The sequence below is a fragment of the Gavia stellata genome, chromosome 10, assembly GCF_030936135.1.
Source record: "Gavia stellata isolate bGavSte3 chromosome 10, bGavSte3.hap2, whole genome shotgun sequence".
NCBI classification, from domain to species: Eukaryota; Metazoa; Chordata; class Aves; order Gaviiformes; family Gaviidae; genus Gavia; species Gavia stellata.
Genome location: NC_082603.1, coordinates 16,693,556 through 16,754,137, shown reverse-complemented (window position 1 = coordinate 16,754,137; position 60,582 = coordinate 16,693,556). Strand labels below are relative to the sequence as shown.

The 60,582-nt window shown below is 39.9% G+C and overlaps 2 protein-coding genes across 3 annotated transcripts in view; both read right to left on the bottom strand.

The window, feature by feature from the left end:
* Positions 1 to 1,680: 1,680 nt before the first annotated feature.
* CNN3 (calponin 3) lies at positions 1,681 to 27,722 on the bottom strand. Of its 2 annotated transcripts, XM_059821714.1 has the most exons (7): positions 27,600 to 27,722; positions 6,969 to 7,090; positions 6,454 to 6,520; positions 4,865 to 5,002; positions 4,232 to 4,348; positions 3,359 to 3,505; positions 1,681 to 2,789 (listed from the first exon to the last, which is right to left on the bottom strand). In XM_059821714.1, exons 1-7 carry the CDS (start codon positions 27,654 to 27,656, stop codon positions 2,442 to 2,444), a joined length of 996 nt encoding a protein of 331 aa, XP_059677697.1. In that variant the 5' UTR covers positions 27,657 to 27,722; the 3' UTR covers positions 1,681 to 2,441. The 2 variants fall into 2 exon arrangements, with proteins under 2 accessions (XP_059677697.1, XP_059677698.1); XM_059821715.1 differs by lacking the exon at positions 4,865 to 5,002.
* Positions 27,723 to 42,737: 15,015 nt separating this feature from the next.
* The window catches only part of ALG14 (ALG14 UDP-N-acetylglucosaminyltransferase subunit), a 21,476-nt gene continuing 3,631 nt past the window's right edge, over positions 42,738 to 60,582 (bottom strand). Inside the window, exons 3-4 of the mRNA XM_059822173.1 lie at positions 56,785 to 56,907; positions 42,738 to 43,092 (exon numbers count right to left, since the gene is read on the bottom strand). Of these exons, the coding sequence (XP_059678156.1) occupies positions 42,862 to 43,092; positions 56,785 to 56,907 (354 nt within the window). The 3' untranslated portion in view covers positions 42,738 to 42,861. The remainder of the gene's footprint in view (positions 43,093 to 56,784; positions 56,908 to 60,582) is intronic.

Sequence of the window (60,582 nt, the reverse complement as noted above, 5' to 3'; positions counted from 1 at the left end):
CTGAGTTAGAGGGATAAAGCACCCCTACGAAAGCTGATGCTACTTAGCACTTGTTTCTCATTGCTGTCTTCCCCTGTAGGAGATTGTAGTCAGGCAACTATAAAGCAGGCTGGAAGGAGGTGGTGGGGTTGGATGTAGGCACAGCACGTGTGAATATGTAGTACCAGTTCAGGTACTGATGCTTGTCCAAGATGCTTTTGGTATTTCAACGTCTGGCCTGCAAAGCAGCCCAATAGGGTGTGGACTCTTCTTTCCTCCGGCTATGGAAGACTGGATTCAGAGGAATGAAAGGTACTTTTACAACTATATTCCTTAAAAATAGGAGATGGGGAACTACTGCTGTCAGTATACCAGAAAATGGCTAAGTATTACTGCTTATTGTTTTAAGCAAGGCAGTTTGCATTTGGTCTTGCTTGGTGTCTACTTCAAACTCTCACTAATTCAGTTACGATGCCACTGGATAGCTCTGTGGATGAAAAAAAAAAACAAACAGGCATGCTGAGAACAGTTTGTGTGTTGTTTTGTTTCCTCTGTTCAAGTATGTATGTAATAAATGTGCACAAGCAGTTTAGAGCAGGAGGGCATGGTTCAGGCTTTCAAAAAGAGGCCCTGCTTTCACCCAAACTATGAAAGCAGCAAAGCTTTTGTTGTTGATCATAGCACTGTTTTTCAGCATTCAATATAATAGTTCTAAATTGTTAAATGCTATTATTTTGAAGGGGGGAAATAGTATAGCTCAGGAAGAGCAGGTCTTTAGAGACATCTTGGTAATTCTCTTGCCTCAGAAGCAGGGCTTGGACCAGTGACCTCCAGAGGTCTTTTCAAATTTAAATTTCGTGAAATAAATAAGCTTAAGACTTATTCAACAAATAGGTCAGTTGAAAGTCACTCACCACATCACACCCAAAGATAATGGAGCAAAGCACAATCTCTAGTCTTGAGGGAAGAATCCTTCACAAGTCCAGAACTTGCAAGTATAAAACATTTTATATGTTAATCTAAGTAAGCTTAATCTGCAGTAAATACTTTTAAAATACCTGTAGTTTTTTTTACAGAAGTTAGTATCAGCAACAGTGTCCCCCATTTATCACATGCTCTTTTTTCTCCTGTTAAAAACAGCCCAGGTAAATGAGGACAGCCTGTCTGCACTCCATGGTGAGGACGAAAGCATTTTCCATTTAGGAATAAGGCTCTGCTATCGGTAACTAAAGAACTTGGATTGCAGACCAGCAGGCAGAAAGACTGGGTTATCTCTTTGCATACTCTAAAGCAAGGGTGTTTTGAGTTCTGAGAATGATGGTATTAAAGCTATAGGCTGAAGCAGAGGCAGCGTTAAATATGCGCAGTTCCTTGTTTGCCTTGAGAAAAGGGCAGGGATTTAGTGAACAGCTAAGGATCTCTGCTCATAACCTCACAAGTCATGTAGAGGGGAAGTGAACTCTGCTGTAAAGGAGCTACATTCCTTTCCTGTTAAGTCACTGTCACTCACTCCCAGGAGACTTTTTACAAGGCTGTTAGATTAAATCCCATGGAAAAGAAAGAACCCGAACCACAAGAGACAGCAGTTCTATGTTACCTTTAACACAGGCAAAGGTGATGCTGATTTGGGAATTATTTTTGTGGCATCTAATATTTAAGAATAGTAGCATGACAAACGAGACAGGATCTTCTATGTACCTTTAAGAAAAAATATTTATTTATAAAAATACACTGGGATCAGTTTGAGAAGTGTGGCAATAAATACAGTTCAAGGAAAAAGAAGCATTTCTACATGGATATATTATGGCACAATAAAAGGTAAATGCACCATCAATCATGGGACTTCTGTTGGCTCAAGACTTTGTACAAGCTCCCTTTTTAGTAAGACAGCTATTTCTAGGAGTTTGGTCAGTGTTGATAATGGAATGAATACACAATCACAAATGCACACTTATGTCTAATGCAGGACTTACCATTAGCAAACAATACCTTAGAAACATTGTAATGATATTTAAATCACTAATGTGATGTCTTAGATTTAATTGGCAAAGACCACATTTAACTTTAAGCATGAAATTCTTTTATCTCATCTGGAAAACAGAAAAGCTGTAAATATGTAAAATGAAGGCTTAATGTGGTATGTAAATACCTACTTAAGTAGAGACTGTGAAAATGCATAGCTCCTTATTAGACGACCTGGCTGTACAAGAGCACTCCCCCCTTCACAGTATTCCTTTTACTTCATACGCAGTTATTGTTTATGCTGTAGACTACAACTGTTACAGCACTAAAGGCAACTAGACAGGGAAAGGGCAGAGAAAGGAAAAAGGAATGTATGTAAGGCAATATTTCTTTAGGTACATTAAGCATAGTGTGTAGGAAAGACAGGTAACAATTCCACAAGGCTAGTTTCGTTCTTACTGAATAAAATAATGGACTAATACTGAACTTTTGATGCAAAGCTAATAATCAATGCCCTGGTCACTGTACTGACCATGGTAATCTCTTTGATAGTCATCTTGGTACTCTCCGTGATAGTCATCTGGGTATTCTGCCTGATAATCGCTATCGCTGATTTCTGACCCATTAGTTCCTGTTCCTTGGCTGCCATTATGAATGACAGGTTCTGTTGGTGCAGCACAGTACTTGGGGTCATACACTTGTCGTCCAAGCCCATACACACTCATTCCCTTCTGTGAAGCTACTTTGTTGGTACCCATTTGTAATGAAATAGTTGAGTTATCCACAGGTTGTAATATGTGCTTCTGATCATAGATGTCTCTCCTGGTACCTGGTGCCAGCATACCAGCCTAATAAAACAGGATTGTAGAGATTCAGTAAGAAGGTCAAGAGCTGTGATGACTAGATTTATAATTACAACTAGTACAACCTTACTGGAAGTGCTAGAAATTAAGAATTAAAGTATAACAAAACATAGCACAGCAGCGTGTCTTCACTAGTAGGTAAGTCACAGAAGAAAGTCCTTGCAGAAATGTCCAGTTTATTTCCCTCTTTGGAGAGAACAGATTAAGTGTTTGGACTGAGGTAGCGCCCAGGAAGCAATTTCTTTTTTGCCTCTGTCTAGTTAGTACTTGAAATGAAGTTACTGTTTTCTTCTGGTGTAACACAGCCAGCCATAAATTCTAGAAGCATGAGGTTATTTTTACATCTTAAGATATTCAGCACAGAACACACTGGATAGTGATAAGAAATTCAAGTTCTTCAATTACTGCATAAAAGCACAGCTGAACTGTATCCTCTCACTGCTGCCAGTTAGACTCTGCTGCTGCACGCAACTCACAGACTCTCATATCCCACCGAGCTCTCCCAGGCTGAGACTTGTATCTGCTCTACAAGTGTCACATGCAGTCCTGCTTACCTGACTGGCTCCTTTGTTAGTGCCCATCTGTAGGCTAATTGTCGTCTGGTCAAATGGCTTATCAGTTTGCATTTTTGGATCATAGAGGTGTCTTCTAGTTCCATAAGCAGTCATGCCTGCCTGACTGGCACACTTGTTGGTGCCCATCTTTATTGGGGGAAGGAAGAGGTGGACATAAAAAGAAATGATTTTTATTTGTACAGCAAGCACAGTCTAAGGAAACAAATATGGCTGGTAACGATGATAGCTGATGGAAAAAGTAATTACAGTGCATGCTTTCCTCATGTAGCTTGACCACTACCTGTAATAAATTGGCCCTTCTCTGTGCTGAGCTTCAAAAGGAAAAATAAAGGCAACTGTCATCCTGTGCAATTAGAATAGATGTACGCATGAAAACGTAATAATTAACTTTTACCCTGGACAGTAATGATTCAATTACACTGCCACAACTTCTCTACCACAGGAATTTTGAGATTTTATGCCAGTTATTTTGGTTTTTATGACTACTAAGGAAAGTGGAGAGGGAAAAAAAGCTTCTACCATATAAGGAGCTTTAGCTATCCAAAGATTCCTACTTTAAAACCACTTTAGGGGACAGAGATGATACTGCTAATGTTAGCTGTTCCTTTCCTCCTTATCACTCTTATTGCAGATTTCAAACAAACAGAAAAACCTTCCAGGCAGTCACTTGAGCTTATAAAGCCAATCAACTGCTTTCAAGAATTAAAACCTCATACCTCCTACCATGATAAGAGATAAGAATATTTTGCAATTCTGCAGCTGTTTTTGCTTAAACGATGTATCAGTTAATCAAAAGAAGAAAGTTGTTCTCAAATGTAACAGATTAACTGCAAACTTGAATTTCCTACTCACCTGCAGGCCAATTACACTTTGACCAGCTTTTAGTTTTCCTGCATCAAAACTTCGTGCTTGTTTCTCTGCATATTTGACACCAATATCAATTGTAGTATGAAAACCTTTGGTTTTTGCCTATTTAGGGAGAGGGAAAATAGAGCATTCAGTGTTTAAAGTATATTTTCTGCTACTGGAACACTGGCTTTATGGCCCTGACCCTGGGCTCTGAAGTGATGCTACAAGCAGTTTTATCTCTTACAAGAAACTGTCTGCCAGGGGTGAAAGAAGGTAACAGTTCCCCATGCCATTTGCAGGTGGACTCCAAAGCTACCCAAGTATCTTGTCAGAAGGATATTCTGCAGGGATTAGTGCTCTCCTGTGCTCCCTGGTTCTGTGTGTGCACACATATTCGTAGCTCCAGAGCAAGGCCATCTGCAGTCAGGAATCCTAACTCTGCACTCCAAGCCTACCCTGCAGGCATGAGGTAGGATACAGCCCTCTGAAGTGCAACCTCTACAGTATCTCAGACTCACAGTAGTATCTATTCCCTCCTGACAGGCTGTATGCTGTTTTCCATATTTACGTGGGCGGTAAGGGTACATCTGAACTGGCATGTGGATTTGTGCCAATTCCAGGGGTACAAATACTTACCAGACCTGCTAGCGCCACTAGAGTAGTCTGTACTTGAGTCATATTTCCATTTTCAAAAAGATCATTTGCTTCAAAAATATCATGTGGCTTCATGCCGTAGACTTGGATGGCTTTGATAAAATTCCCAATGTTCTCCAGCTAAACAGAAACAAAAAAGCCAGTTTTCTACTCAGTGTTTCAATTCAGAAACTAAGTAATTTTAAAGCTTTCTGGTGTTGGTTGGTTGGTTTCTTTATTTTATACCAAGTTCTTTGTCTTGTTCAAACTGGACAAAACGATTGGTGTAGTTAAGAGTGACTGGTAGGAAGCCTGAGATTATTTATCATTAGTTTTAATATTGACTTCAGAAATCAATCTACGGGTCTATCTAGCCTGGCATCTCTCCATCAGTGAGTATCATATACTTTGTCAGAGTGGGCTTTGATGACAGAACTGCCTCAACTGTGTCCCTTTCAAGAGAAATCCTAATCTAAAACCTGCTTCAAATTGGAAAATTTGACATTGTGTCCATGCTAATTCAGCAATGGATAATTTTGAGTAAAATAAAAACTTAACTATGTGGATAGTAAGAATATTTAACTTGGTTTTTTGAGTAAAATAAAAACATAGCCATGTGCATAGTAAGAACACTTAACTTGGTTTGAAGGTATTATCTTGCTCACCTCCTGGGACAAATTCAACTAAGCTTTTGGGGTTTATTAGCCCTTTTATCATTGTGCGCTGTAGAAACTGGAAAGCAAGATGGAGTACAAGGAGTAAGGACTGAATCACATCTTTCCTTCTGAAGTCTTAAGAGCTATTAAAACTTTTTAAAAACAATAAAAATCCTCCACCAGATTTAGAAGTGCTCAATGCCAATAAAAACAAGAGGCTGACATAGCAGCATTAAGCTAGACCCAGCAACAGTAAAGATAATCAACTCTAACCAGCAACCCTTCCGATGCTTGCTCTAAATGCATGTTGTCTTTGATAGTCCCTTATGGGGGGGAAGTCCTAGATAGATAGAGCACTCTTAAAGAAAGAAATCTGGATATACTGAAATATACTACATACTGTAGTTTGCACCATACTGTTTTCTGAGTTCTGTTACACAACCGTTTCTTCTGAGACTGTTCAGGTCTTTTCCCTACCCATCCTCTCCAGCCTCTTTCTCAGGAGGACACTTCATACAGTGACCTTGAATGTCCAGGTACAGGCAAGCTGTTGACCTTGTAGCACTCTCTGGATGGAAAATTCCAGTTGTGATTTAATAAAAAAAGTTAACAGCTTTTTTTAACTTGGAAAAAGACCTTGCTATATGGCTCTGTGTTCTTCTTCCATCCGAAATGTCACCTAACAGCTAAAGCACTACTATCATATATGTATACTCAACTGCCACTTATGAGCCATCTCAGCTATAGCTGCTTTCTGTTAAATGCTGTTCATGTATGCTGTATCCTCAACTGTTGTGTACGTATCACATAGAAAACTTGGTGCTATTAAGATTGAAGGTGTACCATATTCACAGCAGATTTGTTAATACAAAACAAAAGAACTGTTTGGGGGTTGGAGGGGTTAGAGGTGTAGTTTTGGGGGATTTTTTGTTTTACCTGGTGCCAATTTAGTTTTGATTGATTAATTTTCTTCACTGATCCTGGCTGCAGCTTATTTATAAGCCTGGGGAGGTGAAAAAAAGGGAAATGCTTAAACAATAAATCTCATCCTTATACCATCTGTGCAGGCATTATATAATATTTTTACTCATGCTTGATTAGTTGCATTAGTTTCATCAAAATGGTTAATTTTTTGGTTTATGCAGAGTGCCTAGCTCAGATCTCAGGTCTAACAAGTCTAACAGACCATAAGAATTTGTGTGCCATTTGATTATTATAGAAAAGAGCTTCACCATTAAATTTAGAAATACTTAGCAATCTTTGCTGAAATATAAAGGAGATGTAAGTTTTCATTCTTTTCCACAATTTCAAAGAAGCTCTCTCCCACCCTACTGTCAGCTATCTTTGACTATTATAGTTGATGTGTTTGAAGGAGAGTCTTCAGAAAGTCCCTCCTTAGTTCCTCAGAAGTGGAAAGCTGCTAAAAGTAAGGTTACTTAATAAATGCTTACTCGCATAAGATTATGCCATCTTTTAATCCCAGTTGAAAGTTTGCACCAATGCTCAGCCCTGTAACCTCTTCTATCCAGTTACGCAGATCTTCTTCTATCTGGGGGTCATATTTCAGGGCAATCTGTAACACAAGCAGTTATAAAGTTACTTCACCAGAGGAAACTGCAACTCTTCCTCCCCCCCCCCCCCCCCCCCCATCCATTTCAAAGAGTATGCTATAGCATTTATCCCGTAATTTTATTGCTGGCTTTTAAACTGTATTTTAAGTATCAGAGTACAGGTGTAAGTCTTTTATCCCTTTTACTGTAATGTTTATGGCTTTACTAAATGCTTATTTGCAAATAGCGCTCTGAAGCACTTAACAGTTCTTCCTACTGTAAGAATTGCTGGAGCTTGTGAACAGTCTTTTGACAGATGCAGAGGAATGATGACTTTTGTGAAAAAATATTCTACCCAAGTTGTACTTTAGCAGGAAGTACAAAAGTGAAATAGTGTGTTTTGAACACAAGAATTCTGAATTGCCGTGCCATCAGTACTACTGCTCAGATGTAGATTTCTACATGGGAACTTTTATATAACAGATTTGAAGTTATTCAGCCAAAGATTATGGTGGGTTTGCTTTTTTAGCTAGGTTATGATTAATGGAGATGACCTAGTAAGTTTTCCCCTTGTTGCTACAACATTAAGAGTTATCTTGCTGGAGATTCTGGGGGTTGTGTGTGTGTCTCTTTCAAACTTAAGCTTTGGTATGCCTGCTATTTCTCTTTTCTTTGGCCTTGCTGGGAAGACTCCGATGGAATAAACTGTGATCTCATGTCTTAATTGCAAAGTTAGCGCACTGTTACTTTCAAGAGAAAAAAACCTGCAATGGTCTTTGAAGTTAAAGGCATCAAACAGAGGCCCAGAGTTGTTATTAGCAAGGTGACTTAAAACTCCTTTTCCAGATGTTGAGACTTCACCACTCAGTGTGTCAGTTTATGTTTCTGTCAGTAGAAGTCAATCCATGTGAAAGGAACCAGTAAACTTCAACAGCACTGGCAGCTAACAGGGCCCGCACTCCACTCTCTGCCCTTCATTCCCCCCTCCTGAAGAGGCTGAAAAGCAGCTCAAACTTGCGTCAGCCTAAACCTGTTACTTTTGCAATACTTTTCAATATTGGTGAGTTGGAGAAAAGGGCTTCTGTCATTGAAAGCATTGCTACTTTTTCTGTAAACAAAACAAGTTATCTGAGCACAAGATTTTATGGCGTATATAAACTCCACTAGTGTGGAAGTTGGCAATGCTTTTCTATCTTCATTAGAAGTTGTCCCGCATGGGTCAGTGAGCAAGACGGGGAATGAGGGAGCTACCCTGAGAGAGCAGACAGGCAAGCACAGAGTGTACTTGCAGTATTTCTAACTCATGGAAAATCAGCTCAGCTACTACCAGTTACTTACAAATTCCTAACAAGAAACTCATGTAAAGCTATTCACATTCAGATCAAAATGTAAATTTCAGACTTTTTACATATAGTCTTAGACTTCAGACCAGAAAGGCCAGATATTAGCAGCTATTTATACTGCATGAGATTATAATTCCAACCTATCTGAATTACTTGGATAGAGGCAATTGCTACATCTTGGCTAGCATTAGTAATCCCCAACTCCAAACTGACCAAACTAAAAATTACAGTATTCTGTTCTCTGTGTTTCTTCTAAGGGGAATGGAAAATTCCTGTATCTCTGGCTTTACTTCAAACGCTTGTCTGAGTAATACTTATTTTCCTTAGACTATTTGTAATCGTGGTGCTATGGTGCCTTAGTTACAGATCGGGATAATGGACTAACCCATTCCCTTATTCAGATCTTGATTAAGGTATAAAATTTTGTGCAATATTCTGCACAAGATGACAAGTTCTTCAGTGCTTAGATGAATGCTGGTCTAAAATAATCAAGATACCCCTTTTTTTCATTGAAGAAAAAAGGAAGACAGCTCAGGTATTACTGCCTAGTGTGAGGAAAATGTCATGACCTTTTTTTTTAATCACACCTTTTGGATATTAGATAGCTAAGATGAGAACCAGACTAGAAAAGCTACCTGTAGTTCACAGCTCCATAGAAGAATCTGCTGCGAAGCAGCACAACCACATTATTTGTTTATAGTGACGGCAGTAACAGTACAAGGTGGGTAGCCCCTTTCCTGGGGGCTACCAGAAAGGCAGAAAGGTTAGTGTCTTGAAAATGGTGTATGATGAAGCTGGTTATCATCTTTCTCCTTCCACACCTGGTGACTAGCTTATAAGCTACTTTTAATGGCTATTTTTATTTCCTATGGAAACAAGGCTTATGTGATCACAGCGTTAAATTTGTCTCCCCCAGAATATTTGGCAGAACTCAAAAAGCTTGCTCAAACTTACAGAAGAGCAGCAGTCTTGGACATGATCGTGCCAGTTATTTTGCATGAAAATAAGTATTTGTGCAAAGGAGAAATATCCCAAAACAGCCCCAGAAGAACGAAACATAGCATCATACTCTTATTACACATTACAGAACCTACAGAGACCTTACAAAAGTGGTCTCACCCACAAAATCTTACGTGATGTGTACAGACAAGACATACAGTAGATAATATATTTCTGTACACCAGTTCAAAACAAAAAACAGGATTTGTACAAAGGCCAGAACTTGGTACGTTCTGATATTCCACTTAGAAGACAGCAGACAATTTGGGTTGGTCATTTGTATATTGACAGTTCATGCTACATTAAAATCACTGCTCTAACATGCATGTGGGTACAGAGCGGGGTTTAAGCTAATCACTTCCACAATTCTTTAGTTAGTTAGAAATGAAGCAAACATTATGCTTTCTGAAAATTCAGGCAGTTTCTGTTTCAGTGTAGCTTAAAGAAAATGCTAAGTCATAATTTAGCCATTCTGCAGTTGGAATTGTCTGGAATACAACTGGAATTGTCTGGAATACAACTATTTTTTCTACAACTTCATTTATTTTTAAGTACTGGTAATCACTTTTTTTTTTTTTTTAAAGAGGAAATTAAGTCCATGATCGTACCATCAAGAGACACATTTTAAAGATCAGACTCTATCTCCTCCCTCCCCATATTAAAAAAAAATAAAAAATTAAGTATGGAAGCCAGTAAGAGTGAGGACCCTAAAGACTTCTGCAAGTGTGTCTGTATTAATCTTTCTTGGCAAGCATATAAAAGAAAAAAAGGCAAAAATTTTCTTCATTGAATACCAAATGCATTCCATATTTGAGATTACAACTGAGCTGAATATTAAATTGCTACCCCAATTGCTTGGGGAACTTAGAAGTAATCGGATGGAATTTTATCACTTCTCCTGAAAAATATTTACTTTCTGTTGAAGTACTTTCACATGTGTTCAAATCTTGAGTTCTTCAAGAGGTTTTAAAGTGTCTTGGGGTATAACTACAGTGCTTATCTAGAGAGAGTAAATAAAAAAATGCTTATACACGTGAGGAAACTTGTCTTATTGCCACTAAAAGCATTACTATTAAATATGCTGATTTTCTGAATTGTCTTCGCTACTGTACAGTTTTACTTAAATATGGTAAAGGTTTTGGTATTTGAAATGGTGGGAAACTAGGTTACAAAAAGTAAGGTGTGGTGATAGTTTCTTTGAAAAATATACTCAATCTATCTGAAAAGCTAAAGACATGGAAACTTAAGAATCTGGTTTTAAACATGTGACAAGAAGGGATTAAAAAGGGAGAGTGACTTGTCGGGTACTACTAGAAGTGAGGCATTATGCTTAGCTCTTTTACTCCTGATGGCACAAACAGAAGTTATGTAACACAAAGTTAGTGAATACTTCATATTTTCCCTATGTCTATCAGAGTTGTTCCAGTTTTCCTTTGATTGCTATCTACACAGAAAATTTGGAAGCTTTGACACAAAATTTAAAAAAATTTATGGCTTTTTCCATCACTACTAATCAACTTGCCAACATTTGGTCCTTTTTTAAGTGCTGAATTTTCATGGAAGATACTTAAGTCTTATAAGTCCACAGCAAAAGAAAACATCATCTACTAAAGATGAAAGCAGTAGTTAAGCAGCTTCGTTCAAGGTATTGATTATCAGTGCTATGAAAAAAGCTATGGTTTCAGAACACTGTAGAAAAAAAGATTCAATTGTAGTAATGGATATAAATATTTCATAAAAGTTTAAAACCAGATACCAGGAAGCCAACTGTTAATTTCTTTGTTCTGACAAATCTTGAAAGAGATATAAAGTTGTAAATGCTACTCTCTTCGTTGATGCTTCAGAGATAAGGATTTAATAGTTAGAAATATCTTTGAAAGGAAACTAAAGTTTATGCAAGTAGACAGAATTATAGGTGATCTAAAGTTGTGTGAGGAAAAGAGTAGGTGTTATTTGCCTATTACAAGCTCTTGACTGCTAGTAAAGTTTGTAACATGAAGGAGTTGTCTTTGTATTCAGTATAGAAAAAGCTACACAAAATTTGATGATTAACTGAAAGGCAGTATTTTGAATAATTATAAGTAGAAATTTAAGTGGAAATGCAATAGTTCTACTATAAGTAGTCTTCAGAAGACTGACAGTACATATCACTTTGCTACTGTAAGTCACAACTAAGAAGAGGCTGCAGAAAAACTAAGTTTGTGCATTACTGTCCTTTTAGACTGGCTTCAAATTTGATAAAAAAATAATTCACGTACTAATTTTCAACTACAGCTGTATAAAATACCAACTTTAGTTAGTAACAACTCTGCAAAATACTCCATTTGTACCTGAATGTGTAAGGGAGGAGGCAGAAATCTGGAAAACTTCTCTATGCTAGAAGAAAACATTTTGAGCTTGATACTCTTTAATACCAGTTAAGATCACATTAAATTTGGCTTTTTCCTGAGCTTCACACACATTCAAGCAATTTTAACATATTACTAAAGGACATAAATTTAAGTTTGTCAGGAACTAAAATGTCTCAGAAGCTTATGCTGCTAAACAGTGTCTGTCCTGCATAGCCAGGATAAAAGACTGCCTCATTAATGATGCAGAAGAAGGAGGAGTTAGTTATACTAATACCAGTATTTCAGCTAAAAATATCTTTTTTCAGTATAGTAATCTTCTATTACAGATAAGTTAAAGTAAAGACTTCTCTGTTACCTAAACCTGATGCAATTCAATTGTAGGGCTGGAGTTCTGTTGTCTTTGAGTGGAAGAACAGAGGGGAGGGGGTAGAACTTGGGGCACCAAGAAGTCAGTTCTTCCTCTTACTAGGGTATTCCTGTTTCAAATGCCAAGTTTCATCTTGGAATGTCAGATGCAGATAATAACTAGCAGGTGATGTGATAGACACACACTTATGCCAATATATGCCTAAGGCTCGAATCCTTGGGTTAAACTTGATTCCTCTGGCAACCTTCACATCCGATTCTCGCATCTTGTTCTGTTTGGGTCCTCTTACAGTGTAAAAACCCTCCCTCCATCTGTAGTACGAGAACAGCAATCATCACTGTTTTTATCAAGTGTATGGATTCCTGGAAACAAATGAAGTTATGCTGGCCAGCTTCAAGGGACACAAATCATTAAAGTTACTCAATGTGCCTGTAGCATGCTAAGTTTGAGTGATGATGTTAACCAGTATTTCACACCATAAATGATATCATATGGACTTTCAGTTGTCCTTTTATACTAATCTTTTCCAAATTACACAGTACACACTGTACACTAAGGGCTACGTATATGCCAAATCTCCAGTTTAAGAGTTCAGCTGTCTATATTGCTGCTACTCTGGAAAAATACTGTAACAGTATCTCAAGAAAGAGTTTAAGCACACTGCATAGCTTCTTACAAGTCATTGGGACTAACAAACAGAAAACTTAGTAAGTTAAAAAGCAGGTATAAAAGAGAAAACTTTCAAAGTTACCCATCACCTCACAACAGCTCGCACTTCTTAATTCTGATGAAACTTTTGACTAAAGCTTCAGGCTTTATGCCCCACAGCAGGGGTCAAATGTTTGACATGCAGCATGCTAAATTTAAAGTACTAGTAAGCGTTTGAAGAAACTGCTCTCTGGTCAAAAGTTTTAACAATAAAAGCATGTGCTTCTCAAAGTGAGTTAACAACTCTATCACAGGAACTGTGCTTGTCAGCAAAAACTAAGATTTACATACATGTAAAAATGCAGGAAACCAGGTTGTATGTCGCTGTTTTCCAGGGTAAATAAAGTACAGGGCCACATACAGAAAGAGAAATAGCCAGGACTGTACTCCAAGATAGTATATGAAGAGGCTACACACATACTTTTTCACCAAAATGAACAGAAAAATAAATAAAGCCCTAAGTTTTAGATGTTAATATTCTTCATAGGGAGAAATTTGGTGTGGCCCATGTCCTTGCTTAAAGTGACACAAAATTACCAATTTTTCAGTCAAAAAAAGACTGAGAAAGCTTATTGCATTTCTAACAAGTATGGGAGCATATTCGTCTTGTACTGAATTTAATCCAGGTCTAGCCAGGGGTTTTAATAGTAATTTTACTTTTACAAATTTAGGTCATAAACTACTGAAAACAAATAACAATAACTAAAGGAAACTCCAGCTTTTAAGACTTAAAGATACAGTTTAAATTTTAAGCAGGAATTTGTTCCTATATCAACTTTTCATTTTCTATTAATTTGAATGGAGTGAAACTGAATTTTTATGGTTTCAGTGGTGCCTACAAACATCCTTTGCATCGAAATAAGTACTACCCTCAGGAGTGATTTGTCTTGCAGAGGCCAAATATACCAATGCTGATACTTCTTTATTGTTCGCTTGGCACTAGTTTGTGATGAGATCTTTCTCCTCCCCTTTTTAAGGCTTTATGATGGTATGGGGAAAGATGAAAGCATAATTATCTCCTGGTATCAAGGCAGAAGCTCTCGGAAGCCCTTACTCCTCACAAGTGGGAGTGAGGCAGACTACATGGCCAGTCCCAAATTATTCTCCAGAATTCCAGCTACTGGCACCTGAGCTGCCCCATTCTGTTCACCACCTGCTGTTACAGAACACAGTTCCGAATCTCACATCTAAAATTTACACAGCACAACATCTGGGCCAAAAAAGTGTTAAGAGCTTACTGGTTATGCAAATGACCAAGAAAAAGGCACAGAATAGTAAGTGTTCTTCTCAAAAGCAGGAAGAATGGTTTTCTAGATTTTTTTTTTAAATTATAGACCCGAGTTAAAACTTTCTGGTTAAAATTCTATGGTGTCAATAGATTGCTGTACATACCTAATCTTTAGCTTCAGAGGTGAGAGACAGTGACAAAGACATAATCAGTATTTTTTTGCAGAACAGTTCTAGTTGTCTGCCAAATGTGGTTATTTAGTCACAGAATAAATAAATAGCATACCCTTTAAGTTGAGACAGAGAACCTAAAACAGTGGGAAAATAGAAGGTTTTGATTTTTACTGGAAGTGGGTGAGAAAAGGGAGTGACAGGGTACTAAGGTGTCGTGCTTTATCCCCATCCCAGCCAAAACCAGGACACAGTTATTGTCAAGTGGAGCTTTTTGCCAATGACCTTTCACCATAAGGACAAATTAAAATTCCCTGTTAATTTCATGTATGTTGACCAGGATTGCATGCAAAAGCAAATGTCAGAGGAGGCATATCTGTGCATGAGAAACCCAAAGGTAAAAGGAACGTAAAAATCCAGATGAAAACCAAAGGGGAAAGTACTTAAAAAACCTGAAAGACACCATTAAGTATGCCCTGGTATTTGAACATTTATTTCTTCTGTCATTATGGACTGTTGTACAGAAAAGCAGAGAACACACTGTTAATGCTAACGTTGAAAGATCTCACTATATCCCACTATGCTACTTAGCACAAAAATTTTACAGCTGTATCCATTTTGCTTAATATTCAGCAGTATTTTTTTTGACCTGTGTAGCATAATTGATAACTTGCCAACATCTCACTGTTTTCTCTGTAAATCAAAATTTAGGCTACAGTCTTTAAAGGAGGGATGGGTGAGCATTAATCCAAAATTCCTGGCACTTTTCCCATAGGCACCAGTTTAAACTCTGTGAAGTAAGAACAAGCCGTGCCTCAAAGTTTCCAAGTCATCTTACAAGTAAGATACCTGTAGTCATGCATGGCGTTTGTTGCCAGATCAGCAGGCTGGAAGAATTAAGTGTTCTACTCACTGGGTGTCCAGTATGATTTTGTGACAACTTGCAAACTATTCAAGAAACAAATGCTACCATCTCCTCCCTCAAGAGCGCACCAACAACTCAAATGTACGCCTGCCCTTGGACTGAATACTGGTTCCCTCTCATTCTCTGCAGCTGTGCTACTGCAAAATTCTCACTCATTCAAATCTGTTCTCACAGTTTTTCTCACATTTCTTGTTCTTATCATTTCTTGTCATAGTCACAGTTTTCTGGCTTATAACTCCAATTCTCCTTAGTCATCAGCTTCCACTATCAACTGTAGCACCTTTTGGTCCTGCCACCATACATTATACTTCTTGATATCAAGTCGCTTTGCACTGTATCTTTAGTCTGTATATTGCTGAACAGTTTAAATTTCTTCACAGAACATGGTTTCCGTAATATTCACGACGTATTCTTTGAAATCATTGCTGTTTTCATTTTAAAAAGCACTGGAATACAAAGTTTCTTCTCAGCTAAGACAGTGTTGATCCAACCCAGATCACAAATGCCTGTTACTCCCCGGGAAGAACAGATTCTCCTTGCTTTGAAACCTGCCCCCAGTATGACTGGCTTGAGTTCTGGAACGACACAGCAAATCTGGGCAGGCTCCGACATCACTAGCAGTGACATCTTCTGAAACAACGTGCTGAGCACTGCACTGAAAATATTGGTAACCTGCTGTACTGACAGACTTCAGCAATACCTAGTTGCTCTTGTTTTCTGGGGAAAAAAATAATCTAACAGAATAATCTGCTGCATAAACAGCAAAAAATCTGAAAACAACCTAGTTTTCCTAGTCGTAACCCAGGAAGGGTCTCCTGAGACAACTTCTACTGTAACTCTAGTGGAATGGTAGTTCTCAAAGGCTAGACTAAGCCTGCAAACAGAAACAGTAACATCAGTGATCATTCTGAGAGCACTTTTCTAATCTCTTGCTACTACAGCAATCTAGGAAACTACATGTTCTTTCAAGTTTACTTATTTTTCTCCCCCAATTGAACAGCTTTTAAAATGTCGCATTACAAGCAAACTGTATTGTGACTCTGTAGCCCTTCCCCAAGGCCCAACTGTGTTGACAAGTCTTCCAACTTCACCTTCCAAATAGGACCACAAAATCTGATTATTATAGTCGGAGTCTCTCTCCATACCTTTTTTCTTCTCTTCCATCCCCCTTCACTTACCAACAACAGAGGAACTGTGTTTTACAGGAGCAAGCAGCTCATTAGTAACTCAAACATACCTCTCAAAAAAGTTAGCTAAAGAAAACCAGTCTGTTGATGCAAGCTTTGCTAAATGTTACTCAAAATGCACATTCCCGCTGCCTTTCCAGCGAAGGCACGGTCCATGCTGCATTTTCTCAGTACATTTTTCAAAGGTAAACCTCAAGACTCTGCTGCTTTCACACCTCTTTTGCCCCCACCCAATAAGCTCAGACACTTGACTGCTCACTGCCACTTGTGATCCAAGGCATAGGCTCGACTGAAAAATGAACCAGATGACATGGCAGGTCCCAACGTAAAGGGCATTTCACAGTTAATAGTGCTCAGTGTTTCCCACCGACTGCTCTGATCGTATTTGGTTGCCTGTCAGCCTGCTCTGACTTAATTCCATGAACTCACATTAGCTAACAGGCTAACTGAAGTGCCCAGGATAAATATTCATAAGGAAAACACAGATTTCTCTCATTCTTACCACCACTTCATCCTTGTACAAAATGATTCAATCTGTGGTTTTTGTAATTTAGGTGAAAGACGTTGATTTCTTGAGAAGTTCCTTAGCTTCTACTAGATAGCAAAGTCTGCTTAGATTTATCTTTCATACAGGTAGTAGATCAAAATTTCTGAATTCACACATAGCACATTTTTGTGTTTGAAGTGATTTTCTGCATATCCAGTTTTTTTTAGCGGAAGCACAAGAAAAGCAGATTTCACACCCTAAACTTTAGAACATCTTGCCTATCGGCTGCTTCATACTATTGTTTTGCTTTACCACCACCAAAAAATTTGGAAGAATGAATTCAGCACAAAGAATGAAACATAATAATCTGCTTCTGCTGCTCCCTGCCCTCCACCCCCTCTTCCTGGGTATGTCTCTGACCAGTTAAAGTTCAGTAGGTGATACACAACGTTGATTATATTCCAGGAAACATCCAAAAATATTTTGGGTATGGCCACCCACGCAAGTTGTGCTTTAGCCACATAAAGAGTTAAGAAGAATATGATCTACAATTAATGTGATATTAAAAAGAAAAGAGTGATGACCATAAATGCATTAGAAAATGTTTACTTAACTTTGTAATAATATCCATCTTTAAAGGCCTACCATTGAAATTTAGAAGATTACTGAAGAAAGTCCAAGAAAGGCAAGACGGAGTATTTGAAATTTACATAGATCCTATAGGCAGTTCTATATACATCATAAAATCCGTATAGCAGACAGCTGGACAGATATTTTTACAAAAGTTTATGATTAGATGAACTTTTAGCTCAACTTTTTATTTAATGAAAACGTAGGTTAAGTTATGTAAAAATCAAGCCATAAGCCTGCTATACTGAAGTTTCTAACAAGTACAAAAGAAAGCACTACTGTTGAAGTAGGAAAGACAGTCAAACTCTTGAGTAACAGGTTCTGGTTAAACACCCTGTAGTAACTTCTAAACCAGCACTTTTCAACAATTAAGCATGAGCAGAAAGAACAGTTAGCATTGCTACGGGTGGGTAGGGGATGCACGCATACACTACATCCAAAACTCTGGATACCGCAAGATACCCTGTGGTCTCATTAAGCTGCACACCTGAATTCACTGTAGGTTTGAAATACACAAGCAGCAGTATGTGTGGGTTACATTACGTGTGGGTTACAATTACGTGCAAGAGAGGTCTCAATCCTAAATTGTTTAAGGTTCCATTATTCTTCTGTAGAACTAAATGCTCAAATGCCCTGACTGAACTCTAACTTTGTTAGTTATGTTTTGTTTCAATTCTTTTGCATGCATTCAAAGACCAGTTCTTTATCTCTGATGTTTAATCTCACAGCTATTTTGTTAATTTTTATTAAAACCTGCTAGATTCTTTCAAATAGAAGTACCTTTCTATATCACAAACATTTTATACCATCATTTATTAATGATAAATAATGCTATCAAAACAAACCATAGTAAAAAGGCAATAGTTTTTATTTTCTTAGAAAGTTACTTGTACTTCTTACTTTTATTGGGGCATGATTAATACAATGATGTCAGCAAGGTAAGGGGACAGCATCTTGCAAAAAGCCAAGAACATTTAGTCTTAGAACACTAGATATGTCTGAACTACATACGCTTCATTGACTTAACACTGTATTGACTTTCAGATACAATATAAAACGTAACTTCAAATTAATCCCACACAGTGTTATAAAGATAACCAAAGCAGTGGCAGCTCAGGCTGGTCAGGCGGTGGGAATCTCAACAGGAGCTGCAGTACAGGTCCTGTTCAGCACATCCTTCTGCTTGGTGTGTACTGGCCTGAGCTCCAGCTTGTGCTCTGTCCATGCTCAACACAGAAGGGAAATGTTCTGGTGGGGCCCATGTTAGCAGTGAGGTAAGAGCTGGCTTTCACCATGAACATTTGAATATAACCAAATCCCTTCCCAAATGCATGTGTGTGTTATGCCTTATCTTTTGCTGGGAAGACTTCTAGCATTTAGTCAATCGATTAGGGACAACAGAAAAATACTTTTCAATTAAATTACTCTTGCTCAAGCAAAACCAGGAACACTAAGATAATGCTCTCTGTCTATAAATATGAGGCTGTAGCAGTAGAAATATCAACAGGAAAGCAATATAACAGGAGATCTTTCTTAGCAGGAAAGCAAAGTAAGGTTTTTATAGTAGTAACATCCTGTTTTACTCTGGGAAGAGCCATGGTCAAATATCCAAAGCAGGGTAGGAAGATTTGTCTAAAATCCATCTATAATTCAGCCAGCTAGGACTTGCAGTAGATCAGATCCCACCTTCATGAAAGCATTTCGGAACAGCAAGAAAGTGCAGAGATGTTTAGTTTTTGTCCAAATCTAGGAAAAGACTTGGTGTTCAAGTCCTGCAGGGTGTATGCACAAGCCACGTACAGTTTCACTTCACTATGCCTCTTAAGGATTACACTGTAACCAAAAGTATGTCTGCCTAAATAAAGTCCTCAAGAAAAATCCTGTTTAGACCCCAGAAGACCAGGTCAAGACTTGGAAGGGAAGCAGCAAAGGCACGGAATGGTTAAAGTCCAGTTTCCAGGAGCGAGCAAGGATCAATGACCAGAGCAAGTTCAGACTCCCAAGGCTTTGTCCAGCTGCTGGGACTGGGTAAGGCAGTTTGGTGAGAGTCCAAACAGGGCACTAGACCGTAGGTGTGACAGCAGCACTTCATGCCTTGCTGTAATGGTCTTCTCTTACTGCCAGCCCCTCCAGTGTGACTAACGCCTTCAAGTCTTTGTAATTTATACATCCAGAATTGTATCTGCTTCAGGTAAGAGATGGTTTTATATAAGCAACAAGAAGTTTAATTATGTCTCCCCTCCTAATATCTATTAAACTCTGCACTGGTTTAAGGGGGGGGAGGGGAAGGGGTTTGTTGAGGGGGTTTTTGTTTGTTTTTTAAAAGAAAAAACACCCACCAAACATAGAACCACCCACCTGAAGAAAGCCAAAACTGTTTTTGAGAAAAACACTGTAATTCAATCCCACTAAATAGAAACAACAACATAAGTTACTCTGAGGCATTACTGCAAAACCAAAGATATTTACCCAAAAGAGAGCATTTGCTGCTGAATATAGCTATACAAGTTAACAGTTGTTTAGAATCAGATACTTACAAAAAGCATTTTTAAGCAAAAGAGTCCCTCTTAAAGAAAAAAGAAGTATTTTCACATGATCTCACTTAGAAAAAATCTGTTTCAAATTGCCCTACGTGTCCTGGCCTCAAGCCCGTTTTTACTGAAGGCCTTTCCTGTACAGTTCCATAGGGGATGGGAATCTCTACAAAGTTTGCCTTAAAAGGATGTGTCAGATGCACAGTGTATATGGTGTTACGGAGCTACAGAAGCTAACAATTCTGAGTACAAAGAAGTTTCTATCCTTTATTCTCCAAGGCAAATTATGAATTATCTGGAGGCAAGAAAAAGCCTCCAAATTAATGTTCTTACAAAAAAAGCCAAGGTGAGAAAAAAAAATCACTGACGTGCCATTATCCCAAAACAATGCATGCATCCATCCATCTATCTTTTAAAGGTATTGACTCTGCAACAGGAATATAATAGGTATTTTTCTCTAAATTTTAAACTAAGTCTAACTCTGAAACCACACAAAAAGCACATTCATTTGTACATTTTAAATAAACAAGCATTACTGTAATGCCAATTAAACTTTTTATTTTCTGAGACTACTAATCCGATTTAATTGTCACGACTCTGTCAAACTCTGTTTGCTCTCTTCAGGGGTGTTCTGGCCACAGGAGGTATTCTGTAAGCTTGCACGTAAAGGATGCAGGACTTGATACTTATCCCACACCCTTAAACATTAACCTCAGCAAGTTTTATGTTTTTCTATCACCAGTAAAAGTTTATTAATCCACCAGAAACAAGGTCACTTATAAATACACAGAAAGTGCTTTAAAATTGAAAGTGCAGACACAGCGTGCTTCCTAAGGTTAAACATAACAGAAGTTTACAGCAAACATCCTCACTCTTAATGTACTTAGGCACCGTGCTTTGCTGGCAGCAGCACTGGCAGTTTCTATCGTCTGTGGTGTCCTCTTGCACGCACAGGAGTGGACTGGTCTAGTGCTCCACCTCTGCTTTGATGTTCATGAGGCAGCGGTAGCTAATCCTAGCTATGCCATGCCATTCATCACCTTCCTCCTAGAAAAAACAGTGTAAGCCAAGAGACAGGACTGGAAATTACAGCCTTCACACAGGGCTTAACACGGGGCAGCAATACATGCCTCTCACTTCAAGAGCAGCTGTGCACTGTTCCAAGTGACAGTTCTGAGACACATGAGGACTCCAAAAGACAACTGTCAACTTGGCAATGACATATCAAGGTTTACTGGGGATTTAAACCATTGAGAAAAAGAAATTAACTCCTGTGCCAATGGTTCACAGCAACAACTGCCAGATGTCACTAGGGTAGCCACTTTCACAGGTTTGTTTCATCTCACCTACTCAGGGGCTACTGACCAGTGAAATAGGACATAGGGTATGTCTACCTAGTGGAGTTGTGCAAGGGCTCCCGAAGGCAAGTCTCCTTGTTTGTGGGCTTGGGCAAGTGTACAGAATGGGCAATGCTTGGCTAACAAACACAGGAGGCTTTAAGCAGATGGCAGGGGTGCTAACTTCCAAGTTGCTGGCAAAGTAAGTGTTTCCATGGCAAATTACTTGCTTCTGTTTATCATAAAACAAGATGTATCATAGGTATGAGCTGTCAACTCAATGCTACATAGGTTTCATCACCATCAGTTTGTACCTGTTAGTAGGTCTACTTATTACTGCTGTAGTATTAATACTTCTATTTAAGTAGTATTGGAATCCGATACCTGATACACGCTCAAGAGAGCAGACGTGTCCTGAGATAGTAACAGTGAAAGAAGAAAATGCATTAGATGCATCGAGATAGACAGAGCAGACATACTGAGGTAGATAGTGAAGGATGAAGATGAATGGAGACACTGCAGTTAAGATTCTCCACTGCTGGAATACCTTCCTCCTTTAAAAAAAAAAATCTAACCAAAACACGTAGCTATTGATTAGGGCTGCTGCATTAAATCAATATGAGAACTCTTCAGACACGGGATCTTACACCAGGAGAATACAAATTAATAGGTTACTACACCTTAACAAAGCTAGTGTTTTACTGGGTTTCTTTAAAAAATATCCTCTGCAAAATTTCCAGCAAAAGGCTAAACTCATGTTTCAGCAATTGAGGTGGCAAACATGTTCTCAGAAGCGTAAGAGGCTTCTGCCCAGAAAAGGAACACTGCATGATTTGGAAGTGGAGGAAAGCATGCAGCAGGACCATTTTCTTGGAAGTGTTGTTGACCCCAAGTTACTAAAATTTAACACTGTCAGTCAAGGTAAAACTAAGCATCAGAAAGAAGTAACCAGCACAGGTACTGTAAATAAGTTGGAGAATTCTCATCATTTGGTTGCTGATACATTTAAAAAAAAAAAAAAAAGTATCTTAAGACTAACTGACAAAATACAAGTTTTCATTGATTATATCACTAATGTGTTTTAAGTGATACACGTAGTCATTGTGCCAAACATTGATTGACTGTAAGTTTAGCTATGGAATTATTCCACTGTCATATTTATGTTTTGTGGACAGTTTTGCTGCTAACTCAGTTATCAAAACTGTACCATTAAGTACTACTCTCTTATGTTGAATGCATTCTGTGCATCTGGTTGATAGATTTCTTGACTAAACCTATAGAAGAAGTTTTCACTCAGCATTTCATTCATCTCTGTGTATTACAACTATAAAGGAGGTTTGGGAACAGCTGTTAAAAAATAGGATGCTTGAAGATTAACACACTGAGAGATTTCTGGAAGACGATAAATATAAAAGACAAAGTTATGAAGTTGTTCATTTGAACTGCAGAGCTGTTACTAAAGCCTGGATCCAGCTGGAAAAAATTTCACAGTTCATTGGAAAAAAATACAGAAATTGGACGAAAAGAGAAAAGTTTCAGTGCTACACACACTGAAGCTGATATTTAGCTAGTAAATGTTAACACCAGGAGCTATGATTGACTATCAGAAGCCATTAATTAACTGGAACAAACTGAAGTTCAATGCCTGATCTGGTAAAATCCTTCTGCTATTTCCTCTGAAAATTCCCTTTATAAAATCTCAGTGTATATATTTCTATTATAATATTTCTGACAGCACCAAAATACTGAATTTTTAATTTATTCTCCATGCAACAAACTGAAAATTTATATCATGGAAAAGGTCACACAGGCTGATTTTATTTTAAACTAAACACCTGAATTTGATTCAAAACTTGGAAATGAAAGATTTTACTTCTTTAAAAGCTATACAGACATCTATGTGCAAGAGAATGGGAATGCAGAGATCCTATACTGTCAGTTACTATCACAGAATATACCCACCTGTGCTCTCAAAGCATAAGTTTTTATTGCCTTTATTCAATACAGTCTCCATTTTTATTACATCATTTCAGACAACATTAATAGAAATACACTTTATCAGCAGCAAACGTTCTTACCTAAGGTTCATAAAATTCAGTGAGCAAACCTAAAGGTTTGCTAAAGGAAAATAGCCTACAGGAAGTATGGAAAGGTAAAACAAGTACATAGTAGGAACAATTACATTTTAAGAAGGAAAATGGTATTATTACTGTTTTGAAAGGACGGGTGAGAAAGACGAAGGAGAAGGCCTAGTAGTCCAACTACAGGCAGCCAAAACTTCATTTAGCTATTAAATTACTACTTAAAAAATCTGGAAGTTAATGATTCGAATCTGGTTCCCAGTTAAAAATATTCATAAAAGAGTAATTTCTGGACAAAGCAATTAAATCTGATTATTTGGCCTGTAACAAGTGAAATACAGTACAAGAATTTTCTCCTCAGCAGTTTCAGGAGGAACACAATAATCATACCTAGGACTGGTTAGTATTACGCACTTCAATTCTTTTTCATTAATCTGTATTTGCCCTCGAGAAGGAAAGCAGGAAGTACTATTGCCCTCCTGCACACTTGCAAAGTAGGAGATACTTTGTTTACAGGCTTCATTTGTCCACCAGCCTCCAGTTTAAAGTTTGTTTCCCTTGCTTTTCCATATCGCTAGCTCTTGACCTTTCAGGGTGGCAGCTGCAGGGACAGACTAACTCACCTCAGTTACTCTGCCATTTTTAAAAAGTTTGGAAAACGGTATTGACAAATGCCAGCTTCCTGACAGGGATGGCTTGGAAGGAAGGTCAGAGACCAGAGTCAAGACATGGGATAGCCAAATGCTATGCAAAGTTTAACTCCCCATACAGACCATATTTCTGCCCATCCTTCCTTTCACACAGAGATGAAACTGGCAGTGTATCAAATGTAAGAGGAGGGAGAAGATAAATGCCTGCCCGATACAAATACCATTTCCATAGGAAGGGTGGAGTCACTAGGAAGCAGCTGAACCGACGGGAACTCCTCCTTCTGCTGCCTGGCGTTCCTGTTTGCTCCACACCTTATGCAGTGAGACAATGGAGCAAAAGCTTCTGCTAATTTCTTACCTACCTCAGTTGTAAATCAGAGACAAGTATAAAGTAAGTTTGTAGCCTTAACTAATTGCATCACCATTTCAAGCTATGCTAACCTCATGTACTGCAGAAACTCTCCCGTTGCTTAAGAAGAAAATTATTTATTGCCTGCAGAAGCAACTATCCATTTCAATCAGCTTAAAGGGCTTCTCACTGAATATTTGTTTTGGATCAAATATCTTCCGTGATCTCAAGTAAACAGGGAATCAGCTTCAAAGGGATTACAGCAATTTGACTACCTACACGTTTCTCATGCAGACAAGTTTCCTTACAGCTGGGAACCAGTACACAAATTCCATCCTTTCTTTGTAGGAAGGAGGAAGAGATCTGTAACAGAGACCAGTCACCTTATTGGTGTGAACTAAGGTAAGAAGCAAAACAAGAGAAGGGTGGAGCCTCAAAAGGACAAAAAAAAAAAAGGGGGGGGGGGGGGGGGGGAAGGAAAGAAAAAAGCCCTAAACACCAAACTAAACAAAGATTTTAAGCTTAGAGTTGGAATCTTGAACATCAATTAAACAAAATTCTTTTAAAGCATCAGGACATGTTATATTCATCAATACCATAGCAAACAAAAGGTCTCTCCGAACAGGAACACTAATGCAATGCCAAATGAGAAAATAAAAGAATAAAAACCAAAACCAAGAGATTTTTCTATCCAGCACAGCTGGGCCTTCAGGCAGCACAGCTATCAACACATCTGTTTTCTGCAGAAAAACCCCTGCTTGGGGATTAGCGCTGAAAATTTCAAACAAGGGTATCTAACATTCACCATCATTCAAGCAGGGAGGTACCACAGCTACTTACAAACATTACACCAACACCACATTAAAAAAAAACCCCGTAACACAATAGTTTGCATGAAGGTCAGTGTTTTAGAAAGCACGATTAAGATCAGTACCAAAAAAGATCCACCAAGATTTGGAAACTAGATGTTGTTCTTCAAATCTTTGAGACAGAAGGATCTGGAAAAAGGAATTTCTGATCTTTACCGAGACATTATTCTCTGATCTTCTACAATTATGCAGAGAAACAGAAACATATCTAATGCCCAGACCCATGCAAGATACTAGATAGGAGGTATGCAATCTATCTGTCTATAACATAACTGCTTTGAAATTTGATCTCTTACAGTAAGAGCAACATTCTCCAAGTTCAAAGCTATATATTTTGCTGGAGTTTTTGTTGTTGGTTGGGTTTTTTTTTTTGTTTGCTTGTTTCTTTTTTAAAGGAGATGAGTTCATTTGTCTTTGGCGCATTTGAATCATTTTTTTTATGGCACTGCTCCATTGACATTTCCAAGGGCTGCAGCAGCAGCCTGCACACAAGTAAACTGAAACTGCCACAGAACATCCACCCCTCTCCAATATTTGCATTGGAGAAAGTAGAGAAAGTGAGTGAAGTAACAGACACTCAGCAAGATAAATTAGAAGGCCCTTTGCATAAAGGCATGATACACACCAGTTTCAAACCCTCTGTTAATGCATGGGCCTGGAACAGTTCCTCTCAGGAGGCCCTAAGGAAGCTGATGACAATAAGAAACTGAAAGAAAGAACAAAGAACTTCTTCCCATCTTGTCCCCATAAAGGGATCACTCTTAAGCCTACATGATTGTCAATATTTTTTAAAGTAGAAGAGCATTTACCTTCTTCCTAATTCACATGCCATAATACACAACATGTTTTATTGTCTTTTTTTTTTTTAAGATTGTAACAATGCAGGTAAATCACTAAGTTTAGATGTTGGAAGCAATCGTTCTGGAAGACATTTGGTTACATGATGTCATCAAACTTTTCAGCAGAACCCCACAACCATCCTGAGAAAGCCAATAAAGAAAAAAAAAGTATATTTTGTAAAGTTTCCAACATATTAACTTAGACTTCTGCATAAATAACAATGTTTAAAGTGAACTACTTTTCTCCCTCCTCCCCCTTCTACTCAACCACAAGTAAAACAGGATTTGGGGATTTGCTGAAGCCTGAAACCAGACATGTGAAATAACCAGTTATTAAATAACACGTTTACAATTTAAGCCTGTGAATAAAGACGCAGAGTACCAACTTATCCCTAGTCATTTACTAGCGTAAGTTTTATTGCAAAGTTTTTTTCTCGCACCAGATAATTGTTCACTGCAAGGTCTGTGTAACAGGACGCTAACATAAGCGCCTTTTGTTCCACAGAACATGAGAAAAATCAACGACAAGTCAGAGCAACTCAGTAAACCAACGCACAAAAGGCGCACACCTCTCCGGCCGCAGAGGCTCGGCTACTGTCAGCGTTGGCTTTTTTGCCGCTTTAAACAGAAGCGCCGGGCGCTGTGACAAGCCCCTGTCACAGCAGCAACCGCCCGGCGCTCACCCTGCTGCAGACGCTCTCAGCAGGGAGGAGAGCTCCGCGAAGGCCCCGCCGGCGCCGGGCCGGGGACCCCCGAGCGCCCACTCCCCGCGCGGCCGAGCGCCCCCGCGCGCCTTTGTGTGCCCCCGCCGGGCGGGGCGGGGCGGGGCGGGGCCGCGCCGGGCAGACAATGCGTGTTCTGTGCGGGGCCCACGCCGATTGGCCGCGCGCCGCCCGTGCCCATGATGTCATGCGGCTGGAATGCGCCGCGCGGGGGGCCAGGACGCGCCGCGCGCGTCTCATCTGCTCCGCTCCGCTCCGCTCGGCGCAGGCCGGCTGCGCCCTGCCCCGGCGGGGCCGGCACTGCCCGCCGACCCGCTCCGCGCCGACCCGCTCCGCCCCGCCGGCCGCGGCACGGGCTTGGGACGACTGCCGCACCCCGCCCGGTGCCGGCGAGAGGAGAGGGGACAGCGCCCGCGGGGGCGAGCGGGACGTCCCGTGCCACGGCTACCGGCGCGGGCAGGTGCAGCCCGGCGGGCAGCGCGGGGCGCGGCGCGAATCGCGGCGCCGCAGACGGGTCCGCCCGGCGCTGACAACTCTCCGGTCCCCGCCGCGGCACCAAGTTTCCCGAGCGGCGCCGCGGAGGACAGCGCTGTCCCGGGGCCGGCGGCGGGAGCATCCTTCCCGTACCGCCACCGCGCGGGGCGGGCGGGGACCCCCGCGGGGAGCCGGCCGCAGCGAAGCCCGGCGTCGCGCCCCGTCCCGCCCCCGCCGGCCCGGCGCAGACAAAGCCCGGTCGAGCTCCCCGCCGCCGCGTACCTTGTTCTTGACCTCGGCGGAGAGCCCGTAGGAGGGCCCCTTGTTGAAGTGGGTCATGTCGGCGGTCTCCCCGCTGCTTGGGGGCGCTGGTCGCAGGCGCTGGCGGCTCCGGGCTGAGGCGAGAGTCCGCCCGCGGCCGCGGAAAGTTCTAGTCCCTCCCTCACGGCCCGGCCCCGCGGCCGTTGGAGCCGCCCGCGCGCCAATCGGGGCGCGGGGCTGCGCCAGCCCCTCCCGGCCCGCCTGGGGTGGGGGCGCGCGCCGCGGGGGAGGGGCGCCCGCCCCGCCTGGCCCCGCCCCTGCCCGCCCCGCCCGCCGCCGGGTGCTGCCCGGGGCGGGGGGGGGGGTTCGGGGCGGGGAGCCGAGCGGCGCGCGGGAACGTCAGCGGGAAGGAATCCGCCGCCACCGAGGGCCGCCGCGGGGAAGCGCTGCCGGGAGCTGCCGTGGAATGCGCCGCCGCCGCGGATTCCTACCGCATGCGGCGCCCCCGCGGGGGGCGGGGGACTCGGTGCCGCTCACAGCGGCCTCCCCGCCCCGGCTGCCGGTATGCGGTGGGAAGCCCCCGCCGGACCGGGATGACAGCACTGGCAAAGCAGCTGAGGAGCCGGGAGTTCAGGGAGGAGGGCGGTGGCTCTCCCTTGCGGGGCGGCGCCTTCCTCAGGCCCTTCCCGGGCGGTGCGAGACCAGGGGCTGCCGCCCGCCGCCGCAGAGATGGGCTCCCAGCGCCCGGCCTGAGGGGCGGCCGGCGCGGGAAGGGCTGGCTGCTGGAAAAGGCCGCAGCCGCTCCGGCAAACAGCGCTCCTGCACTGCGTGATGGCTTGAGCTACTTGTGAAATTCCTTTAAAGGGTTTCAAAATCACAGCAAACTTTGAAAAACGCTGGGAGACAGCAAAAAGGGGGGACAAAAGAAGCGCACAAGTCCTTGCAGTGAGATTAAGGTGGAGTAGGACGACGGGCTACTCTCAAACTCATCGTTCCTCTGCACCGTCTGTTGTGGGCCTGAATCCCTGCGAGAGCCAGCACCTCCGGATTTTGGTGCGGGTCACTCCTTTCCCCTACTGCGTTAAGGCACTAACGAACCAAGGCAGGGCTGTGTTGGCTGGCGCTGGGGAGGGCGGCCAGTCTGCTCTGCAACGAGAGTCCCGTCCCTCTTTGGAAAGCGCAGGGCATACATCAGGTTTGCATGCTGGGCATACCAGTGGGATTACAGCAGCCCCAGCCCAGGGAGCGTTGGTTCCTGGCAGCGAGTGGTGGGCCACGGCTGGCTTTGGCGCTGAAGCCGCTCTTGAAAGAGAGTACAGATTCAACACTTGGTTCATTGAGTGAAGTACTGACCGGAAAATACAGAACTCTGTTTCCTTCAGGGTTAGCGTAACCCTGGGCATACAAAGTAACCTTTCAAATACAGCTAAATTTTAACAAATTTGAAAAAAAAAATGATCAGAAGATGATCCATGTGATAGGACTAGTTGGGTAACAAACAGCAGTCTGTAAGACTGGCTGCTGGAACTGTGGCCTGCTTAGCCGCCTACTTGGCATCCCCCAGAAATAACTGGTCTGTGCTCCCATTTCATCGCAAAAATTCAGGACTACCTGTCTGGTCTAACTCCAGTTGAAACGAACGGGGGTCTTTCAAAAGACTTGCAGCAGGAGCCCCGTCAGGCTGTAGCAGTCCTGAGGGAATCGCAGGGCAGCCAGGAGGTTGTTTTTTACTGGGGTGCTGTGGATCAGCTCAGCTTAAACCACTCCTCTGCTGCACAGCCTCTAACAAAAACAGCCAGGGCTGTTCCTAATTAAAGGAAGCAGAACTGCCTGAACTACCCATTGGGAAAAGGAAACTGTGCAAGAGAAGCAGGAAACTGAAGAATGGGGTGAGGGAAATGGCGGTTCACATAACCATAATGAAAGTTCATTAGTTTTCAGACATTCATGTTGGGATAAACTCATCTTTCATGACCTCAGAGAACATATGATTTAGGGCTAGATTCAATATCCTCCGAAGCCCTTAGAAATGTTTCCATTGACTTAAGTAAAGTTGGATCAGGACCTTATTTGTTAATGCTCTCAATCATTTTTGCTACAATACACAGTGGCTTGGGAAGTTTGAGACATTTAAAACTGGTATGTCTTTCTCAGCTTCATAAATTATATGTTTCATCAAATTTGAAATAAAATGGTCCTGATTAGTAGCAGACAAAAATATGGCGTAATATTTTCTTACTGGACAATCAGGTTTAAATTATCCCTAAATAAATCATTTAGCATTTTTATTTTTTAGCTCATCAGAGCAGGGCGCAAATACCATTCGGTGTTTTTATGCTGATACTGGACATCTGATGAGAGAGCTACCAGTCTTTTGGGGTGATCGCTGCCATTTATTCTGTGATCAGTAATACACACGCCCCGTGGGAAAAGGTTGTATAAGAAATACTTGAATGTAGTTAAAAACACATTCTGTTTTACATCACTCTGACAACACAAAGCAAATTTAAACCCAGTAGTGCAGTACAAAGCAGCTGGAGCATACTGGGCAATCTGGCTCATTATGTGTAAATCTCTTATCTTTGCCCTATTTTTCTACATTCCTTATTACTAAGGCTGTTTGTATGGAAAGAGGATTTGTACAAGAATTATTCCCCACCTGAAATCATAATCCTCTTTGTGACATTGTAATAACTTCTTCAGCAACCACATGTAATATCATAAACATGCACTGGTGACTTCAGCTGGAAACTAAGGAAAAAGAGCTCTGAAGAGACAAAGTCTGTTTTCTTGGAAACACGGACCACAATCTCACAAACATTCTTGCACATGAATTATTGTAAGCATATGTGTAGTCCTATTAAACTCCCTGAGCCTAAATTATCCCTTGTGTAATTCCACCATAATCTATAGAATTAACGTGGCTCAATGGAAAACTGTCAAATACGCATTGTGACGTCTGTGTTGCGCTCTGTGTCAGAGCCATACTGAGCATCGATGACTGAAGACGTGTAAGGGGATGATCGGCGAGTCCTACACGTGGAGTCAGGACTAGCCATGTCTGAGATGGATCGTTGCCTTGTTCCTACCCATCTGATCCTGATAAGTGGCCTTGATTTAATCATCTGTCTCAGCTGAGGAGGAGCGGGACAATTTCCCTGAAGGACAGAAGGAGTTTGTTTGGGAGAGCTAAACGGTGTACAGGAAGTTAATTTGCCAGGACTAGCTCCAAAGGGTGATACATAAGGAGGAAGGCTCTGCTGAGTGGTGTGGCTGGTCTGAGGGAGGGGACTAGGGCTCTGAATTGGGGAGGATGGCAGTATGAGCCATGGGCCTTGGTAGGAGACAGTGAGGAAAATACACCACTGTGTGTGTGCTTGTGGTCAGGAGTGTGGGTGATTTTGCTTGGAGCAGGGGAGTAGGTTCCTGGGTGGGAGCTACAGTGCTTGAAATTACTGGAGTGCAGGGGGAAACTGGAGCAGGGAGTTGTGCTAGCTTGGAACGGGGAACGGGCAGGGGGTGACTCTGGTGAGGAACAGGTCCTGCGCTGCCATTGATAGAGTTCACTGGCCTACAGGTAATCAATGGGGGAGCTGGCTAAATTAAGAAAGGGAAGGATACTCTAAGCTTTCTGAGTTACAACTGTGTCCTCTTCTAAGGATTGAGGGGAAAAAATGCTAGTGAGTACTAACCTGGTGAGGAAAGAAGGCTGTACAGCTTGCTTCCCCCTTGATGCACTTCAGCTAAGAGGCAAGGAGCTAACTAAGCCCTTCTGCAATTCTCTTGAACTTGGGCAGTCTTTCCCAGGCTGTCTTCTCCCACATCAGTGTGTTAACTAGTCCTGGTGGTGTGAAATGGCCTGTCTGAGGATGTTGGTGACACTAACACTCAGTAATGTTTTAGCCTAATTAACTTCTGTGACTAAAGTTATTAAAACAGCTGTAGGATAAATACAACTTGTAACTCTAGTAAGACTTGCATCTTGCTGCTGGTTGATGTCTGTTGAGACCAAATGTTAGTACAGCATGCAGTAGCATTGAAGAAACTGCAATATAAGAACTCTACAGAAGAGGCAATGATGAGCCTTAGCAGTACCCAAAACTATCCTATCCTTTATTTTTACCTTTCATTTGTTAGGATTTCTTTTGAAAATAATCAGTGTCCTAGGTAAGCTCGTATAACATCTTTTGATATGTTACCTCAAATGCTTACTCAAAACATTGCTGTGCTTGTTCTGCTAATTATTTTGGAAGATTTTGGGGGTATGCAGTACTGCCCTTGGTACTTTAATTAAACATGCCATGCTGTATGTGTGCTTTATTGTTTCTCGACTACTTTAACAGACTCTATTCTCATCCCATATGAGATCCTCTTGCCTTGTAGAACAATTACGGTTGCTATGAGGTGTTTGTAGCTCATTCCTCTTTCCTCTCTACCAGACTACAGAAGACAACATTTTCTTGGCAGTCATTAATTCTACCTAAAACGCCGGCTTACAAGTGTCTTAAAATCAACATCTGGAAAAACTAAGTACACGGACTTTTTACAAATACCACAAACTGAATCATGGGGCCAAATTCAGCCTTGATGGAATTATTATCCGATTTCTGTGTTTTCTCTATATTGCTTAAGTAAATTCCCTTATATGGAGATGTCTTCAGGGATGCACATGATGCCAAAATGCTCAGAGAATTGCATAGGACCAAACCTAAAATACTGTAGTAGAAAAAAAAAAAGAAATATAAACCTAGACTTTTCTTGAAAGGGGGTAGTGGTGGAAATCCCTGATTTGGGAAGGGTTTTTAAGCATCAGTTCTGGCAGTTGTAAGACTGGGAGCCCAAGTCTTATGTTTGGGAAAGACTCCCCTTTGTGTCTAATTTTTAAGGATGTAAATGTTACTCACATTCATGATAAAATAACTTGCTGAAGTGAAAGACTTATCTAAATATTGGTATTTGTAGAGATTAAGCTTTATTGAAAACAAAACTGAATATATTAGGAATAATAGAATATCTAAATGCTTGCTTCTTAATCCACCACTTTTTCACTGGTTCTAATACTGATGTCTTCTTCTGTCCTCCATCATTTTATGAAAATAGAGAGTGTCTTTGTTATCTGGTAGTGCTAGCTGTTGATAAATAAGCTTAAGCCAGATTCTTGTGCTTTTTTATTTTCACTTGAGATCCATGACCTTCCCTTAAAATGTGATAGTTGCATTCTTATCAGTGGGGGTATAGCCAGAGAATAGTTGAATGCCAAAGTATGTTCCTGGATAGAGCTAATATAAAAGAAGACGACTAAAAATATGACTTACCTGCAACCTGATTAGTGTTGGGGGTCCTTTGTCACTGTGTGTGTCCCCTGTCGGCCCCCCACCCTGTCCCCCTGAATCTGAGTGAAAGGCTTGCTGCTGGTATTGGTTTTTAATTTGCTAAAACCAGTACACAAGCAGAAGGCAACAAAGGACTTGTTGCTTGCTGTGCAATCAAAACCAATTTTCTTCCTTGAGCATCGTAACAGCAAGTAAGTTTGTTGGCTTGCAGCAGGTAGGAAACAGGAAGCAGGTATTTCCATATATATTTTGAAGAGGCAATTTCTGTCTCTCCAGGATGTGGACAGAGGCTATTACCTTTACCATTTGACTGGTGCCTGCTCAGCATGATCTGAGATTGATCTGAACACTTTATATCCCTCCCCGAATCCCAAAACTTGATTTTTATGCCACTTGAGCATGTTCTCCTTGCTTCTGTTGTGTGCAGCTCTTAACAGGGTCTGCACAAACTCACATCTTTCAAGGAATGGTGTATTCAACCACTTTTTCTCTTCATCCCCCATTATGTTCCCCAATAACAACTTTAGAACAGAATTGATTTAAAATAGTATGTGGTAACTGTTTATGCAACTGCATGTTGTGTTATTCAAACTTATTTATTTGGATACCAAACACAAAATAATTGAAATATATTGACTTACGAATAGGTCAGTTTTCTGATGGTTAAAAACTTCACACTCACTTACTGAAACAAGACTATGCTTGAGCAGTGCTGATATTTTAAAAAGCTGGTTAATTATCCAGTAATACTCTTGGCTTAATAGTCAAAATCTGAATATAGAAAAAAGGAACAGAAACCTTCTCCTTTTGTGACTTCTTCCAATTTTAATTATCTAGGTAGTATTTTGTAATTCCTCATCAGAAATATTTCCCACCTCTGACATGGTATTCTTACAAGCTTGAGAAAATGTGGCATTTTTGCCTCTTTGTTACCTTTAGTTCATTATCCTTCTTTGAACTCCCATGGTAAAGCTTTACTTAGAAGTTAAGGTAATTTCAAAAGCAGAACAACACACAGCAAGTGATATTCAGAGTGCTTTATACAGTTATTTGGGACTGAAATGGTGCAAAGGAGAGAAGACTGCTGAGTGTTGCACATGATGAGTGACTAGCTGAGACAGTGGCATTTAGCCAGAGGCTGGCTACCACAGGCGTGAAGACTAAGTTGTTACAATAGTAAGGATCCCAAATCTGTTTGGGTAAGAGAGGTTTCCAATAATCCATGTCACTGTTAATGTACTTCAGAGGATGTGATTCAGACTTGGGGGGAGAGAAGGGAATTAGGAATAGCTGATGCTCAGATAACTGAGACTGTACCAGAATACAGAATCCTGAGGTTTTTAGCTGCTTTATCCCAGATCATTAATCTTGTCCATTTTATGCTTGTATTGCATCCCACAAAACTTCAGAATTTCCAAAGGATGTTGAGTGCGGTTTTTTTTTCTGTGGTAGTGTTTGGATTTTTTTGGTGCTGTGAAGTCTTCCCCCCTGCCCCCCGCCTTTTTTTTTTCCCTCTCGAACTGGAATGAACATTTAATATCTACAGTAGTTATTTGTTTAAGTTTTAATGCAAGTAATACCTATTGTTTAAAAGTCAGTGATATTAATATGATGTACTTTGTGTGTGCTAGGAGGGCTTACTCAGTAGTAAATGCAGTATTGGGGACGGTACTGTTCTGTACCTGCAGTTCTCTCATGTGTTTTGTCTGTTGACATATCTCTGAAAGGGGGGTGTGTGGGGCGGAGCGAGAGCTGCATGCAAGTAGAAGGTACTGGCAATGTTTATTTCTAAACACAAAGGAAGATTCCATTTATGGAGGTTAAAAACTGTAACTAAACAGAGACAACTTTATTTTGTATCTGCATTGTATAATAAACTTTCCTCAGAGGAAGGGCTTGGCAAATGAGCATGATAGTCTAGAAATATTCATTATACCACAGCCAGCACAGTTCAGCGTTACAGACCAGTAGTAAACTCAGCCTACACAGTATAAAACCTTAATTTTTTTTGTGTTATACATTCTGAATCTTCAATGAACCTGAAAGAACTGGGGGGATAAGGGTAGGGGGGCAAGGCAGCAGTAATAATTTTTCCTGTTCAATCTTTCCTAAAGTAGTACTTTACATGGAAGCAGCTCTCTCTGTATTGCATCAGCCTTCCTATTCTACCGACACTCTTGTTATTCAAGGAAAAAGTTGATGAAGATTTTCAGGAATTATCTCTAGTCTGGAGTTAAATTAAAAATATGCTTGGAATTGTGATCGTGCTCTGAGATAACTACCTTTGCTTGTCAGTGGCCAAGTTCTGTCTGTAAGTGACAGAATAGTGGAGATCCCTACACCGATAATTTCTGAAGGTATCTATTTTGTATCTAACTACATTGCAAAATCTGACTTAGTGTACCCTTTTGCAGCCAGATTACTTTTTTAAGGAATTATTACAAACATTAATGTAGAGTTGTTAAGATATCACTTAAGTGCTTCTTCACAAATACTGCAGTGTTACTTTTAATATTTTGCTTTTCAGTGTGGATATAAAAAGAACATTAACTGTGATTCCCAGCTATCACGCTTGCTTTTTTACAAATGGTTGCCTGCAAAACCAGGCCCTGTTTATTGCTACTGAATAATAATTTCTGGACTTCATCTTGGCAGTGAGTGTTGGGGAGATACCCTTTAAGCCACTGAATTGGTGGTTCGGACATTCATTTCGGTGTCAGCTGACATCCCAAGCTGGATCATAAATGAAAAGCAGCAGAGTTCAATTGCACTGTGTAACAATAAAGCAGGAAACACTAATTGCCAAACTACTGGCAGCTGAAAGTAGAATTTACAGTAATGCTAACTGAGCAGATCTGCCTGTTGATATAACATTACTAATGTCCACTCTTTCTTAAACCAAGTAGAGGGGTTTTTGATTTTAAGAACTTACTGTGCACCAATGCATAGAAGGGGCAGGATTATGCGCAACAACTTCACTGCATGGCTTAAAATACTTCTTAAATCTTGATTTAAAAAAAAAATACTGTAACTTTGTGTTCTGGACTCCTTTAAAAATGATCTGCTGCATAGTGCAAGGACAATTCATCTTTCTGTGAATATCCTCCTTCTCTGTCTTTCTGAAGTTTACACAAAATCTTTGAGCACCTGTCTAAATCCAGTACTGTCCAGAAGGTCATCTCATTGCATCTTCATGAATACCTGATTTCTGCATTTAAAAAAACCCAACCCACACAACCTCCTCCCTCACCCCCAAATACACCCACCCCACTCCTCCCCCCCCGCCCCCCCCCCCCCCAAAAAAAAAAAAAAAAAAGCCCCCCAAATGAAACATTCTGGGTGGAACACTGACAAAGATATGGTAATACTGGACTAGTGTCTGTGCTACCATTCATGAAGTACCAATTTACAATAGACTTGTTTAATACGCATAATATTGTAATTGATAAAGTGCTATAACTTGTTTGAAACATGAAACATTCCTTGGAGAGACCCCTCACTTCCCCCATTTTTGTCTGTTAAATATTATTATTGCCCCCAGTCTCTCTCTGGTTAGAGAATAACACATCAAATATCTTCTTTAGCTTTTTTCCTCAGGTATGAGCAAAGATAACAAAAGGTATGTGTAAAACTGATGTTATCAATGAACAAATAAATCTTTTTATAGATATATGCATGGTTAAAGCCTATCACTGGCACAGCTAAATATGAAATTACTTATTTCTGTTGCATGCATATTTGTCTGACCCATTAACTGGCTTATAAAATGTTAACAATTTTTGTGCGAGGAGGTAAAAAAAGGTGTAAGAAATACTAAATGTGAAATTTTACACTGTGCAGATTAGACACCTGAGTTCAAATAAGCATGTCAACAAAGGTCAATTTTCTTGTATCACACATCACTTTCTCTTCCTTCTCCATTACCATTGCAGCATGAAACAGCAATGCTGTCCAAAGCTATTACAGTGAAAGCTACTGGTTTTCTTAAATTCTTATGCAAAATCCTGTCCCATATGAAGCTGCTTTCTGCAAGATGACCTCTGCCTCAAAGCACTTCCTATTGATTTCAACAGTACTGGTCATGAGACCATCATTATGATAAGGAAGTACGGTGATTTAAAAAAGTCAAATCCAAGTTCCGGAAAGGTCTTGGTTCAAATTGTGCTGCAAACAACCAGAAGGGCTTGATGCTTACTTTCCTAGATCCTCACCTACCTCCTAGAACAACCAGGTGTTTATTGGTACAGTATGTGGTCTCGGCATGAGCCAGCAAAAGGGAAGCAATATTGAAGTACTGATTGAGAGCCAGGGAGCTTCTTCAAACACCTTACACAGTTCTTGCTTGTGCTCTGCCTTATGGTGACCAGTACTAGCAGTTTTTTAACTTCTGTGACTGTCAGATCTAGTACAAGAATATAACTCAGTTTTCTTTAAATGTACATTTTTTTGAAAGCTCTCATTTTTTCCTGTAAAATTTCTGAACAGTGTTTTTCTGTCCCATAATACAGACACCACCCTCCCAGTGCATTACTCTACTGACAAATAAATAAGCTTCAGTTAAATGGTATTTGTATGTTTATCACATGTAAGATGTTCTTCATTCACATAGCATTACTAATGAATGGAAGGCTATTTTTGCTGAAATGATAATTAAAAACTAATGTCCTAGGGAATGGTTGTCTTAAACACTACATTCAACAACCAGGTCATAATTACTTTCATGAATTAGTTTCCTGAAGTCAGTCTGAAAATGTAGATTAAGGGTTGTATGATCTGTTTCTCATCCTGGTAAGTCTCTGATACATACCCCAGTGATCAAAGCTCCTACGTACACCATGGTTGTTGAGGTCCCTTCCTTGACTGTAAGGGAAGACTCTACCTGTGTCCAAACTAACAGTGAACATGTAGCATGCATTACTGGGACAAGATGAATGCAATCTTCTCTGATCTATACAAGGTTAGAGGGGTATTGCAATCTGTTGGAGAATAGGTTTATGAAGAGAATTTTATTGCTTATCCTTGCTAGACTGTCTTAAAATAGCCAATGTTAGATAAAAATGTATGTTTCTGATTTGCACAGGAAGTTTTAAATCAAAGAAAAAAGTGACTTTTTAAAGCTTCAACATTTATGGCATGCATGACCTAGTAGTAGTCTGTGTCAGGCTTTTACTAAGCACACCACTGCAAACTACCAGAAGTAAAGTGGGATGGCCATGGCTACAGTCTTTGCATGCTTGCGTTCATTCCCAGTGCCTCCAGTTGGGAGAGCAGAAGTTCCTTTAAAGAAGAAATAAAAGCAGTGTAAGATCAGCAGCCTGTATCTGCTGCAGTACTGTAACTCCATAGCCTACCACGCTGACTTGGTTTCAAGTGTGATCAGTAGAGGGAAAGGCAACACAAACATGATTTGAAGAGAAATAAAAGTACTGTGTAGGCATTTTGTTTGAGCAACCATGAAGACATTTAGCAAGGGTCTGTTAAAACCCCTCATTTCTATCACGAAGACGTGGGAGACACAGTTCTTGAGAGAAATGGTGACAGCAAGCCTTTTGTGCTCCTTGCCAAGGACTGAAGTGTGGGGCAAAAATGTGTTCAATTGGATTGTGACACTTGGCACTGAACCAAGCAAAGGTTTTTGTGCAAGTGCCGCTACCTAACTGTCTCTGCAATGCTCTTCCACGCAGACAGCCTACCTTCTCTCCTGTCCCAGGAAAACAGGCTGTTGCTTGGATGCGATTTCTGATAGCACATTGGCTACGGCACACTGATAAGCTCATTGGGGGGTGAAAAAAGGATGGAAAAGATGGTCTCACTGGGTCTGTTTATACTCTGTGGCCCCTTGCACAGATATAAGAGAATCTCTTTGCTTTGCAAACGTGATTTGCATTTGTATCTCTAAAATGGTCTATGTGCTATTTGTATACAGCAATCTTTTGTTTCAAGGCATTAACTGTCACCTGTTATGACAGGGTGTTTTTGCATGAAAAACAGGTGTCTGAAGAATTGTGTAGTACCACTTCCAAAGCTACTTTTGAGACTTTGACTACTGTCCCCAGAAATCCTTAATGGCTTGCAAAATGTTACAGAACAGCATAACTTTATTGGAATGGTCACCACAGAGTTGTAAGAAATTTGATTAATTGACTCAAAGTAGATCAGTCTGTTTAGCTGTCTTCTGGTGTAACTTGGAAATAATCTTCTAAGCTGTTTTTATCAAAAGCCAACCTTCTCATATTGTTATTTTATTACAGTCCAACTGGTGCTCCTTTTCTATCTTCCCTTCCTCCTTTTCTAAAATAAAATTAACCTCTTTTTTAATGTACATGCAATATATACTCTCCATTAGAAGACAATCAGGTCAAGAGAGAAGCAACTCTTAATACTTAATATTTGTCAACTAATGCATATCTAGATAAAACAATCTGATAACTAAAACACATTTAAAATTTGGCTTCCAGGCTAGGACTCAGGGAAGGAATTTTTGGATGCCTTCTGTTATCTTTTGAATCTTTGCCAACTTTGATGATGATATTTCCATAAAGTCATATTTGTTTTCTTTAAGAATATATTTCTTCTCTGTTTTGCTTTAAATCCGTCAGATATTATGTTTTCCTCTTTTAACAATGGAGAGAAAAGAGGTAACGTATTTCACTCCAAACGTCCCTCGTATACATAACACAAATGTGCTTGCCTCAATGTTAATATTTAAGGGAAAGAATGACACACAGCGAAACCCAAGAATCTAAACATAAGGAATCCAGTCAGCGACCTTTAAGTCTTTGGACAGACCATGGGAGCACCATTTTCTGTTCCATGCTGAAAGCAGGAAGAATGCAGTTTTCCCCTAGAACAATGACAGTTTGGTTGTACCCAGCTACTTCAAACAAAAGATAAGAGGTACTCAATAACAAAATGCTTCGGCTCCACTGTGCTTTTGGAGAGAACTAGCAGTTTCTTGAGGTAATCTTTTCAAGGAAAAGTCCATCTAGTTGATAACAAAACTTCCTTTAAGTGAATTCAAGCCAGGAATGGTTTTCTGTGTTCCATCCCCTATGGTTGTGATGCAGCGTTTTGTTGAAGGCTTTGGTCAGAGTTAGGTTGTGATCTTGCTGTTTCTGAGCTCTCCTGAGTAGTTCCAGCTGCTTCAACTTTACAGACTTCTGGGTCATTTCTAATCCAAGTTTTCACTTACTAAGACTAATTATAAACTGCCAAAAAGTAAGTGTCCTTAACTCAAGTTGGCACTTGAGCCAGTAATCAGTAAGGAAAATAGCAACAAATACAAGGAAATGGGTACTGTCCCACGCTCTCATAGCCAGTTACCTGGATTAAAAACCCTTTTGTATGCACTATTTTAACCGGTGTTTCCCAGGTTGACCAAACAGAGTACAGAACATGCTGTTGGGGGAACACAGGCAGAGATTCTCTCAGTTTTGCTCCCCCAAAGGCTGGCAGTGAAGTGAAGGGGGAGAAGTCTTCCCAAGCCCTTGAAAGTGAGATTCCTCCACATCAGATGGCCTGCAGCAGTTCAGTTTTTCAGAACAGCCTCCTGTGAAGAAATCCACCGTTACCTTCAGAGCGTTTACATGGGAGGTTACAAGTCTGAGCAGGCAAGTGATTTACTTTAGCAGTAGTTGTTGCCATGCAGGTGGCAGGTGGAAGAAAATTCCTGGGACTCCCCAGCGTTCAAAGGCAGACTCAAAAAGTTTATGAACCCACAGTTTGAAAGTGCACTAAACCCCAAAATCCCGCCCTGGGCGGGGCTCTAAGGGAGGAATCGAGCAGCCAGAGATGTTTTCACCGAGGTATAAATCTAGAGCAGGATGAGGATGGGCTACGTTCTGCTTTGCTCTAAACAGCAGCAGCATGTGGCTCAGTGCCATTTGTGCTTCGGCTGTGTTTACAGACGAGGCGGTCTAGGAGTCTGCCTCCCTGCCAGGCCAGCGGGCTATTCAGGCATGGGATGTGGTGCATGAATGGAAGCATTCATTGCCTTTCTCTTCTCATGCTTCTCTAAGCCTCGGGGCATTGATCCTGTGCCGTTGCCCCTTACCCGGAGCAGAGAAAGAGGCTGCCTCTGTCCTCATTCCCCTCTACTCTAGTTCCCTTGCAAAACAGAAAGCAAGATTCAAAGCAAGATTCAGTGCAGAGCGCACTAATCTAAAATAAACTAGCATTAGCCATAATAAAGTCCAGTGTAGCTCCAATTACCAAACTATCTCCAACTGTGCAGAAAGTCCTGATAAGATAGTCCTCACCCCAGTTCAGGGAAAAAAAGCCCTTGCACACATCAGATGTACTTCAGCCAGGTCATTTTCAAGGACCTGAGTACGCATTGCACAGAGTCCTTCCCACGTAGTCTTAACCTATTAACTGCTCTTTAACGTCAGACATAATCTAGGTTAAAAACCACAAAACCTCTCTGTTCTGAACTTACATGTGACCGCATCAAGGGACTCTACTTATGCCGAGGATTATTAAGCCTGCTGGACGGGTTATAACGGCTGGCTTCTCCACAGGGCCTCGCAACGTCATGACAGTAGTTTTCTGCATGATGTTTTCTGATGATTTCTAATGATTCTCTGCATAAAGCAGAATATTCCTCTCCACCCTTGTTTCCTAACAGCAGGAACCACCGTTTCTGCTCAGCTAAATTCCACCCCACCCCGTTCCCTACAAGAATAGCTGCTGCAATGTTTTGACATCCGACACTGAGGAATAAAAGGCTTCAGAGAGTGAGTCTCCTCCTGCAGCAGCGTGAGGAGCTGCTGTTGGCTTCACCAGAGTCAGGCTGTGCAGTCTGTAGAGTGTTTCTACTTTTCTTTGAGCCTTCTTCTCTGTATATGTTTCTGTAGCCAGACACATAGCTCTGTGTGTGTACAGATGACAGATGTGTTTATATTGCTTTATAGGTGGAACAGTGTGCAGAATTATGTTTTGCCAGATGAATGTGAAATGCTAAAGTAGACTTTCACACACTTAGCTCCAACAAAATACCTTTTGAAAGTTGTTCCAATGTACGGAATACCATTTTCCATGACAAAATCTTAAGTGCATATTGTACTGCCGAAAGTAAGGTGCTTAAAATGAGAAAACAGGATATACTGAAAGTCAAATTCACTGTATGAGGAAAAGAGAGGGAAACTCTGTTCCTTCCCCTACGACTGATAGTAACACTTTTTTTTTTCCCTTTGCTGTATTTTAGAGCCTGAACCAGTTCCATTTTCCCAAGTGACAGTTTGCTCTCCATGATGTAAACTTGCTAAGGATTTTTGCACGTCAGCTTTGAAGAAAGTACTTCTTAAATTTGTAAGTACTGTGCCTATAGCATGACACTTGTCACCTCTTTATTTATCTTAAGAAGTGAGCAACAATTTTCAAAAGGTGCACTACAGATTATAAGGACAGCTTTGACAAGCCCAGAGGAAAAATTATACTGGTTTAATGCTTTCGGGGTTTTGGAAGACTGTAGAGTACAAACTGTCATGAAGCCAACTTAATATAACTGCTTCCTTTATACTCTAAGGATTCACAAGGGACTTCACTGCTAGCATACAGGAAATAAAGTCTGTTGTGCTAGAACAAGACTTTGTTTCTTACAATTTAGAAAACTACACAAAGTTTCCTTACAGGAAATGTTACAATTCGTACAAATTCCTATATTTATTTGTAGACAAAAAATTACCATTCACATAGCAGGAAAACTAGATGAAAACAGAGAGCGTAGACTTAAAGCCATTATGGGGTATTGGTGAACAGACATACATGATGGCAGTAAATACAACTACACAAAAATGTACTTAAATGCAGAGGTATCTTTATTATTGTCTCCTTTTCGAGTACCAGCCTAATTTCTTAACAGGAATCCTTGAAAATAAATCGCTACATGAATGAATTTCTTCAGCGAGGAGCTTGCAGAGTTTATTATATGTAAAGCCTGTCTTCTGTAGTTACACTATTCGACCAAGATATACCGACTTGGGATATTTTTCCTTTAGATCAGGCCACTGAACGATGAAGTAATCTGAAAAGTAGTAAAGAATCTTTCCAGACAGGGATAAAGTTTCCACACGGCAGATGCTCTCTACATACACAATGATTGCTCTCTTTATTCCTAGAAGCCCAAGAAGAAGAGCAGATATACAGACAGGAACACATGTTCCTGGTCCATTGCACAGTATCTAGAAGAGATGAAACATTTTACAAAAGTAAAATACGATTTTTTTCATACAGTAAAGAATTAAAAGAATTAAAATTCATACAACATTACATTTACAAAAAAAAATTATTTCCAAAGATATTTCAAAAAAACAGAAGAGGCAAGTGATTATGAAAAAAAAAAGGGGGGGAATGGGGCAAACAAAAGACATTATTTCAAAGTAGCTGCCAAAAAAATCACATTTCTTTATATGTCAAGGAGGAGGAGAAGAGCTCTGAGATGGCACAGTTAATTTCTGTGAAAGAAGCAGAATTCCTTGACTCACGGGTATATAAAACAGCTTCTACTCTCAGTCGCTGCTTTGTGTTGTATCAATAATGAGATTTGTGCACAGATTAAGGCATAATAAGGCGAAAGAAGTTTAATTAGGATTACTAAATCTGGGATCCATTTATAAACCTCTTGAACTTTGGCTTAAGTCAGCAAAACACTTTAGAGTTCAGCAAAAATGTGCTGATGAATTAGGACCTTCATCAGAATCTACTAGCTGATATGCATGACTGGATTTTTTTTTTCTTTTAATAAACACTAGTACATAGAAACAAGCATACAGAAGGAAGGTGTTTTGGTAAATACATGTCATGCCCTTGTAGCAGAGGATCTCAAATTCACTTATAAATGTTAACAGTAAAAGAAAGTGGTCTTTCAATTTTAGACACTGGTAAACTGAAAAACAGATTGCTTAAAAGTAAAAGGTTTAAACCAGGGTATGTTAGGCACTGTACTTGGGTATCAAAATTGATTTCAGGCAAGGAATTTCTTACTAAATTTAACTACTACCATGTAATCAGCACTTTCCTGCACAGCTGGGGATTACGTGGAAATAGAGAGTTCTTTTATAATATCATGGCCCTATATCCTATAAACTCACTTTTTTTTTTTTGTTCCAAGTTCACCAGCTTGTGAAAGATATTGGTGGGGGGAAAAAAAAAAATCAGAGCTTCTGTTTCAGGGCTCTAGCAAACATTTTAGAATGTTTCCTTCCCTGCTTCGTGGTAAGATTCCACTGATAAACTGGCTAACAGCACCTTGCCTTAGTTAAAAGCAGCAGCAGGTTTGGTGCTACTGAGTTCCAAACTCTCTCACCTATACTTTCCTTTGCCTTTAATATGGCCCCAGAAATCTAGCTTGGGGATGTGATCACTGTAATACAGTGTCTTCTTATCAGAATCAACAGAATGCAATACTGTATGCAAAATTATTCTGTTTTTATTGTTGATCTTAACGGAACTATTTATTCATGCAAAACTTGCTGACATTTTCTGGAAGACCCTAAGAAGCAACATGCTGTATACTGTTTTAATCTTGAAATTCTAGGATATCAAAAGCCATAAATACTTGTATAAGAAAATTGCAACAGTGTAATACTTTTATATTATCAATTATATAGGTAAGAAGGAAAGAAGCTGAACACATCAACTTTGCATACTAGATTTTTGAAATCAGAGTAATATACTATGGTTTCAAACCTCCTGCTGAACCTGATTTCAAGTAAATCCATGCTGATACTTTAAAACCTAGTCTACAATCTGCTGAGAATGAAGATCTGTCTTTTATACATTTGGCTTGGCAAGTGAGGACATAAACCAAACACACACGCTGCCTTTTAGCACTTCAAAGAAACTTTTCCATACCTGTGAACTAAACCAGGCATTTTGCCCTATTTCTTGACAAGTTTCATTAATTTGCACTGATGTTGATTGTGCTACTGGTACATGGCTACTGATAACTAAAGCAAGGAGAGAGTTTCACATCGGTCCCTTACTGTCCAGAGTCTGACACAATACCAATCACAAATATGATTTAGGTTGGGTAGACATCCTAACATTCTCCTCAGTGCAGAAGTTGAGAATTGTAGAACAGGTTTTATAGAAAGCTGAATTATTACAAGCATGGTCTTTACCAAGCCACTGTGCCATACACTTCATCCTACTTCCCCACTTTATTAAACTTGGCTAGCAGCTCCAGTCTTTTTGGTATTTGGTATTCTTGTGTCTAGATGCACACACAAAGGTAAATGCTAGAATGAATTCCAAACTAAGTGTACTCACAAAAGATCACATCATGAAATAATAGTAAATGGGTCTATTTCTGAATCTATATGTAGCTCTAAAGGCCACACTGAGTTGCTGTTATTACTTTGCTGAGGTGCGAAACAGAAAAGCAATAATCAAAATTAAAATCATAATACCTTTACTATATCCAGGTTTTGATATGATGCACTCGATTTATACCTTCTACTGACTGTTTATAACTTGTAAGCTGCTTCTCAGATGCCCATTAATTCATGGAAAAGTACTTGCATGCAGTAAAAAGGATCAGGAAAATTATGGGCTAGGCATCTCTAAAAAGCCATGATCTGATCATAACTCATGTCCTCTGCTCTTTCCCCTTCCACACATACCAGTTCAAACAAGACAAAGCAGATGTGGCTCTATAGGATCTCTGTATGCAAAATGCCCATAAAATACTCTGACTATAGATGTTCCTGTTCTAAAATGCTTGGGTTTAGGAATTGTCCCTTGAAAGAGACTCTGGTATAAACCTGCTGAAGCCAACAGACAAATAGATCCCTATCTGAATTTGGGGTCGTGATCTGTAAGTCAGAACTATTAGTCAATCTTTCTGATCATTAAAAAATAACCTTCAGTTAACCTTCAGTGCGTGTCTAGATACCTAGATCTGGTGCAGTTGCTTATGTGTTGGAGTGGCAATTCCCCTCCAAAAATCTAGTCTGACCAGTCCTACTTACTCCTTCTCACACCATCAGCAGGAAGGAAGACCAGCATTCCTGCTGCTTGGAATCCAACATCATACGCTCATTAAGGGACACAGGGGAAACTTCTGAGAAAACAAGTATGCACATTATAAAGAAGAGGAACCGTTGTGGAATCTATAAGCTAGAAATGCTGCTGTTCAGCTCCTGCCAGTATACGAACTTGTTGATGGTGGAAAGGAACTGAATCATCTACAGCCTTCCTTAAACATGTAAGAGAAGATGAGCTGTCCTACTAGTGAATTTCAAAACACTGTTCAAAAGTAAATTTTTGAGAATGATTGATGTCTTCCACCTTGAAAAGACCAAGGCTTTTGTTTTTCCCCTCCAGCAGAATACAAGTATCTCTCAGGGAATCCAGTGGCCATCATTAGTATGCTGTGGAGAAGAAGCAGGCATCTATTGGGCAAGAAGGGACCAGAGCCTCTACAAGGTCAACCGGCTATTCAGGGTAAGTGTTTCCCAATATCTATTTACTTTAGCTACAAGGCTGCCTGTAGAATATTTGTGTTGCAAAGATCTCTGAAGATCTCTAGTTTATTTGGTTCAGCCTTCCTTGGTGAGGCAGCAGAAAGGGGTAAAGGGGCCAAAGACAATTTTTGTGTCACCTTTGCGGTCTCTTGAGCTGCAACTGCCCAAGGACTTTCTTGGTCACTGGGCTATCTGACTTTGCTGCCAACAAGCTATAAGAGATCATTCCAGAAGCCAGTGCTGCAGGTCTCTTTATGCCATTTACATTTGTCTCTAATGCAAAGAAATGTCCAGCTAACTGTTAAAATGGCTCACTGGCTGCCTGGCTTCACAGCCAGACCTATAAACTAAATCCTACATACTAAAATCCTCTACCAATTCAATGTAACCAGACTTTTAAAGAGTACAATAAACTAATCAAGCTGTATATTAATGGAGGTTTAAAAGTAAAGGATCAGAATATAACATTTATACTTAGCAACACTCTCTCTAAACCTAATTTCATATTAATCACTTTCATATAAAAATGGAATAGTTCTTGACTTTCTGTTTCAGATATTTTCTACAGCTGTTGAAAGAAAACAAGCTAAGCCAGCAGTCTGGCACACTGGGAACACTGGCACATGGCACCACTGCTGATAAAAGCTGCTTTAGAGTTGGTGAATGCAGCACTGTGGCAGAGTGACATTTACCAGCTAAAATACTGAAAGCATAGCTCACAGCTTCTCTGGGATTAAATGTCAGGCCACTGGTTAAAACAAAAATGAGTAAAGCAGAAAACTTGCAGTTTTTCTCATAAATATGTAAACATACATTTGCTGTATATCTTTAATGAACAAGTATTTGAGTACTGCTTATGTTCCCAAAATACCACAAAGGGAGGACAACATAAGTCCCCCTAAACTTAGCAGAAAGTGGAATAAGCAACTGTCAACACCTGCTGTTCTCCTTAATGACTTCCACAGAGATTGGCCTTTGCCACCTGGACAAGAGCAGAAAAACTGCTCAGCTTTTTAGGGCTGGGCAGGCTTGTGTGGGAATGCCGATTGCTGTTGCAGGGTGATGCACACATGTGAACTGAAGACTGTGCTGCTTGCCAGCTATGGCGGTACCTCCTGGAGTATGTTTAGGACATCGCTCAGGCCTCCTTAGTCCTGGTAATGCTCCCTTCCCCACAGTGCTAAACAAATGGAGGTAAGAATAAGGGAATAGATGGTGGGGACAGAGAACTACTAGAAGAGGCAAAGGCAAGTGGAGTGATGCAAAACTGACCCAAGCTGGGTTAACTGCATGATCTTTGTATATCTATGCAAGTAAACAGACCTACTTTTTAACATGCAGGAAAAAACACCAAATTAGGTATTTTCTGCTTCTCAGGAACCAGTGTGGGCCTAAAAGCAGTAATTTATTAATAATTGTATTTTGTTGGTGTTTTTGGTGGACTGCTAAAACTCAGCTTTTGTTGATAAATACTTAATTTCAATGGCTATTTAATATTTGGGAACAAAAATTCACTGTTCACCCTGTTAAGATATGAAAGCCCAGAAGATTTCTCTGAGGTTTGTTAGAAATGCCAAGGAAATTTGAATAGCTGTTCCTGACATTTTAAGGAAGGCAAGAGAAAAGGAAAGGGGATAAAAAAAGAAGAAAACATGGAAGAGAGGAAGTGGGAAACCAGTTTGAATTACAATTCAAAAGAAGCTAGCACAGAAGAAAAAGGAGTTGTTTTAAAACATGACCATACTGCCATACTCTCATAGAAGAGACTTAAGAAAAATCTTGCCTGTTTGCAAGTAAGGCTTCATTTAAAAACAAAAAAAACCAAAACAAATCCCTTAATTCCTCTATCAAGAAAAAGGATGAGCATAAACCAATCTCACTCAGCTCTGATGAAAAACTTAGACCATCTACAGAACTAACAGAACTCCTCAGCCAAAGCTATTTTCAGCAGAAAGTTCCTCAATTTAGACTAAGTTTGACAAGTTTCCACCCTGCTAGGCAAAGCGAATTCTGGCTTTGGAATGACTTTTCAAAGATCAGCAAGGAAATGCACCAATTAGAGAAAGCAGCTAAAGGGATTATAATCTGTGCGTTATATTTTTACTTTCATTGCATGTTCTTAGTTGATGATAGACACCCAAATGTTGTGTTGTTGGTAGCTGGACTTACATAATGAAAAAAACCGAAGTGCCATAGCAACCTTACAAAAATCAGCTTTAAGAAATTCTAGAAACAATGGCAGACAAAAATAATAAGCCTTTCACAAAGGTAATAAAGTAACAATAAACACAATTCAATGACATACAAATACAGAAAACTAACAGGGAGCAGAAGACACTGTCTTGACACAAAGAAAGCCTCCTTCAAGAAACTACAAATCTGACTGTAGAATAATCTGAAGGATCTTTCAGAAGCAAGGGAAATGGGGCAGAGAATGACTCCAGTGACAGGGAACCTGAACAGCTTTCACTAAATGTAACTGAGCAGAGGTCCTTGGACACTGAAAGGAAAACTAAAAAAAAAAAAAAAAAAACGTAATAACATACTTATTCGAATTTGGGAATGTAAATCTATTTGGTAATCAGAAAAACAAGAGAAATATGAGAATTTCAGAGAGAAAGGGATTTCTCTTTAGCTCAAATACTTAAGCACGTGGGAGGGAGTGTCCTTGTTAAAGCTTTTGCTAGTCTAGCTCTTTAGAATGTCTAAAAATTCAAGTTTTGAACATCAAGGAAAACTATCTTAGAATTTTTTATATTTTTTTTAAGGTTTAAAAAAAAAACCAACCCAGGAACCTTCCTCAACAATTCCTTATTATTGCTATTGGTGGGGAGCAAGAAGAATTTCAGGTTCTGTTTGAACAATATAAAGGTCATTAAACTACTTACTGGCTTATTCTTTTTGAATTAGTGAAGATCTTACCCAGTTCACTTCCCTCCACAACCTGAAAATAAAACCAGCTAGAACTTCACGCCCTATTTGCTGTTTGAATTTACCTGCAGAATGCAGGCTAGGCCAAAAAAATCTAGATGTATAGTCTGATTTAAGTTGGGTAATTAAGGTAGAATTGAATTATACCTGGATACACTTTCATCTTCTACTGTCTAAATCACTTGAATCATCAGGGATGCAAAAAGATATACTGTTCTATAGCAACAGCTTGTGTTCAGGCTGGTCAGCAGCTATAGCTTGTAGCATTGCCTCGAAAACTTTTCTAGCCCACTTCTGTGTATCTTGTTGGTACGGTTCCCGTTGTTGTTACACAATACACACAGTACGTGAGGTGCTCTTCAAAACAAGCAGGGACATGCATGGTCCTACAGGCAGATTATCTAACTAGGATAAATAAGATAAGTGAATGCCAGAATGGGGAAGAGAGAAGTGGAAGAGCAAGGACTTAAATTAGCACACTGCAGTTGGGTTTCTAATGTGCACTACTTTTTTTCTGAGTATTATTTTCATCATAGAATGAAATAATTGGGAAGCATCACCGACCCCCTCATTTCCCCAGCTCTCACTTTATAAAAGCTTGAGGAGAGAGACATAAAAATCCTACCTAGTGGGTTTTTCTGTGTGAGAAAAGGAGAGGTTCCACAAAACCACTAGGAACTAGGTTTAACAACAGGATTTAATTGTAACAGCACTGAGCATTGTCACTTCTGCCTTCTAGGCACGTAGTGGCTCAACCCAGAGTTACCAGCCCAGTGTCCTCAGGGGCAAGAGACAAGGGAAGAGGCGCAGCTGATATGATTTGGATCAGTATCCACATGCAAAGTAGTGAGATGCTCCTAGTTTCTGGATCTCAGCAGAGCTCAGGAGTTTGGCTATGCATGTGGCTATTTGACACTGTAAAGTCTTAAACAGCTCAGGTCTGTTTCTGGGTATGCCTAGAGGCTTTACTGATGAAAAGAAAGATAACTGAGGTCATTAAGAGCCTCAGAAGTTAGGCAACAGCTTAGTGAGGGAAGTTTGAGAATCTAGATTTGGACGCATAAAGAAACATGCAAGTTTGACTTTTTTTTTTTTTTTTTTTTTAGATGACGCTGACTTTAGGCACCCTACTTAACTGTCCCTGTATTTCAGGTGAAAGGTGGCAGGTCTGTCATTGGGATTAAAAGGTCTTCGGAGTGGAAGTTTCCATCCCTGCAGGTATATGGAAGCAGACTGGGACATGTGAGCTCAGCATACTCCCCAGCCTAGCTGCCAAATCTAAAATCAAAAACATAGAACCAATCAATTCAAAATAATAATAAATGACAGGTATGAAAGTGGTACTAATGCTCAAGTCTGTTGGAATGTTAGTGTTGATTATTAAAACATTAAATTAACATCCAGACTGTCAGTGGGAACAATCAAACCTCATGATCTCTGCCAGCAGTTTGTGTCAAGAAATAGTGGCACCAGTGAGTCTTGTGAGAAACTGTGGGAGATGGATAGAAGGTTGGTTAAAAAAGGCAGATGCAGGCTGGAGAATAAACCTAACTCCCTACCTACATTACCACAGAGTGGGTCTGTGGTTTATTGCTGCTGATAAATTAGTAGGAAGTAAAGGAAATCTGACTTTGTGTGGATCAAAACGTTAGTCATAAAAAAATTCAGTAAAAGGCTTTTGCCAAGTAAATGAAATGGTAGTTACCGAACTACATCTGTAACTACAAACACTAGGTATTAGCTGTCTTTCAGCAAGTTGTTGTTCTAAGTGTCACCTTGGTTAGGTCTGAACCTGACTAAAATATCTTGGTCAGAGCACTGGGAGAAATACCATCTAACCTTTTAAAACCCATTTAAAAATAAAGGCTTATCTCATGTTCTGATATCAAAAAGTACTGCTTATTACAGTAGCCTACTCCTACTCAAAATGAAAGGAGAAATTAAATCCAAAGACTGTTAAATATAATCATACATATTACTAACAGTGGCATAAAATGATCCTTTAATTGCAAATCTCAATGTGTCTTTCATTAGTCAGGCATTCATTTAACCAGAACTTGAAAGTGGTATTTTAGGTTAGCTAAAACCGGTATTTTGTATGTATATAAACATCTTTGGTGCTACTGCCTAATCACTGCAGTTGGTATAGCAAGAATCCGCATCAAATACCTGCCTGAAATGTCTTTACAATGCAAAACCTAGAGGTGTTCGCAATCTGTATCTGCATACCAGTGGTCTGGTTCAGTGGTCAGATTTAGAGGGACTGTTTACTTGAAACCATGCTTTATAACATATGTGGGAGTGTGACCAGGGTGTTCAGTAAGTTCATAATGAACCTGATAGCTGATGAGTTAAGACTGATCTGTCTTTAGTTTAAACTCTGCTTAAATCTAAGCTAAGATCTCAGTTCATCTTTATTGCTACTTCTATCCTCCCTCTGAAATGTAGTGTCTTTAGGCATGTCTAACTGGCAGTCACAGAAAGAGCAGAGCTACAACCTAGCTTTAAACTAACTGATTTGAACAGCTTTAGACGTTTATCTGTGCTCAGCAGAGGGTAATTCTACATTGTGGCTGCAGGGTAGCTGTACACAGCACACAAGGTAGAGGAGGGGTGAATAAGACTCCTATTTTCATTAACACGGAGAAGTTAAACACAAATTGGGATGGCTTAACTTGTTTTCTTTTTAGACGATACAGTTTGTATCACTGATGGTCTTAATTCGATGTTCTTACTCTTGCCTATTTTGACTGTTTTGATCCCAGAAGAACAATGGTAGATCAGACATACTGTAAAATCAATCTGGTCCAAAAGAATTATAGTGGGGAAAGATTCAGTGAGTCTTAATACTGCATTATACAAAGTTAACTTGTTATAAAGTGAATGGAGAAAAAATGTCACCACTCAGATTTTGAAGCTTTCCACAAAGTTCTAATAAGAACTGTGATACAAGGGACAATAACTTATTATTCGTCACAGTAATTTGTTAAAGTGCTATGAACTTAAGACATTTTAGGCAGGGCACAAAGAATGGAAAATCTTAGCTAAATGAAATAATGATCTCCTTTCATATAGCTTACTGTGTGAACACTTCTGTAATAACTCTAAAAGCTTGTCATAGTGAATTTAACCAGTCAGGGGACCAGGCATGTGTGATGGGATGTGCAGTCATAAAAGAATCGGGAGACTGCTAGAAGTATAATCAGCTGTGCAGGTTTCAGGCTTCTAGAAAGAAGTTTAAAAAGGAGAGAACCATTCAGCTGACAGCTGGTGGGGAGGGAGACAGCAGGGCTTGTTGTACTTGCTGTGCAAATGTAAACTTCTTACTACAGACTTTCTGCGGGAAGGAGGCCCTAAGGTGGAAGGGCTGCCTTCTCTGCCTGATTTAACCCAGGCTTTTCCAAATAGCAGGGATCTGAAAATAACTGCTTATCTCAGGCTCTGTAGAGCACTGAGGCAGTAGGAACTGCTGAGAAGTGACCCCAGAAAAACAAAAACAAAGCCTGGTCCTAAGGGTCCAGGATGCACAATCCACTAATGAATGGAGCTTTACGCAGCATTTCTGCACAATTCTAGGTGAAATTTAATTACGCTAAAGGAGAGCAAATTGCTGACCCAACTACATAGCCCACGTATGGCTGAAAACAAGGACTCGATGCAGTCTCTGTATAGCTTTCTGCTGAGTGGTGCACACGTATCCTTTGTTTTCAGTTTGAATTTCAGGTATGCCAGCATGACTGGAATAATCACAACCCAGCCAAACAGCTAGATCACCTGAAGACCTGGTTTCAGGTTTGGCAAATGGGCTCAGGGACAATAGTTCTGTAAACAGCAAGAGAACCGAAGACTGGTTTCCTCTGAACTTGTACTTACTGACTGACTAACTCAAGCATATTATAGGAAGGCTGTAACATTAGTTTATTCCTTCTTGGACATCAAATAATCTATGTAAGATTCAGTAATTTTCTGTCTTTGGGAAAAATCTCTGTGCAGCTTGTCTAATTTTCTCTAACTGTCTAAGAAGGATTTGCATCTTTCCCTAGACGGTAGATCTTCTAACATCTTATTCTGGTTTTATGCTTCTTCTCGGCCTTTCTCTCAATGAAGGCAATAAAAGTCTCTCCTCTCTGACCAGCTGTCTGTTTTCATGGCAGGAATTTGCAGACTTTGAGGCTATGACTGCATATTAAATCTGGCTGCAACTGACAAATGGTTTTAAGCTTTTCTGGGGGAAGGAAGGTGTAGGCAGAGTGTGCTGGCACAAGCCTTGCTTTCCTGGAATTTTAGGCCTCTGCATAGGAAGCCTATCTAAGGTTGACATGTTGTAAAAATTGCTCAGCATAGATGCGCCTGCAAAATGCTCTGACACTATATTTCTATAACTCTTGGCTATAGGAACACAAGCCGATCATTGCTTCTGACATCTTAATTTTGTTACTTGGTTTAATATCTCTAAAGGGACTTAACTTTGCAGAGCACAGATGTTCATAACTCAGAAATGGGCCTCTTGAAGGTGATCTTGAACTGAACAACTAAGCTAACTTTTACATTTCTTAAACTCTCCTCTCTGGGGGTCCATTTCAAGTGTGGGTCAAGTCCTGCAAGACAGCAAAGGTCTCCTGGAAGCTGTTCAATTCTTTCTGAACTCACTATCTTGAAGAAGGGTTAGATGGAACTGCTTTCTCATGCAAACTAAACTAAGAAACTTTGCCAGAAGATCACTGGGAGATACAAAGGGGACACAGTGCACATGTAAATAAGCACATATAAAGTAACACCTGTGCAGCTAGGTTTGCTGTTTCCCCTTTACACCTATTGTGGCTCCCCAGATATGCAAGTTATGCCAACCTAAGCCTATCTACTCCAAATCTTGCCTTTGTGCACCTAATGGTTTCAGGCTCCCTTTGCAGTACTTCTCTTGTCCTGCGTTCCTTGAAAACTGCAACATTTCTGCTTTTCTCTAGCTTTTAGGTGTCTGGAGAAGACTTCAGTCATTTCTTCAAACATACACACATTTCTGACAAGCTTTAAAGTGAGTGTAAGGATTTGGGGATCACTCAAACGTACAAAGGACTTAGAGGCAATTCAGAGTTGTCTCTCCCTCCTGCAGTTAAACAAAAACAGTTGCCTAGACTGAAAATGTACAGTAGCCGTAAGGTCTACTGTTGAAAAATATGAAGCTCTCAGCATCATGTAATACTGTGCTTGTTTCTAAACTCGGGTGTTGATTTCTGTACCAAAAGTTATAGGTAAGTCCTGTAAATGCTAGCATTTGTCCTGCCCTTTCTAGTTCTTTAAACTACTAAGCGTTACACTTTGCCAAGAGTAGGGGGAGTTGCAATTTACCACACACATTTTCTTCTAACAGCAATTAAATATTACCAGTTGCTTCACATACCACACAGAATCTTTCACTAGCAATACAAGGCATTTTAATCCCCAGATCACTCTCCTTTTGATAAGTGTTTTAAAATCTTTATAGCTCTCTGACTTCCTGTATTTTACAGAATTCTTAAACTAAGATATGCACACAAGTAGCAGTATGCAAGCAGCTTTCAAGTGGTATAAGATTTGGCATAATGCCAGAGATGCTTCTTCCAGTGGCAGTACCAGCTGCTATTGTGGTTGATGATGGTACCTGGCAAAAAAAATATTTGGGAACACCCTCCCCTCCTGCCCTTTTCTAATCATGGATAATGACTCTTTGGATAGCATTTTGAGCCAGTGGTTCCCTTAAATGCCTCAAAGGGCTTAAAGGCCTTGCTAAAATGTATTCTCAATTTTACAAGTACAAGTGTTTTTTGAAAGTGTTAAGCTTTTGACAGCTTACCACAGTTTATCAACTCCAACACAATTTCTAATAATTCCACCTGTAAATCCCACTATCATTTCAAATTCCTCTTGTAAACAGAGAAACCATGGAATTAGATTAGTAACTTCCTGCTCTTCTCTTATGTCCTGTTGACGCTTTTGATAATATATTAAGCTACACAGTGAGATTTTCCAGTCAATTTATTTTGCAATAATAAGTAAAAAAAAAAAAGTATATACATTAAATGAAACCAGTGGTGTAGCAAAGTGATTCCTAAATATTTATTAGTCACCTTTGCTGTAAGAAGTCTGCTTCATGTAAACATCCCTCTACTATTTCCTTCCACAAAATTAAAATCACTGTAAAAAGAATAGTATGCCATCTCCTCCTCCGTCCCAACTTTACGTCTAGTTTTCAGAATGGGCTTGAAAAACAAGAACTGCAAAAAGCTACTTTTGTTGTTCTGCACACTAAATTGCTCTGAAAACTCCAGCAAGCAAGTAGCTTTTGATCTGACAGGAACTGACCAGTATTATTGAAGCCAATGAGATCAAATTATTCACAGCAGCTTCTCTAAACATTCCTCTAAAGCAGCTTCTTTAGAATTAGCCCTATAGTTCACAGTGAGAGCTAAAAAGAGTGTGCTTACAAACATCCTCTGTGGGTGTATATATGCTGCTACTAAATTATGAAAAATATCTTGTAACTGCACAAGTTTTTACAGGTTTCATTAAATATTTTAAAAGCCATAAAATATTAATTTGAAATTCTGCTTAGATAATGCTTTTTCTAAAAACTCTGATTTGGATAACTGACTCCTTAAGATGACAACTCCTCTAGCAAAAAGCCAGTTTTAACCAAAATTTCTCTTGAAGAATTGTAGGACTCAAACCTGGGAGTCCAGTGCACTACGTTTTGAGTCTTGCATTAACACAACATTTTATTGATTGGATACCTCTAATTATTTTATTTCTATAATCTAACAACCCTGAATGCTTCTGACTTGATTAAGTCTGTGGAATATTTTAAAATAAATGTTGTAATTAGCATAAGACTGCAGTTTTGTGAACAGCTTGAAAAAGTTACTAAAGCATGAGGAGTTGCCACTTCAGCAGTGATGTTTTTTGTCATTAGATGAGATAATTAATGTCAGTCAGCCACAGACTAAATAAATATGCATGTAGCTGAAAAGTCCATGTAAGCACAAGAACTGAATCCATATATATTTCTGCTGGTCTGAACCTGCTTGTTCCAGACTGGTCATACCATTTCAGGAGCAAGACCAGCCAACAGGATAACCAGGCTTTCAGGCACAGTTTGTGCTGTTGCAATCCTGAAGAGATACTATCAAGAACTTGCAGCCTTGTTTGTGCTAGCTCTACCAGCATTAACAAGGGAGTGACACACTCTCTAATATTACCTGAAAACTTTGAGAGGGGAAACTGGTATTTGCTACTCTAATTCACCAGCAGTGCAACCTGTTCTCTCTTGGTGTATTGCTGCTATATCTCTTTCAGCTTTAATTTTACATTCAAAAATACTTTTCCTGTGAACTGTAAATCTAAGCATACATATGAGATACAGTCTGCAATGTCTTGATATTCCAAATGCTTTTATGATGCAGATGAGCAAGTTCTCAATACATTAAAATTTACTTTACCTACCAAATCTGGTTTCAGTTTGTAGGTCAAAGGAAGGGAGTGAAGTATGGAGTACAGGGTTGTTACCACAGAGGAGGTCCAAGATTGTCTAACCTCACGGCTTCTGGGAATGCGATCAAGGGTGAACTGGAAGAGAGCACGATAAGCTGAATTGTTATTTTTCTAAGAATGTTGTTGCTCCTTCTATAGAGTTATTGGATCTGTCTGTACCAATGTTTTTTTTAAATCTCGTTTGGAAATGTTTGGGTATGAAACCTTTTCTTAGATGCCTTATTCAGTGTCCTGCTTAGAGCTCTTAGTAAGTAAAATGAACTACTAGAACTATGCATCTATTTTTTAATCTCTTCTAATGTTACTTTAAAACATTCCGAACTCAATAAACAATTCAGCCTGAGCAACTGCACCCGCAGTATGTTAACGTAGTGCCCCACCTCGTGGTCACCGAGACGCAAGTCTAAGTCTGATTACATACAATCCAAACACGATGACTCCTCTGTCATCTGCCTCTTTAAATTCTTCGTGGATTTACACTGCAGAAAATGTAACAACTTTTCTCAGTTAATGCCTGGTGCATACCATTAAAAATGTAACAGCAAACATCACTATCCTTTAAATAAGTACTCAATGAGTATTCAAAAGATATGCAAGATGCATATTCAAAAAGCAAAAATTTGCATAAAGAAACAGGAAAGAACATCTTATCATTAAATAAAAAATAAGTTTAAGAAATCATTTTCTTTGTTCTTTCCCTAGGCAAAAGTAGAGATTATTCACTGTATGTAAAAGGTATCCAATTAATAAAACAGGGATGTTTTCTGTTTTGACTTGGAACACTTTAAGCAGTTAACGAGGCTTCCTGCGCTCTTCACAGACGGCTTTTACCTTGACGAAGAGGAACTACACCTAAGAACTATTGCTACATCAGAAGGCAGTCCTGATGCCAATGAAATTTTTTACTGTTTAAATGAAAGACAAATATAATGGCTGCAGTGCACTGTTCATTGGCATTGACATTGTTTAGATCTGGTCAATGGTCGCTATCTCACTTCATATGGGACACCAGATCACTACCACTCTGGCAAGAACTCATATTGGGAGCGAGAGACTCTAAATATCATTACAAATACTGAAAAATGCCCAGTTACTTCAAATACACCATTGCTAATTGTCATAGCTTAGCCCTGGTGATTTGTGACCAGGAAAGATTATGTTGCCAATAGCTGTACAGTAGATACAAACTACAAATCAGTCTTGAATAGCGATAACTGGGGCTTTTTAAATCTATAACGTGGAAAGAATAAAAACCCCACCCCACTTATAAATGCAGAATATTAATCTTCTTGACTGAAATTATCCTGTTTCATTGTGATAAGATTCTTCAAGTGCAATGATGCTGGCAGGCATTAACAGATGTTACAAACTGGTTGTTTTATGTTTTATTTGCAGGTGTTGAAACTCCGATTGCATTAGTCTGACAAGAGAATATGGAAAAATAAACATGCCCCCTGCTCCCTATTCAACAGGATTCTGGTTATCACTACCTCTATTTCTTAAAGCTTTGGAAGAGATCAGGTGATAAAAAGAAATGCTGTAAGTGGAGTTTAGACCCTTGCATAGTATTCAGTTCTGCAAGAAATATATGTATGATAAGGTAGTTTTAGGCAGATCAGGTTTCAGTAGAGCTATTCAGGGTGTTCCCTTCACTGTAAGAATAGGGTTAATCAATATTTGCCAAAAAAATGTATGTGATTTTCTTCATAAAAACCTGATTTCAGCAAAACTTGTCAGGGACACCAAACAGTATCAAAGCAGAAATTTACTTGCAGAAATCAAGTAAAGATCAAACTGATTTTATCTATGCTCTTCAAAAACCATGCTTGAAACTTTGCACATTGGTGTCTATGTCATATGTTAGGACTTCAACCCACGTATCAATCAACACTTCAATATTAAGCTGAGAAACAAAACCGGATTTTTTTTTTGTGTTTATTTAAAAGCCACTGCCAGATGCTTCTGCGATCCCAGCCTCTAATCTGATGGAGTACTGTTAGCATTCCAGACAAAGGTACCTCCTGCATCTTTTGCTGGAAAACTGCATAGTATGTCTGATACCAGAAACAGACAAATTGCTCCGTTATCTTCCATGGTGTCATATTGTTGCATTTATTTTTCCTTATATCTTTAGTGAAGTCAGAAACCTCTTTGTTATTTGAAGACAAACGTTCCAAACTGGCAATTCTATAATGGTTGACTGGGTATTGCAATTTCAAAACCAGTGATGTAGTGCTTTACCTAGCTAATGCTACTGTTTTGCAAGCATGCAAAGAAAAGTAGGTGGAAAATTGCTACTGCTATGAATTACTATAGTACGCTCAACTGAAAATACTGCCATGCTTGCAAAGAAACTGGGTTTACATAGTTCTTTTTCCTGCTGAGGAACAAGATTTCTTAGCATGATACCTCATGAAACATAAAATGGAAAAGTATATGCAGTCAGATGAGCATTATGTAAAGGCTAGTTCATCTGGTTGCTGATCTCGGACATGACAAATGGGGGTAGAAGATGCAGTGAAGAATTCATGTTCTTCAGTCAACAAATCTAAGCTGTCTTTCTATGGCTAGAGTCAGCAGGGGCTGAAGCAGGTTCTCTATGCTGAGTGCAGAAGGTTCCCTGAGTAACAGCTCTGCGGGCATCCGTGTAGAATAGTTGTGGTTACAGGCTGGGGGCAACAAAGACGTAAGTGATAGCAGGACCAGAGACTTTTCATAGGAGGCATTTTGGACTTTTTTTCCCAAGAGATTTAGTGGGTAGAGATGCAGCATTTTGCTTCTTGTAAACAAGATGCTCATTCTGGCTTCCTTTCCTTCTCCCTGAATACTGTAGCTTTTACAACCGGGCTAGACCACAGATCAAGAAGAGAAATTGGTTATATTTGTGGGGTTTTACATTGGAATTTGTTAAATGTCTACACTGATTTTTCTCTTAGGTCATTATTGTAATCTGTCTTCTGTCCAGTCCTTAGTTCTGGAAAAATTCACTTCCTTGGCAAGATGAGGAAGGGAATGACCATGGGTTGAAGCATTCAGACTTTTCCCTTTAATTTATTCAAAGCTGCAAGAAGCTACTAACACATGATTTTTAAATGCTTGATGATCTCCAGCATCCCCAGTGCCAAAACACATACTACTTGAAAGCACACTCCGAAAGTTAGCAAATATATGTTATAGGCATGTGACCTTCACTTTCCAAAATTTATCTTCCATTTTTCATTGTAAATATTTTTGCTCAGTGGAAAAAGAATGGCCAAAGGAAAATGAGCATCTGTTATCCAGACAGCAAACTCAGATGCAGCCAAAAATGTTCCTCTGGTTTTCAATGTTGAAGGAAAATATAACTACATAATCTGTTAGCAGTTGGAGGGAGTACAAAAGGGAAGCCGCTTAGCAAAACTAAGTGAACTAGTGGAAAACTACATAATCCTTTAATACTCAAAATATGTATTTTAAAGAAATTTAGTAATTTAGGGTTGGACATTTTTCAGATAAGTGAGTATGACTGTGTGAATGACTAATTACCAAATAAGATTTTCCTGAACAGGAAATACCTCCAGTCACTTTACTAGACTTTCATCCTTGGTGCACAATGAGAGAAGAGACTGCCACGCTCAATTTTAAACTAAGTCATCCCCATTTGATTCAGCAGCTTATGGTAGGCAAGGTATCTTTGTCTTCCATGGTGAAGACATGGCATGATCTGCTACAACATATTAAAACCAGAGTACATATATGAACAGTTTTCTT

Bases quoted from the DNA above. Each gene is read 5' to 3' on its own strand.
- CNN3 (XM_059821714.1), bottom strand. From the start codon at position 27,656: ATGACCCACTTCAACAAGGGGCCCTCCTACGGGCTCTCCGCCGAGGTC. The intron at 3,506-4,231 runs GTGAGTAGGAAA...CCCCCAATAAAG, and splicing joins AAAGTGTAATTGGCCTGCAG to ATGGGCACCAACAAGTGTGC. The intron at 2,790-3,358 runs GTAAGCAGGACT...CTGTTTTATTAG, and splicing joins CTAACAAAGGAGCCAGTCAG to GCTGGTATGCTGGCACCAGG.